Source organism: Canis lupus, chromosome 19, assembly GCF_048164855.1.
Source record: "Canis lupus baileyi chromosome 19, mCanLup2.hap1, whole genome shotgun sequence".
NCBI classification, from domain to species: Eukaryota; Metazoa; Chordata; class Mammalia; order Carnivora; family Canidae; genus Canis; species Canis lupus.
This window is the reverse complement of record NC_132856.1, coordinates 54,799,056-54,857,732: the sequence shown is the minus strand read 5'-3', so window position 1 is coordinate 54,857,732 and position 58,677 is coordinate 54,799,056. Positions and strand designations below refer to the sequence as shown.

Below are 58,677 nucleotides of genomic sequence, written 5' to 3'. Positions count from 1 at the left end.
AAAGAACTAATACACAAAATAGATAAAATCTCTGAATAGCCCTTGCTGGTGGGGGGGGGGGGGGGGGTCCAGAGGGAAAATAGAAGAAAGACTTCAACAGACATTACACCAAGGAAAGCAGTTGAAAAGCTGTCCAACATCACTCCATTGAGAGCAATGAAAATGAAATCCACTGGACATACCAGAATCCAGGCCTTAGGGTGGCTGCAATGAACATTGTGACCCTAAGGAGGACTGGGGAGGATATAGCAGCTGGAGTTCTAGCCCATTCTTTTTGGGAATGCAAATGGGACAACCACTCAGGGGAAATGGTGTGTAATTACTTCTTCATTAATTATACACTTACCATTTGCCCCAGCTTTTCTACTCTGATACGTTTACTTGAGAGAAATGAAAAGGTATGTTCATAAAAGCACTGAATGCCAATGGCCAAAAGCTAAATATGACTCCAGTTTCCTTCAACATTCAAAGGATTTTCAAACAGTAACCAATCCCTCACAGGGGATGCTACTCAGCAATGAAGAAAATGAGATTTTTAAATTTGATTCCAAGTTTAACTATAGTGAAGTTATTATAAATACTAATATTTGATTTAATTATTTGGAAGATTATAAATCTACCATGGAAAACTTAGCTCTTATAACGGGAAATCTTTTGAGATCTGCATACCAATCAAGTGTATCTGGTCAAATTTAACTTTGGAATTGAGTACCCTGTAACACACACTGGATTTCCAAGCTCTGAACAAAGACAAATTATAACATATCTCACTCATCGCTTTAGTGTGAATTATAATTCAAATGATAATATTGGATTTCTTGAGTTAAATAAAATGTTTTAAAACTGTAGTTTATCTAATCTAAATGTGTTTGCTCCAAGTTTGGAAATGACATAGAGCATTTGTTATATATCTATTGGGCTTGGCTGGATGAAGCCAGTGATAGCTAAACCCACAAAAGTGGACAGGGTTGATTTCCCAAAGAAAAGGAAGCTCCAACAGCCCCTAGAGAGTGTAGTCACCCACCCTGATAGTATGTACGTGCATACACACACAAACTTAAAAATGTACCAAGGTTCCATCTCTTTCTCTGTCACACACACACTTCTCCTTACACAATTACAAAGGCACATTCACAAATACAATGTAAACTGGCACAAATCCAATCTAAACTGGCCTGAGATCAACCCCAAATTTCCATCAGAATTTCTCAAATGTCAAGGTACCGCTAATCTAAGAAGTCCTCATGGCTGCTCCCAGAAAAGGAAGTTGGAAGCCAGATTATTTCAACAATTGGTGGGAATCAAAACCAGAAAGTTTGTCAGGATGTCTTGTGCATTTCCTTCTGCCTCTCTTAAAAGTTCAATACTTATGGATAACAATTCCTGTGATATTCTTTTTTATAAATAAATTCTTCTATGTAAAAATTCCACTTCTATTTACAATGTAAAATGGAAAATAGACAAATAAAAATAAGTATTTCATGAAATGAATGGATAGGGTAGAGCAGACAGTGAATATCAGTTATGTAATACCTAGAGAATGGGGGTTGAGTCAGGGAACAGGTTATACTGGAGGAATTCTAATCGCTGATTCTGATTACATCTACCTCATTGTCTGAGTTATCCTCAACCTTTCACCTCTTCCTAGTCCCTCCTATTATTTAGCACCAGGGCCAACCAATCACATCAGACCTTGCTAACAAACCCACTGATTCTGCCCCATATGACAACACGTGGAGGATTCCCCCAAGACCTCACTCTGTTCCTGCACTCTTCTCCCTTTGTGAGGCCATAGGAACATCCTTTCCAAAACTCAACCTCTGTGAGTGCCCACCTTCAATGTCAGTGGTGTTTGCACACTTGGGTCCAAGGAATCTGCAGGGTTGGCTTTTAACAAGGGTTTGAACGGAACTTGGACATGCAGTCTGGGACATCCACCTGCCTGTGTTCATGGTCTCTCATGATATAGGATGGAGGCAGAGATATGAAGAGAAAGGGCTCGTGTAGGTCAAATTTCCCTGTGTTAATACATTCTGGTGTAGTCGCTATAGAATTTAGAATCCTAAATCCAAACGTGGTCTTCCAGGCCATGATGAAGACACATCTGTAAAGTAGGACAAGGGGAGACACTTTACTTGGGAATTTGTTCACTGTGAATACTTTAGGTATGTGAGAGTGGCATTGGTGTCAGCTGAACCCTTGCTCAAAAACCTGACAATCTCATAAGAAAAAAAAACAAGGGATTCCACTTTTTTGAGAAAAATTGTAGAAGAATAGAATCATAAAATATTATGCACATGTATCCTTTTCAAAAAAACAAGGTTGAATTTCTAAAGTCAAGCCACTCATGGTTTGTTGTGAGCCTAGGATCTTCCAAACAGGAGAGTCAGTTAGTGAAATGAACACCCAAGTGGGTCCTCCTCTCTTCTAACTGTTGCATCTGAGCCTCTTGGCAGTATCTTGTCTTATCCTCCAAGACTTGGGCTCATGCAAAGTTCTGTCTTCAGCCCAGAGCTCCTCCCTTTGCTCTGGAAAAGGGTCCCTGACTCTGACAACCATCTCAACTCCCACCCCAAAAGTCCCATCCCTCCCCCAGAAGATCCTAGAAATTCTAAGCTTTGGCCTCAAACCACTGACAAGGCTCCTGAAAATCTAAATAAGTTAGTCTAACCCATTTTCTCATCTCTGAGATGCAAGGTTAGTGCAGGTTAGAATATTTGCAATGCATACAACAATGTGGTCCATTCGTTTGCTCATCATTGTTATGGAGTATTTCTACACTTATTCTCCATGGAGAGTGCTAGCCACAAGTCTCAGGAGCTTATAATGTAGGAAAAATATATTTATTTAAAGTTATTTGTTACATATGGATGTAGACTTTGTGATATGCCATGTGTTTCAAGCATTTTCAAATATCAACTCCTTTAATGCCCTAAATAATCTTATACTCCATCTACTCTTAATATTCTCAACTGACAGAGGGAGAGTTGTGGCAAAAGCATTTCTAACTAACTCCAATTCCTATATCTAGTAAGTAGTGGAGCTAGAATTTAAATATAAGCCATTTAACTTTTTATTCCATGCTTTTACATTTGACATTTTCTAATTCTTCACACTATGAAAGACTTTCATTTTAAGCAGTTATATGGTTCTTCAAGTTAATAATTTTCATAGTATATCCAAAAATGTCATTATTTTATATGTAACTGAAAAACAAAACACCCAGATAATAAAAATTAACACACATACACATCCAAGTTTAAATCTACTAAGATCTGTTGTTTCTAATACTTAATACAGAGACTATTCCAAAATATTTCTTTCCAGCCTGCAAGGGCCAGGAAATCTGACTGACACCATTTAATAAGCCAAGAACAGGCTGAGAATGGGTCTCATGGAAAAGGGTGACCTCAGGAGTTACCAGTGAATCACTATATCAGTGTGAGGGTCTTAGCAGAAAGTGGGGTTTAGGATCTATAGTGTTTCAACCTGGGTGATAATTTTCTAGATGTGTTTTTCAGGCTGGTGCTGAGGTACAGGAAAATAGGATGGGTCATTGTATCTTTGGGGAAATGGAATGAGGGAGACAGAGACAAAAAGGAAACTGTGATTTCCCTCTACAGAGTTTTGGGTGGGGGGAGGTAGTCCAACCTAGAAGATACAGTTTTGTGCCTAGAGTAACTGCAAGGGGTTGCATCTTCTTTGATCAAAAAGTAAAGCCCATTTTTATGGACCTGCTTCACCTAAAAAGGATAAAGAAAGATGGAAATGCTTTAGTGCTCCTACGTGATAATGCTATCGGTGAGAATAATGACTGTATCTTGCTCACCTTTGCAGCCCCAGCATTAAAGAGACCCTGGAGCAAAATAAGATTTCTATGGGACTGGCTGATTTAAGTCAAAGGGGAAAATGAAGTGGTTGGGTTTTCAAAGTCTAGAATAAAGTACAGAAAGAGAAGACCTACAGGGACCACTGGCCATTCTGGGGGATAGCCATGCTCCTCATGTCCATACATAATTGTTAGGCACACAGAGTTCAAGGTGAAGTCTGTAAGCAGAATTTCAAGGAGGTAGGTGTATGGCCCCTGGTGCTGAATAAAGTCGAACTTTCTCCATTGTGTAGGCATGTTGTCAAAAAGAAATTAAATTCTATCCACCCCCAAATCATTAACTAGGTCTTGACAGAATTGAAATCAACATCTTGAAAAGTTATTCTGTTCACTGCAGCACTTTTCACAGTAACCAAGATATGGAAACAACCTAAATGTCCTCCTATGGATGAATGGATTAAGAAAATGTGACATAGATTATATACATAATATTTATTTATATATAATATTTATGTATATAGAATGTATATATACAAATATATATTTGTATATATAATGGAATATTATTTAGCCATAAAAATGGAATATTATCCTGCCATTTGTGACAATATGGATAAACCTGGAGGGCATTTTGCTAAGTGAAATAATCCAGAAAGAGAAAGATAAACACTGAATGGTATCACTTATATGTGAAATCTTTTTTTAAGTTGATTTTATAGAAACAGAGAATGGAATGGTGGTTCCCAGGGGCTGAGGTGGGAGAATGAGGAGATTTTGACCAAAGGGTACAAACTTTGGGAAGGATAAATAATTTCTAGGAATAATGTATAGCATGGAAACTCCAGTTAACAATACTGTATTACATACTTTCAAGTTGCTAAGAGAGTAAATCTTTAATGTTTTCACCACACACAGAAACAGGTAATTATGTGAGGTGATAGAGTTGTTCAATAACCTTTTGGTAATTATATACATATAGTTGTGTGTGTGTGTGTGTGTGTGTGTATAAGCTTTGTGTGTTGATTATATACATACATGTATATAATCAACACACAAATTTTATATCTTAAACTTTACACACTGCTGTATGTCAATTATATCTCAATGAAGCTGAAAAAATACAAGAGGTGCTAATACAACTGGATATCTACATTTAAAAGGAAGAAGTTAGACCTACTTCACACCTTATACAAATATTTACTTAGGTCTTAGATATGACAACAAAAGCACAAGCAACAAAAAAAATAGATAGGACTTCATCAAAATTGAAAACTTTGAAAGGATACTATCAAGAGTGTGAAAAGACAACCTATAAAATGAAGAAACTATTTGTAAAGCATATATTTGACAAAGGTCTTATATTAGACTATATAAAGAACTCCTACAACTCAACCACAAAAATCAAACAACCCAATTTAAAAATGGGCAAAAGACTTGAACAGATACTTCTCCAAAGAAGGTGTGTGTGTGTGTGTGTGTGTGTGCATGTGTGTGGTCAATGAGCACATAAAAAATGCTCAGCATCATTAGTCGTAAGTAAATGCAAATTAAAACCACAAAGAGATACATTTCATACCCACTATGATAGCCAATTTTTAAAATTTTTAATTTTAAAAATGGAAAATAAGTGTTGGCTAAGGCGTAAATACACTGTATCCTTGTGGGAATGTACAATGGTGCAACCACTATGAAATATAGTTTAGTGGTTCATAAAAAAAGTTAAATATGAAATTACTATAAAACCCAGCAATTCAACTCCTAAGTATCTACCAAAAAGAATTAAAACAGATATTTAAATAAAAGCATGTAGATGAATGTTCATAGCAGTGCTATTTATGTGACCCAAAAGGTGGAAACCACCCAAATGTCTATCAATAGGTGAATAGATAAACCAAATATGGTATATCCATACAATGGAATATTATTCATCCATAAAAACAAAGTGCTGATACATGCTACAACATGAATGTGCCTCAAAAACATTATACCAAGTAAAAGAAATTAGACACAAAAGGTTACATAATGCATGGTTTCATTTATACAAATTATTCTAAATAAGTAAATGGTAAATGTGTAGAGACAGAAAACAGATTAGCACTTGTCAGAGTTTGAGGAAATGGAAAATGAGAAGTAACTACTTAATGGGTATGGAGTCCCCTTTGGGGATGATTAAAATGTTTTGGAAATAGGCAACGGTTGTACAACATTGTGAATGTATTAAACATCACTGAATTGTACACTTTAAAGTGGCTAATTTTATATTATGTGAATTTTACTTGAATGAAAAAGTCAGATTGCCAGATTAGATAAAAAAGCAAGACCCAATTATATGATGCTGCCTTCAATAAATGCGCTTTAAATATAAAGACAAAAACAGAGAAAATTATGGAACAAAATATGCCATACTAATACTTGCCAAAAGAAAGCTTAAAAAGGTGTATCAATAAGAGAGAAAGTATATTTAAGAGCAAATATGATGTATCCATAGAGAATACTCCTTGATTGAATAAGCTCAGAAGACAAACCATGAGAGACTCCTAATTCTGGAAAAAAACAAAGGATTACAGAAGGGAAGGTGGGTGGGGGAAGAGGGTAACTGGGTGATACGCATTAAGAAGGGCAAGTGATGTGATGAGTGCTGGGTGTTCTACTATATGTTGGCAAATTGAATTTAAATTTAAAATAGAGTATAAGCTCTAAGTATATGCCACAAGAATATATCTCAAAATCATGATACTGAGTGAAAAAAGCTATACAAAAACAAAGTATATACTCTGCAATTCCATTTGTATAAAACTCTAGAATGTGCAAACTACTCGATGGTGACAGAAAGCGAATCAGTGACTCCTTGGAGAGGATGGGATGGAGGAGTGACAAACAAGCAGAAACTTTTGGGAGTGATGCATACTTTCACCATTTTAATAGTAATAATTGTTGTACAGACATATACATAAGCCAAAACTCATAAAATTTTATACTTCAAATACATACAGCTTATTGTATGTCAATTTTATCTCAATAAAGCTGTTAAGAGATTTTTTAAGTTGAATCTTGCCTAATGGCTGGACATTCATCCACAAGAAATTAAAATAAGCACCGTGCCCCCAAAATATTAAGTGCTTATTGACAAAATAGCCAGACCCTGGTCAACAGTGAGCATCCAAAGTTAATAAATATTTTATAAATACCACCAAATTTTATCCCCATCGCCATTCCAAGCAGTAATGCATATTTCCAAGAATCTGGTGGTTTTCCGGATATCATCTAGCCCAACCATCATGCCAACATACATGCATGCACACATGCACATACACACACACACACAAACACACACAAACACAGAATACAAATTGAGCACCAATAAAAAATAAATTTATTTTAAAAATAAATAAATAATTTAAAATGAAAAAAAACACAGAATACACTAAGGAGGTCACTGCTGAGTAGTCACACAGCACAGTGGTTTAGGGACCATCTTTGGCCTCAGAGCACCATGGGTTCAAGTCCCAGCTCCACCACTTTCTGGAAGTGTGATCCATTTATAAGTTATTTTCCTTTTGAGTCTTGTTTATTTCTTATACATAAACATCATGATAGTCTTTACCTCTCCAAAGCCGTGGTGAGGACAAAATAACATTCACTTAGCTGATGACACTGTCAACAAGTGCTCAGTATTACTACAATTATCAATACAATTGATATACAATAATTATACAATAACTACGACAATTATTACAATTAACGATTCAACAGGGAGATTTCAACTTTACAAAGCAGAGCCTTCCATTTGTGTAAACAGTACTAAAGAATAGGGAAAGACTATGCTAAAAGTGGTTGGGACTGCTACCTTGCTTTACACAAGCCCATAGGAGAAAACACTAACCCAGCTAGTCATGGGATCTGAAGAAGCTGGACAGACACTTAGCTTTGAATATAAGGCCTTAATAGCAGCACCACAAATTGGTGCTTTGTGGAAATGGAGGGAATGAAGGAACACTAAGATCACGCCAGCAACCCTCTCTATGGTCTTCACTTTGGCCTGAGCCCAGTTCTGCTGAGCACTTTGACCAGAGCCATCCGCACCTCCCGGTTCCTCAGACTGTAGATAAGGGGATTGAGTGTGGGGGTGACAAGGCTATAGAACAGGGAGACCACATTGTCCTGGTGTGGGCTGTGGTAGGCACCCGGCACCATGTACATGAACACAGCTGCTCCGTAAAAGAGTCCCACTACTGTGATGTGCGAGGAACAGGTGGTGAAGGCTTTGTTTCGGGCCTCCTCTGAGTGCATGCGTATAACGGCCCCCAACACGTGGCCGTAGGAAGTGGCAATGAGGAAAAGTGGAAGCACAAGGATCAGCACCCCCGAGGTGGACAGCGCCAACTCGTAGGCCGAGGTGTCTGCGCAGGAGAGTTTCAGCAGGGCTGGCACCTCGCAGAAGAAGTGGTCCACGATGCGGGAGGCGCAGTAGGGGAAGTGCAGAGTGATGGAGGTCTGGACGGAGGCGTTGAGCACCCCTGCTAGCCAGGAAGAGCCCACCATGAGCAAGCACACCTGGCGCCTCATGAGCACGGGATACTGCAGAGGGTGACACACGGCAACATAGCGGTCATAGGACATGAGGGCCAACAGGATGCCCTCAGCCACGCCCATCAGAGTCAGGAAGAATATTTGAGCTGCGCAGCCCCCGAAGGAGATGGACCCGTCTCCCTGCAGAAAGTCGGATGCCATCTTGGGGATGGTGACCAGAGGGAAGCCAACATCAAACAGAGAGAGCTGGCTGAGCAGAAAGTACATGGGTGTGTGGAGCCGGGAGTCTGTACGGATCACGAAGAGCAGAATGGTGTTGCCCAGGAGGCCCATGGTAAACGTGGCAGCCACCAGGGAGAAGAGTAGCTGACGTGACCCTGAGTGACTGAAGAGGCCCACCAGAACGAAGTCAGAGGTCACTGATTGATTCACATCCCCCATGTTTCACACAACGTACTTTTGCTGCAGGAAAGACACCAGTTGCAAGAAGGCTGAGTAAGGATGGCAAGTGAGTTTTGACCCGCATGCCAAGTGCCACTGCTTGGTAGTGGCTGCCAGGAACAGTATTATGAGGTCACAGCCAGAATCAGCAGTTGGAAATTCCATGATTAATTAGCAATGTCTGTCACAGGCATGGTATGGGAAAGCAGGAACTTGCATCTCTGAATGAGATACTTGGCCACACCCCAGTGAAGAGCTACCCACTTATTTTTGAGGTCCAAACACTGAAGTCTCAGTCAAAGGCAGTAACTTAGCTCTAGTAGAATGTCTCAATACCTCTCTTCCCAATAGTCCTGGGTCCAAAGTAGAAGTGAGTGTCCAAGAAGGCTGGTAGGTGAAATAGAGGATGATGAAGCTGAAGCAATCAGCCAAGGAATAAAACAGAGAAAAGCCTGGGTCCAAGTGTCTGGATGACACTCTGGAGGAAATAGAAATAGATAAGTAGCCTACCCTTGGTTATACTGAGGGTATGAATCTAGGCGGCATGTGAGCCATAGAGGGTGGCTATGGGTGGCAGCAGGCTGGGGATCAAATGACCTGGGGTTGGGTGGAGGAGGACAGTTGTCAGTGTACTTAGTGGTTATTGGTGACTTTGTTGCATTAGATGAAAAGTAGTGACCTGGGGTGGTCAGACTGTAGGTACACAGGGGATGAGGGTGGTCAGAGAGGGCTTCACAGAAGAGGAGGCATTGGAGCCAGGTTTTGAAGATCAATTAGGAGTTTTAGAGGCAGCCAGAAGAAGGAAAGTCATTCCAGGCAAAAGAAATAGAGCACATGGGATTGGTATGAGTTGGTGGTGCAACAGAGGTCAGATTAAAATGAGCTTGGATTCCAGCTCAACTGCTTTGTACTAGCATGACCTTGGGTAGCTACTTAATTTGTTTCTTCATCCATAAAATGGGTGGCAATCATCTGTGTCAAGGTATCGTTGTGAAGATTAAATAAAAGGATGAATGTTGAGGAGCCTGGGTGGCTCAGTCAGTTGAGCATCCAGCTGTTGGTTTCAGCTCAGGTCATGATCTCAGGGTCCTGGGCTCCCAGGGTCCTCAGGCATTGGTCTCTGCCCCCAGCATAGAGTCTGCTTGAGATTCTCCTTCTCCCTCCCCCACTGCCCTCCTCCCCCCCGACTTATGTACTCTCTCTCTCTCCCTCTCTCAAATAAATAAAATATTTTTTAAAAGATAATGTTAAGAGCTGACATGTGGCAAGTGCTCAATAAATTGTAAATTATATATAATAAATATAATTTATATAATTACATAATGAATTATACATAATGCATATAAAGTATATAATTGTTTTAAAATTATTACTAATTCTCTAGATAGGAAAAGCATTAGAGATCACTGGCTGATGCGTGCTTAGCACGATGCCAGGCACATAAAACATTCTCATCAGTGTTGGTTTCTGTTATTACTATTATTCAACACTGTGGCCCCTTCCATGGTCAAGCCTGACCTGTCCAGTTCTGTCATCCTCTTTAGTGCTGCTCTGTGATGCCCTTGTCCATACTGTGTAGAAACCCATCTGCCCTTTTTCTAGCCTCTAAGATCCCTTAGAGTCTTTAAAACTCCATTCATCCCCAACTCCGTTGCATTACAACAGGGTTTTCCACTGTGGCAGTACGTGAGGACAAATAATTTTTTGTCACGGGAAACTGCCCTTTACATTGTATGAAGTTTAGCTGTATCCCTAGTTTTAACCCACTAGATACCAGTAGCACCCTCAACCACCACCCCTCATCATGGAAACCAAAACTGGTTCCACACATGGCCAGACGTACCTAGTGAGATAGAATCACCCCCAGGTGAGAACCTCTGGCTTAGAGACAGAACAACTGTAACCTGCACGGGCTTTACTCAAATCTTTTTTCAGATGTTTATTCTTAAATTGGATTAAGCTCAGACCCCACATAAATCCTGGGAGTACCTTACTATAATTACCATGTCTCCATACAGGAAAAAAAATTAACTCTTGCAATTTCCTGCTATCTTATACCCAATCAGTTCCCCCAAACCACCAAGTATCCTAGCCAGTGAAATAGCTTTTATCACAAGCTCCTGTCAAGAGCTATTTAAGTGTCCAAATGAACCTGGTCTTACTCTGTCCACTCATACATCCTCACTCTCAAGAAGCTGACACAAACTGAGTACTGACTGTGTATCAGGCATCTGACTAAGTGTTTTACATGTTTAACACTAAAATCTTCAAGTCCTGGAGATGGATGGTGGAAATGGTTTCACAAACAATGTAAATATACTTAATGCCATGAACAGTACACTTAAAAGTGATTAAAATTATAAATGTTGTTCTGTGTGTTTTACCACAATAAAAAACCTGCCTGTAGGCATTATTGATCTATATTTTTTGGATGAGAAGACATGGACAGGTTTAGAGAACTATAGTGACTTGCCCAGCACCACCTAGCAAAGTAACAGCCAAAATTCGAACAAAATAGGAATCTGATTCCAAAGTCCCTGTTTTTTCCCTTGACAGTCCACATATCCCCCAAACACTGTAAAAGATATTTCAGGATTTGTTGCACATGTTCACATACTCAGCTCTATGTGCCCCCCAACTTGCCTTTCCTTTCAGGGTGCCTAGGTATTCCTCATGTTATGCAAACACCCGGGATTTTGGGATCTCTAGCCAGCAGTTTCTCAGTGGCTGGAGATTCTGGTTGTGATGCCCTTGTGTCTTGAGCTTTTGACAAACTCTTTCCCAACAAGACCTCTTTTGGAAAAAGATTGCATCCACCCAACCTCCCCAACATCTGCCCTGCAAGTCAGACAGGGAGAGCTGAGCAAAGCTAGCCATGACTCACTCAAACCTGGGCTGAATCATCTGTGACTCCTAAATCAGTACTGTTCTTCTGGGTTGAAGAGAAGACCCTGGAAAGTCTCCAACATGTGATTTTACCATTTCCTTTCCCATTGTCCTCAGTAATGCCAAACATGGGTCTGGGGGTCCCTTTGCTGATTCCAAATGACTAGGGAAAAGACACTGGCATTATTTACCTTCCTGTTGCCCATATAACTTTCATATTTCTCCACCATGACCAGGCATGATCAGGACCCTTGATCACCTAACTAATCAAATGACAGTTTTCAGGACTCTGTCATTTTATATTGTTTATTTAATCCTCACATCCAATCACACCAGTTCAAGGATCCACAATAAAGCTTGCTCAATAAATAGTTGCTGAGTGAATACATTCTATAAGGGAAGCAATATTTTGGTTGGAACTAAAGTTATTGACAAATGAGCTGAGGAAGGGTATGTGACTTACCTAAACTCACACAACTCCTGAGAGGACAGGCTAGGATTTGGAACCAGCACATCCCCAGATGCTGCCTCTTTCTTGCAGCTCTTGTGCTCAGGAGGTGAGAACTGAAAACTCCTCTGGGGAATCACTGACGTGTATGGCCAGTCCTGAAGGTTTCCCAACTCATGCCAAAAGGGTTGTTCTGGTACCAGCCCCATGACCAAGGTCAGATGCCCATACCTGGCTGCTTCCAACAGCTCTTATGGAAGGTCAACATGGGATGACCTTCAACATTGATTGAACATCAGCATAGATGACCTTCTGCTCTCTAGAGACCTGGCCACCTTGGGTTCATAGCAATGAAGACAGAAAAGAATAAACATTCAATAAAACAACTGCCTGAAGGCTGGCAAATGTCAAAGAAGTAGACAAGAATTCATCCTTCCATTCTATTCCTGTAAACCCAGCTTCTCAACAGGAAACAATATCAGTTCTTCAGATCCATCCTGCCAGTAATGTCTAGTATCTAAATCGTACCTGGACCCCCAATATCCCCACGAGCCTGGGTTCCAAGTTCTTGCCTCCAGGGTCTGGGTGTAGAGTAAAGGACCTTTCTCAATACCCCCATAAGCATGTCAACACCTCTCATTCTAGGATAGTCCCTAATAACCTCCTGGATTCCAGCGTCAAGGGTTTAACCAAGGCTGCCTCTGTCTATGCAAGAATAGATATCATGTAGGGATGGGGGCTCTAGGGAGACCTTTTGCATAGGAAACCACTCTGCATCTCCCTTTCTGCAAGGGGGAAAATTAATTGCAGTGGGAGCCTAGAGCCCATGATATTTTGTCCCTGGAGGTTGTGGAAAAATATTTACTCATCTCTCAACTACAGGAAGGATGGGCAGCACTAATGTGAATAAATGAATTTGACAGATGTCCCAGTCTTTTTGTTTGGATCTAATTAGGAGGAGAAAATGAGGGAATCCATTGTTGTAAATGGATCCCTTGCTCCCCAAAGAAATTTTATGTCCAGGAGATTTCTTCTGAGTTAAATAATGAACCAGTGATGGTGGGAAAACAGCTACAAGACAGCTTCCCTGGGCTGTGATATTTTCTCCTCTAGACTCCATTCTTTAGGGGCTTCCAAGACTCAGGAGATGCAATGGTCCAAAGGTAGTTGTCCAATGGTTCCAGTGCCTATGAGCATATTATGCATCCACAGCCAGAGCCAGAGGAAAGGGCAGACACCAGAGAGCCAAGCTACCCTAAGCAAGGATGCCCACTGAAGGAAGTCACAGACAAGCCTCCCAAGCCCAAGTGAATTATGAAGAGTGTTGCTAAAAGCAAAGGTGGGTCAGACAAGTGGCAACAGGGTGGCACCAGGATAGAAGCAGGAATAAGTGACATGTGTTAAGGACTTGATATACAGTAGGCAACTACCAGCAAATTCCTTGTGCCATGCCACCACACTTGACTCCCAATCCCACGGCAGACATTAGTAATTGGACTCATGGCTTTCTACCTCTAAGCCTGGATGGAACTTCTCAGCTCAGCACACCCTATAGCCAGACCTTACAAATTGGATTTGACATTCCCATGACATCTTTCCAAGCAGATTCTAGAGCAGTACTCAAAGCAGTTGCGACAATCTTCCTGGAGATAGGGAGCTTGTGCCAGAAAGTTACTCAACACACTGCTTCCTTAATTGAGAAAGTCTTGTTCTGGAAGAAACATCAGTTGAACTAAAGCTTAGTGATATTGTTAATTTATAATCTGTTTCAAGGTCCTTTTCTCCTCAAGGGCCAATACTAGCTCGTGGACTATACTTTGAGTAACACTGCCATAGGCCATGAGTTCCTTGACATCAAGGCTCCTGCTATTATTGATTTCTGTATCACTGGTACCCAAAGCACATGGACACATGGATGTTTATTGAACAGGGATAGCTGGAGGAGATAGTTTTTTTTATTAAATTAATTTTTTATTGGTGTTCAATTTACCAACATATAGAATAACACCCAGTGCTCATCCCGTCAAGTGTCCCCCTCAGTGCCCGTCACCCATTCACCCCCACCCCCCGCCCTCCTCCCCTTCCACCACCCCTAGTTCATTTCCCAGAGTTAGGAGTCTTTATGTTCTGTCTCCCTTTCTGATATTTCCCACACATTTCTTCTCCCTTCCTTTATATTCCCTTTCACTATTATTTATATTCCCCAAATGAATGAGAACATACACTGTTTGTCCTTCTCCGATTGACTTACTTCACTCAGCATAATACCCTCCAGTTCCATCCAAGTTGAAGCAAATGGTGGGTATTTGTCGTTTCTAATGGCTGAGTAATATTCCATTGTATATAGGAGTTTGAAAAGAGAAATCAAGATATGGGGTAGTGAGGAGTGGGTCCTGAATCCTCAACACCTAGCATGTTGAACTGCATCAAGGATGGATGGATGGATGGATGGATGGATGGATGGATGGATGGATGGAACAAGCCATGCTTAAAGTTATTTATGGCTGAGCCATGTTGTTCTAAAGGACGGGGGAAGAGATGAAGATAAAGAAATTGTTACCACTCTAGATGTGTACCTCAAATATTAATCCATTGCATACCACCTTATTTGTTGCCATCTCCATGTGCCATCTTATTTTAACAGGTGTCTCCTATTTAGCATTAGTTATCCATTCCTGAAAATGACATAAACATAAAACTGTCAACTGGGACTCTCTTCTACATTCTTTTAAATAGGAAAGGTTGTATTTTACATCAACTCCAAACTTTCAACCAATTTTCTGAACTGTACCTAAAACCAGTAAAAAGCTTATATATTGGTAACAAACTCTTGTGTTAGGGTATGAAATACTTCAAACATCGCTTCCTGTTGACTGCAAAATGAACATACTTATTTACAGTTGCTTAATATGAAGTGATATTTCTCTATTGCTTCCTTTTCCAAGATATCCTTCGGTCCCTCAACTCTTTGAGGACTCACTGTAGAAGTGTTTAACCTTTGTTTTTGCCAAAATGTAGAAAGCGCTGGGTCAGCACACAACAGCAGACAATGATTCACGTTGAATAAGATGTTACAATAATCTCTCTTAACGCTGGCAGTACGTGAGATACACACTCACCTTGGTTATCACTTGGCACACTTTCTCTATATGTTGCTTTCTTTAAAATCTTGTATTTCCACTTGATGTAAATATAAACAATTCCCTGTGTAACCATGAGCCAGAAAACATATTGAGAGATACATATATTGTATGAAGTTCAAGCATTAACACTAGGAGATTTTGCATTCTGCTGGAAAAGATTAACCAGGTAGTCTGGTAGATAGTCTGCAGAATATACCTGTATTTTTCTTTAATCAACTGACTTTTAGTTGTTTTTTGAATTGACTTACTTTGCCCTTTTTTGCTGACAAACCATCTTCACCTTTTTTCTTTGGACAAAAGCCTAAATTTAAGGAAATCACAAAGCAAGTCTTTTCTCGGTTTTTCTAGCTTTTTACTCAAGAAATTTTAAACCTACAGAAAAGTGGATTACCCATATGCCCTTCACCAATTGTTATTCTCTAACCATATAGCTTTATCTCTTTATATGGACATAAACACACACTTTTTTATTGAGACAAAATTCACATAAATGTAAAACTAATCATTTTGAAGTGTATAATTTGGTAGAATTTAGTACCTTCACAGTGCTATGCACTCATCACCTTGATCTAGTTCTGAAACATTTTCATCCTCCGAAGGAGACTCCATGCTCATGAAGCAGTCACTCCCATTGCCCAGACTCTGGCAACCACCAATCTGTTGTCTGTATCCACAAATTTTATCTATTTCATATAAATAGAATCATACATGACCTTTTGTGTCTGAATTCTTTTACTTAGCATAATGTTTTAGAGATATATCCATGTTGTAGCATTGTTATATGCTGAATCATATCCCCTTAAAATTCATATGTTGAAATTTTAACCCCTCCAGGACCTCATAATATGATTGTCTTAAGAGATAAGGCCTTTAAAGGGTAATTAAGTTGAAATGAGGTTCTTAGGGTGGGCTCTAATCCAATATGACCCAAGTCCTTATACCCAGAGATGAGCCACAACATCAACAAGATGGTGGAGTGGGAAGCCCCAGACTTCCTTTCCCATGTGGACCCGCCAAGCCAACAACACACGGATTGATTCTCTTTGTGAAAAATTCAGAGGCTAGTTGAGGGGCTCCTGCACCCCAATCAAGCATGAGACCAGCAGCATCGAAGCCAGTAGGAAAATACATGACACCTTCTCCCCATAATGTCTCCCCCATCACAGCACCACACAATCAGGAGGAAGCTCTCAGCTCCCAGCTTATCCCTGAGAAGGTAAGGAAAGCACTGAACTGTAATTCAGTTCTAATATCTAATATCTTGAGGGACTCCCCAAGGGGTTGGTTTCTGTTTTGCCTGAGTCTTGAGAACTGATGGGAAGGTGCTCCAGATGGGGAGCCACTGAGAACAACGGTGATGATTTGGAAAGCATACTCTCACTGGCCACAGACCTTTACCCACCTCAGCACAGAGCAAATAGGGCACAAAACCCAAATCCTGGCTTCCTATGGAGGGAAAGAATTAGAGCATTCATCCAACATTTGGGGTAGCTACCCAAAGGACTGGCTCCTATGAGAGTCTTTTCTGGGAATCAGCCAGTCCAAAAAAGAAAACAAAACAAAAGACATGCACAAATAACAAAATAAAACAAAAACTACCACTAAGGAAGCCCCAAGGATACAGCCGATCCAGATCACTCTAAATAGAAAACCAAAGTATATACGAGACTAACTCATGTTCACAGAGCTTCCAATCACCTTCTTACCCAATTAACCAAACAGTATCTCGTACAAGAGACAGAGACCACAACAGTCGTACTGAAAATGAAAGCACTTTGGAGAAAACAGACTGAGGGAAGAAGACATCAAAAAAGAAACTCTTAGTAACATCAGAGCTATAACTGACTAGTATTCAGAGGTAAAACTAAAAGACTGTATCTGTGAGGCAAGAAAAAGATTTTTTTTCTTTTTTTTATATTTATTTATTTATTTATTCAGAGAGAGCAAAAGAGAGGCAGAGACACAGGCAGAGAGAGAAGCAGGCTCCATGCAGGGAGCCTGACAAGGGACTCCATCCCAGGTTTCCAGGATCACGCCCCAGGCTGAAGGCGGTGCTAATCGCTGTGCCACGGGGGCTGCCCAAGATTTTTTTCTTTAAAGAACAAAAAGATGTTAGAATTTTTTAGACAGGCACTGAGGGGGACACTTGACGGGATGAGCACTGGGTGTTATTCTGTATGTTGGTAAATTGAACACCAATAAAAATTATTTTATTTAAAAAAAGAATTTTTTAGTGGTAGGAGAAATGAAAAACAATAGGAGGATTAAAATATAAAATGTAGGAAAACATCACAAAACAAAATTAAAAGGCACAGAGAAAAATAGTAGAGAAATGGTAAATAAAACAGAACATCAATCCAGGTGGCCCAACATATATGTATGTATGTATATACATGAGATTCACATACGTGTGTATATATGTCTGCGTACAGTAAATTCCCATTCACAGAATCCATATTTGAGAACTTATCAACTTAAATGTATTTATTATAACCGAAAACTTAGTACTGCTGAGACTTTTATGGCCATTTGTGGACACGTACACAGCAGCAAAAAAATCTGAGTTGCCTACATGTTTCTTCTCAACTGAGTTCCAACAAGGCAAAGCTCTGTTTTCTTATTGCGCTTTCAATACCATAAGCAAGTGCCCTTTTCACAGTCTGTTTAGTGCCCCGGGTTTCACACTTTTGTGTTTTCTTCCCGTGGTTTCACTGTTTAAATTGGCCGGAAGCACCGTGCCACACTGCTGCTTAGCCTTTTCACGTGCAAGAAGACTTTGCTGTGCCTTGCAGAGAAAATGCGTATGCCTGACAAGCCTCATTCAGGTGTGAGGTATAGTGATGTTTGGCTGTGAGTTCAGTGTTAGTAAGATCAATAGTATTTAAACAGAAACACCCATAACACAAAGTTATGTTTTGAATGGTTGATGAAAATGTTGTAACTGGAGTTCATCACTGTTTGTGGCAACTTTGTAGAACATAACAATGGCATTAAACAAAGAGAATCCACCACTGATTCCCTGAGCATCTTGCCATAAACCCTGTATGAGTTGTGTCTTTTATTCTGTATTTTTTTTTCCAGCTTCATGGAGATGTAACAGACATGTAACACTGTGTAAGTTCAAGGTCTACAATGATGGATATGCTTGAATACTGCAAAATAGTTACCACCAGATGTTTCACATCACATAATCACTATTTTTGTGGTGAGAACATTGAAGATCTACTCTCTTAGCAGCTTTCAAGTATATATTATGGTATTGTTAACTATAGTCACTACTGTACATTAGATCCCCAGAACTTACTCATAACTAGAAGTTTGTACCCTTTGACCAACATCCCCCCATTTCCCCCATCCCACAGCCCCTGGTAACCACCATTCTACTCTCTGTTTCTACAAATTCAGCTTTGTTCGAGTCCACATATGAGTGATATCATATAGTGTTTGTCTTTCTCTGACTTACTTAGCATAATGCCATCAAGTGTCATCTATGTTGCACAAATGGCAGGACTTCCTTCTTTTTCATGGCTGGATAACATTAATATATTTTTTTATATAATACAGCTATATATTTTATATAATAAATTATGTGAGTGTGTGTTTGCGCATGCACACATATGAAGCTTTATTATGAGTTTTCCTTTCATCCCCCAGATGTCTGCAAGGCTCCAGACAATGCTCCTCAAAGTGTAATCAGCCAACTGGGAGCAGGATCATCACCTGGAAGCTTGTTAGGATGCAGATGCTCAGCAGGGCCATGGACCTGCTGAATCAGAATCTCTGGGCAGGACCAGAACTCTGTGTTTTAACAAGCCCTTCTGCAGATTGTCGTACACATTTAAGCATGAGAACCTGCTGATCCCAGAGAAGTGCCTCACAACCCCAGACTCCCAGTCCATCATTTCTGATTACCAGGGGGAATTAAGAATTTAAGTTTTTTTTTAATTTTTATTTATTTATGATAGTCACAGAGAGAGAAAGAGAGAGAGGCAGAGACACAGGCAGAGGGAGAAGCAGGCTCCATGCACCGGAAGCCCGATGTGGGATTCGATCCCGGGTCTCCAGGATCGCGCCCTGGGCCAAAGGCAGGCGCCAAACCGCTGCGCCACCCAGGGATACCGAATTTAAGATTTTTTTAAAAAAAAGAAAGGAAAGAAAGAAGGAAGGAAAGAAGGAAGGCAAAAAGGAAGAAAGAATATGAGAATGTTGAAGACCCAGATCAATGGACCTCCACTTGCTTCACATTAATATCTCCTGGGAGCATTAATCACCCCTGCTTTGTCTCCATCGGCAGAGCTTCTGACTCGAGTCTAGGGTGCAGCCAAAACACGGGGATTTTTTCCTAAGTTCCTCTGGTGATCCTAAGATGCAACCAACCTTGTGAATCCCTCAGCAACCGAGGGAAGGTCTTAGCAGAACGAAAAAGAAGCTGGTGGTCTTGGGTGCCCTCTCTTGGCAGGAAGCTGTAGGACTGGATTCCCAGCTCCCGCAGGCTGAGATGGAAGGCAGGTTGCCCACACAGGTTTCAGATAAGCCCAGCGCACAGATCTGAAGTCTGGATGATGTGTTTGCAAAAAACATGCCCTTTCAAGAGTAATGCCCATCTAAATCCCTAATTTCATTGCAGGGCTGTTGCTCAGATGTTTTGGGTTGTTTTTTTAAGATTTTTTTTATTTATTCATGAGAGACACAGAGAAAGGCAGAGACATAGGCAGAGGGAGAAGCTGGCTCCCCACAGGAGCCTGATGCAAGACTCGAACCCAGGACCCCGGGATCACGACCTGAGCCAAAGGCAGATGCTCAACCACTGAACATCTAGATGCCCCTTGTTTTTTAAGATTTTACATATTTATTTGAGAGAGAGAGAGAGGTAGCCAGAGCTGAGGGAGGGGCAGAGGAAGATGCAGACTCCCCATTGAGCAGGGAAGCCTACGTGGGGCTCCTCCATCCGAGGACCTTGAGATCACAACCTGAGATGAAGGCAGATGCCCAACTGACTGAGCCACCCAGGTGCCCCATACTCAGATGTTTCCACTTACTGGTTACTCACATACACAACTGAAGTGCACAATGCCTATAATCTGTGTAAACCTCACAAAGCATGATGTCCTAGCCACTGACCCAAACACTTCACAGATAACTCATCCGTCCACATAGCTACCCTTTGAAGTCAGTACTAGTATTACCTCTAACTTGCTAACAGGGAAGCTGAGGCACAGAGACATTTAGTAGTTTGTCTCGCAAAAAAGCGAGGGGAGCCAGGGTTTAAACCCCAGAAGTTGGCTCTAGGTCTGTGGTCTTGACCATGTCATTGCCTTGCTGCCTCTAATCATGATGCTCTCTGTCCTGTTTGCCGTGGTATCCAGGAATGGAACATCTACTATGTGCCAGACACAACAGAGGAACCTGAGGCCAATAGAGTCCCAGCCTCTATTTCTACTATTTCAGATGGATCTCAGACCTCACAATTTTCCAGACCCACACTCAGTCACTGCAGTATCTCAGAGATCTGGGTTCAAATCTGCTCCTGTTCCATTCCAGCTGTGTGATTCTGGGGCAAATTACCTCACCTCTCTGAGCCTTTATTTCCCCCATCAGAAAAAAAAAATGAGCATACTACCATAAAGATGCAGTGAGAATTTACCTGACCCTCATTCCAAGCTAGCATCTAGCGTCCCTCTCACTTGCCATGATGAAATGTTTATTTCTGTCTTAAATGACTATAACCTTAATTCACCAAAATACTCTTTCAGGGAGGTCAAGAACCCATCTTCCAGAATGATGGGGAATAATGGCAAGCATTTCCAATTCGGCACACAGCTGCATCATTAGTGACACCAAAGGCTGGGCAGTCTGTTCAATTCTTTACGGAACAGTCCGCCTGAACTAACATGCTGATGTTTAAAACTCCATCACAACCTCACACTCATTACAATAGCTATAATTTAAAAGGAAAATGGGGATAAAATAGGTAAAAACAAGTGTTAAGAATGTGGAGGAATTGGGACCTTCTACATCGCTAGTAGGAATGTGAAATGGTGTGTTCACTATGGAAAAGAATATGAAAAAAAAAAGAATATGATGGTCCCTCAAAACGTTCTGACACGTGCTTCCACGTGGGAGAACTTTGAGGAGCATGATGCTCAGTGAAATAAACTGGTCACAGAAGAACAAATACAGTAGGATTCCACTTCGAGGAGGTCCCTAGAAGAGTCACACCCATAGATACAGAAAGTAGATGGTGGGAGCCAGAGGTTAAAGGAGGGGAGAGGTGGGGGGTTGAGGTTTCATGGGGACAGAATTCATTTCTTGCATACACATCATCCAAAAGAGGGTGCATTTGTGATGAAGGAATTGTCTCAAGTAAGGACAGCAGGTTTCACAACAGATCAGGAGAGTTGCCTCAAAATTTACTTCTGCTGGTGTTAAGTATCACCTGTTAATTAAAACAAATTATTAAGTGTGTGTGTGTGTGTGTGTGTGGTGTTAAAAATTGCCAGCCCCGGTGCTAAATGTCACAGGAATATGAAAGTAAGAAGACTTCATGTCCCAGTTGTGTCCGGATTTAACCTGGGCCAGAGAGTGAGGTTGAGTTTTTAATTAATTGATTGATTAATTTTGTGTGCAGTCTGATACATGTTTTTGGAAATGTTCATTTACTCAGCTATTTCTTTTTTTATAAATTTATTTTTTATTGGTGTTCAATTTGCCAACATATAGAATAACACCCAGTGCTCATCACATCGCATCAAGTGCCCACCTCAGCACTCGTCACCCAGTCACCCCCACCCCCTACCCACCTCTCCTTCCACCACCCCTAGTTCGTTTCCCAGAGTTAGGAATCTTTCATGTTCTGTCTCCCTCTCTGACATTTCCCACTCATTTTTTCTCCTTTCCCCTTTATTCCCTTTCACTATTTTTTATATTCCCCAAATGAATGAGACCATATAATGTTTGTCCTTCTCCGATTGACTTATTTCACTCAGCTTATACTCAGCTATTTCTTGAGGGCCCATGAACTTCCCCACCCCTACCTTTATTGCGATGTAATGGACATTTAATATCGCCTGAGTTTAAGGTGTACAGTGTGTTGATTTGATACACCTGTATATTGTAAAATGCTTACCATTAAAAACAGAATTACCATATGATCCGGCAATCCCAATTCTAGGTGTATGCCCAAGAGAATTGAAAGCAGGGGCTTGGAGAGATATTTGCACAACCAGGTTCATAGCATTATGCACCAGAGCTAGAACATGGAAGCAATCCAAGCATCCCTGGACAGATGAATGGCTAAGCTAAATGTGGTGTATACACACAATGGAATATTGTTTAGCCTTAAAAAGGAAGGAAACTCCCTGGTTCTGTCCTGCCCCTTTTATCTTGCTGAAGGTTCCTTTTTGGATCCCACAGAGCCCCCCTCCCACCAAGGGGAAGCAGAAGAAATGCCTAGAGAGGAGGTGGACACCCCTTCATCACCACCACCACGTGGTTGACGGGAGGGAAGTCGGGGAAGGCTTTCAAGGGGAGATGGTGTCTGGCTGAGATTTGAAGAGGCAAATTCCTGCTCTGCGTGAACGAGGCAGGGAGACTGTGCCAGGTATGGGGGAGAGCAGAAGGATCAAAGAAAAATAGAGGGGTGTCTCTGCCTTTCCTTGCCCCCACCCACACCCCAAGCAGGCTTGTTTCCTTTAGGAAACCAGAAAGCCACACCAGCCAGCCGACCACCTTCTGATTAATATTCCAAGGGCTAATATTTTAAATTAATTCTAAGATTAAATTCTAAGGAGCCTGTGGCTAGCTCTCCCTTACCACACCATAAAGAGTTTCAAAAAAAGAGAAGGACTCTTGCATCTTACTGGGCTCGGGGTCAGGGACCTGGATCAGAGGTCTCTCCTCAGGCACCTGTTAGCCCCCTCCTCCAAATTTGCCACTTTGGGGGTATCCAGAATAGATGAGTATTCTGGGAGCTTTCTGGGGCAGAGAGGGGCTCATCCTCACTCCCTCCCCTGTATTGTGAAGTCTTCTGAAGGGGGTAGCAGGCAGGATGATGTCATAGACCACCGGCTGGCTTCTCTCTCTGCCTGTGCCTGCCCCTGGTGGGCCTCAGCCTTTTCTCCTCACACCCCTGCGCCCCAGAGGAAAGTGATCAGCGTGCCAAGTAGCTTACCCAGCCACCTGCAGCCATGGATGCAAATCAGTCCAGCTCCCCGAAGCCCCAGCCCTCCCCAAAGGCCTCCAGGGCTGATGTGAGCCCCAACTCAATCCTGGTGAACAAGACCCTGCAGCAGAAGACCCCCAGCATGGTGGGGGACAGGTTGCCACCCAAGACCGGAGCAGTGGTCATTGACATGGGCACAGGCACCTGTAAGATGGGCTTCGCGGGGCAGGCCCAGCCCACCTACACCGTGGCCACCATCGTGGGCTGCCAGCCCAAGAAGCCGACCACCACTGGGCAGCCGGAGCTGGAGACTTTTATCGGCGAGGCGGCCCGCACACGCCCAGAGCTGACCTTAGTGCAGCCGGTGCGGAACGGCATCTTGGTGGACTGGGACGCGGCCGAGCTCATCTGGCGGCACCTGCTGGAGCACGACCTCCGCGTGGCCACCCGGGACCACCCGCTGCTGTTCTCCGACCCGCCCTTCAGCCCCACCACCAACCGCGAGAAGCTGGTGGAGGTGGCCTTCGAGTCACTGTGCTCCCCTGCCATGTACGTGGCCTCCCAGTCGGTGCTGTCCGCCTACGCGCACGGGAGGGTCAGCGGGCTGGTGGTGGACACCGGCCATGGGGTCACCTACACGGTGCCCGTCTTTCAGGGCTACAACCTGCCCCACGCCACGGAGCGCCTGGACCTGGCGGGCACGCACCTGACCGCCTTCCTGGCAGAGATGCTGCTCGGCTCGGGCTTGACGCTGGGCCAGCAGGACCTGGACACGGTGGAGAACATCAAGCACCGCTACTGCTACGTGGCCCCCGACTTCCCCAAGGAGCAGGCCCGGCTGGGTCAGGACTGCCAGCAGGTCCTGAAGCTGCCCGACGGGCGGACGGTCACGTTGGGCAAGGAGCTGTTCCAGTGCCCGGAGCTGCTGTTCAGCCCCCCCGAGATGCCGGGGCTGGTGCCCATTGGCGTCCCCGCTATGGCCAAAAAGAGCCTTCAGAAGGTGCCCCTGGAGGTGCGGGCCGATGTGGCCCAGAACGTGCTGCTCTGCGGGGGCTCCTCGCTCTTCCAGGGCTTCGAGGGCCGCTTCCGCGCGGAGCTGCTCCGCAGCCTGCCCCCCGAGGCCCACGTGGTGGTGGCGGCTCAGCCCACCAGACACTTCTCCGTGTGGATCGGGGGCTCCATCCTGGCCTCGTTGCGGGCCTTCCAGTCCTGCTGGGTCCTTCGGGAGCAGTATGAGGAGCAGGGGCCCCACATCGTGTACCGCAAATGCTACTGACGCAGGGCGGCGGGTGCGGGGTGTGGTGGGGGGAGGCAGTAAAGCTTCCCATACCCTGCCAACCCTGTCCTGCATTGCCCCTGGACCCAGCCCTGCCCACTCCTGGACCTACCCAGACATCCTGGTTCTGCCCTGCCCTAACTCCCCTCCCATGATCCAACCCCAGAGACACCCAGCTCTGACCCCCCCCCCCCAACCCTCCTTCCCGGTGATCAACCCACAACACCTGGTCCTAACCCTGTCAATCCCCTCTCCCATGACCCCTCCTCCAAAGCACTCTCAGGCCAGGAGCTTGCCGAGGCCAACCCCAAGACATCCCCAGATCCTTATCTCCTAATCTCATCCCTATTGCTTTTGATATAAGCCTCCCCCAAGTTTCTCCTAGGCCTCTAAGCCCCCAATTAATTCCCTCCCTATGTCCTTGAAGAACCCCCAGCCCATCTCTATGACCTGTGCCTCCTCAAAGAACCTGCACCAGGTGCTCCAATCCCCCTCCCAGAACATTTCCATGAGTGTTTGAGTGTTCTAACTCCTAGGTGCGCCCTCATAATCTTTTCCCATTTCTAATCCCTCCTAAACGTACCCCCAAGATCCACTAGCCAAGACACCCCTAGCTCAAGCACCCCCAAATCCATCCCCTCCATGGTTTCCCCTGTGTGATTATCCAAAGTTCTCCTACACCCCGATATTCTGAGCATCCTCCAACAAGTGCCAAAACTCCACACCCACCACAAAGATTCATGTTCTGATCCTCAAGGGTCTCCTCTACAATGGCCCACTACAGGATCCTCCAGTGTCCAAAGCCCATCCCCCTGAGAGTTTCCATACTCCCCCATAACTCTGCCTTCTCTGTATGATTTGTTCTCCCAGATTCCTTCCATCCATCCCACACCCATTCCCCATCCATACCGCCCACAAAGAACACTATGTTCTGACTCCCCAGACCCCCAGATCAGCCTCACTGCTCTCAGCTTACCCCCTTGCTCTGTGTCCCACATGGTCTGCCTTACAATGTACCTTCTATCCCCCTTTCTCAGTCCTTCAAATCCTCCCAGGAAGGTTCTACTCCCTAGGACCATCCCATAATCACCCCACTAATGCCCTAGGCCCTCTCCTGCGTTCTGAACCCCCTCCCCACTCGCTCTCCAAAGATACTCTCCTAGGGTTGCCCCATGAGGGACACCCAGGACATTCTACCCCAGAGTTTTCAGACTCCCCAGAACTACACCCCCACAACCAGGCCAGATCACAAACATTCAGCATTGAACCCTCTTGCCTCACCTCCTCACCAGGCAGGTGCCCTTTATCCATAGCCTAGACAAGAATCCCACAGGAGGTTACAGGCAAAACTTCTCATTCTTCCCACCAGGGGGCATCACCTCCAAGCTCAAGGCACTAAAAATGGCATCACAATGAGAACCACAAAGACTGCAGCACATCAGTCCTCCGAGTCGTCAAGTGAGACCCACCCCACATAGTGGTGACAGGGCACTGCCAGCCACATACACAGAAGGGATGTGGGACAGGCTGGGTCTCTGATGCTACAGGAAATGAGGAAGATGCAGAAACTCCCACCAATCCTGAGCTGCTGGATGGTCTTTCCTTTAGATCAGACTGAGGTCCCCCAACTCCAAACTTTCCCTGATGCAGAAATTTTCTCTACAACCCTTATGATATGTGTCCCTCCCTTTTGGACACGCCCAGGGATAGAGAGCACACCACTTCAAGCCTATTGTTAGAAATCTCATCTCCTCCCTGGGGTAATAGGGAGACCTTGGCATTCTCTGCTTGCCACACCCTATGCGGAGCACTCAGAGCACCAGAGACCCTCATCCTCCCCTGCCTACACACCTCCCTGGAGTCTGCTCTTCCATGTGGATTAGGGGCCCCATCCTGGCACAAGCTGTGTGCATTCCTGTCCTGGGTCCTATGAGAGCAGTACCAGGAGCAGGGGCTCCATATCATGTACTCCAAAAATAGGGTTTAAGGAGATATGTGTATACCATGTTGACACGAGGTGGACATGTGATGGTTAATTCTGTGTGTCAACTTGGCCAGGCAATGGTGCCAAGATATTTGATTAAATACCATTCTAGATGTTGCAGTGAAGGTTTTTTTTTTTTTTTAAGATTTATTTATTTGAGAGCAAGAGAAAGAGAGAATCTCAAGCAGACTCCACACTGAGCATGGAGGCTGAGGCAGGGCTCAATTCCACAACCCTGAGATCATGACCTGAGATGAAATCAAGAGTAGGACCCTAAATGACTGAGCCATCCCAGGAGCCTCTGTGAAGTTATTTTTTTAGATGAAATTAAGATTTAAATCAGTAGACTTTGAGTAAAACATTACCCTCTCATGATGTGATGGGCGCTGGGTGTTATACGCAACTGATAAATAACTGAACACTTAAAAAAACAAAAACAAAACAAAAACCACAACATTACCCCCTCATAGTGTGGGTGGGACTCATATCAGTCAAAGGCCTTAAGAGAACAAAAGCTAACCTCCCCCAAGAAAGAAGGAGTTTTGCCAGTAGGATACCTTCGGATTCAAACTGCACCCCTTCCTGGGTCTCCAGCCTTCCAGCCTATTCTACAGATTTTGTGTCAACCTCCACAATTTTGTGGCCAATTCCTTAAAATAAATCTTTCACTACATAAGCATCCTCTTTGTTCTGTCTCTCTGAAGAACCCTAAGATACCTGCCAAGCCCCTTTCCTACCTCAGGACTTTTGCACTTGCTATTCCCTGTACTCACAGTGCTCCTTCCCACTTCCCATCTTATCAGAGGTAGCCCCTTCCTCAGTAGGACACAAAGCCCAGAAGCCTAAAGAGAATGATTAAGCAGTTGACTTCATGTAAACTTCAAAAAAAAAATCAGCAAAGTAAAAATCACCCTGAACAAAATCAAGACAAATGACAATTTCTTAGAAAAACAAGTAATACCTAATTTTTAAATGACAAATGGAGAAAGCTATAACTCATAACACAAAGAGAAAATGCCCATGATATGTAAGAATCTTGGAGAGAATCAATGAGAAAAATACTGCAACAGTTAGCAAAGGATATGAACCTTAAGCTCACAGAGAAAGAAAGACAAATGGTTCTTTGACCCAAGAGAAGTTACACAGTCTAGTCAGGGAAATGAATATGAAAACTATACTGCGGTATCATTTTTAACCAATCAGATTGGCAAAGACCGAAAGGCTTGATAACACCCCATGTTTTCGAGGCTGTGGGGAAACTGGCATTCTCTTACCTTGATGATGAGGAAGGAAGTTGGCACAACTCCTATGCAGGACAAATCTCAGTAACTACTTAAATGACAAATACCCACACCTTTTGGCCCAGCTATGGCACTTCCAGGAATTTCTCCTTCAGATATAATCATTCATGTGCAAAATGATGTACACTGCACCACCTAAAGGTGGCAAAACATTGGAAACAACGTTAGGTGTCTCTGATGTTGTGTGACCATCCAAGAGAACAGGTTAAATGAATTACCCTCAAACATAGAGGAATACTTCATGACTGTCAAAAAAGGAACCCCAGCAAGCTGTGTCCACGGACACAAGGTGATCACCAACATATATTTTGGGTGGGGAAAAAAAGGCCCAGGGGCACCTGGGTGGTTCAGTGGTTGAGCATCTGCCTTCAGCTGAGGGCATGATCCCGGGGTCCTGAAATCAAGTTCCGCTTCGGGCTCCCCACAAGGAGCCTGCTTCTCCCTCTGCCTACGTTTCTGCTTCTCTGCGTGTGTCTCTCATGAATAGATAAAAATGTTTTTTTAAAAAAAAGCCCCAAAAGGCTATGTGAATTCCATTTATGGGGGGAAAAAACAGGAATAAATGAGTACATAGAGATTTGCTTGAAGATATGCAGAACATCTCTGGAAGGTTTCACGAGGAACCTGAATTACGGCTGCTTCTAGAAAAGACTTTCCCAGTATCCCATCCTAAGGGGCAATCACTCTTAGATATTTTTTCCTAACTGTCCCCCATGAAAGTTTAACAGCACAAATCAACTGTGTATCTGTATTTCCATGTGTATCTGTGCCTTATACTTGAAAACACATTTTGCCACACACTCCCCCAACTAATTTTTACCCCTTTGGGGACAATATCACCTCCACTGAGGGCTGATGCTTGTGGGAGGATAGCCTGAGCATCAAGACCAGAAGGGGGCTTCCCACTGCCCACCCTTATGAAGTATTAGAATTCTGAATCGCGTGTTTATGGGTTTTTTTTAATATGAATGTTTCCTTTAAGTTCCTCTGGCATCCATTCAGGCAGCTCCAGCGGTTATCACCTGATTTGTTTGATCCTTGTTAATAGATGGGGTCTCCCACTGAGGTCATAAGTTCCGGGGCCCCACATGTGTTATGCACCCAGCACTCAATCGAGTCCAGGAGATGTCTGTTGAATGACAATGAACGAGCCAGGAGTTCAGCTGAGCTTATAGGAACCCTCCTACATAGGGGCCCCTCTCTCTCTCTCATTCTCTGGCACTGGTGTCAGACAGGCATGAATTCCAGTCATGCCTCCTCACAGGCTATGTGGCCTTGGACAAGTGACCTGGAGCCTCACTCAACACACCTGTAAAATGGGGGTGATATCAGTGCTCACTTCAGGGGGGAAATTTGTAAAGATAAAGCATGACACAGGTGCTCTAGGAACTATAGAAGGACACATCTGAAACCGTCATTGTCTTTGGAGCTGCAGGGGATGGGGCTGTGATTTCTCATCTACTTTAGGTATTAGTGTATCATTAGAATGTTCTGCAATGCAAACGCATCCATAAAAATAATTTCTTAAAGCCATTTCGAATAATACATAAAACGAACTTAATGCACTCAGTACACAGTAGGGGCCAAATAGATGGCTGCCTCTTCAACTAGAGTGTGCCAAAGATAGACCTCAAGTCCTCCAGCCAGCCAGCCAGCTGGCCACCAAGGGTCTGAAGACCCTCTTCCAAGGGTTTGAGCAAGAAGAGGATCCACCCAGCCACTGTCACAGCTCACCCCAGGTCCAGGCCTTCTGTTCTTTGGGGGACCCAGGGGAGGACATATTTGGAGGAAGTGGGGGCATCCCATAAGGTAAAGCACAGAAAGGGATGCGATTAGGGTGAGGTAGGTGAAGGACACAGGGCCAAAGAGCACCATCAGTGCTTGTCTGTGTTTTAAAATGTGACAGCTTTGCTCATCAGGGGATTTTTTTTGCTTAGCGCTTTTTTTTTAAATACTGCAATAAGTGGTGCCTAGATGGCTCAGTCAGTTAAGCATTTGACTCTTGGTTTCGGCTCAGGTGATAATCTCAGGGTCAGGGGATTGAGCCCTGTGGTGGGGGCTCCACACTCAGCACAGAGTCTGCTTGAGATTCTCAATCCCTGTCCCTTTGCCCCCCACCTGCTTGTCCACTCATGCTCAATCTCTCTCTCTCTCTCTCTCTCTCTCTCTCTCTCTCTCTCTGATAAAATAAATAAATAAAGTCCTTTTTTAAAATTGCATTGATGGGACGCCTGGGTGGCTCAGCGGTTAAGCACCTGCCTTCAGCTCAGAGCGTGATCCTGGAGTCCCAGGATCGAGTCCCACATCAGGCTCCCTACATGGAACCTGCTTCTCCCTCTGCCTGTGTCTCTGCCTCTGTGTGTGTGTGTATCTCTCATGAATAAATAAATAAAATCTTTTAAAAATAAAAATTGCACTGATGTCGGGGCCTGGGGGAGGGAGGAGTGGGGAGTGACTGGAGGGGTACGGTTCATTTTGGGGTGATGGCATGTTCTGGAACTAGATGGTTGCACAGCCTTGAGAATGTACTAACTGACTTGTACATTTTCAAAAGGTAAACCTTAGGGTACGGGAGAGGATCTTGATGTAAAACACTTCTTTGTTTTTATGTTTTGTTTTGTTTTAAAGATTTTATTTATTCATGAGAGACACAAGAGAGAGAGGCAGAGACACAGGCAGAGGGAGAAGCAGGCTCCATGCAGGGACTGATGAGGGACTCGATCCCAGGACCCCAGGATCACGACCTGAGCCGAAGGCAGATGCTCAACCACTGAGCCACTCAGGCACCCCTAAAACTCTTCTTTGAACTATGATTTACCTTATAAGCCCCAGGGATCTAACACCCAGTGCTGTGAAGACAGAGAGCAATGCTGTATCATCATCCTCATCACACACTCACTAAGAGACTAGAACTTCGTTGCGCCAACCACTGAAAATAAATGATAATTATGGAACCAAAAAGAGGTGCTAATTATGGCCACAACAACAACCTCATATTAATACCTAAATGTATCGAATGCAGCACACCTTAAGTTTGCAGTCTTATATGTCAAACCCATGTCAATTAAAATAAGAAACACTGTGCACTTTGATTACTGAGATTTCGGGTGCATCTTTAAGTTTTGCTCAGTCAGATGCCTCACTTGCTGTGCCCTAATCCCAGCCTTGCAGACAGAGACACCAGGGAGGTGGCGGGGGGCTGAGACTGCCTGTTTGCTTGCGTGAGGCTGGCCCAGGAAGGAGAGACCGGAAGATCAGGCTCTTCGAGACCACGGCCGCAGGGCCTGCTTCCCACGGAAACCAGGAAATCACCCACACTGCTGCCCCCACCCACAGTGGGGCACCTGCATCTGCTGGGCCCACCATCACCCTGGCACAGCCCCCGGGGGAGGAAGAGTATAATTCCCGACAGACATGGAATTGTGGCTTGAGCAGAACCTTTCATACACTCACACACCTATACCCTCACCCTCAGCTGTCACCTGGGCATCCTGAAACTTTGCAGGGACAGATGGGGCTGCCAGATGTAGGGAAGAAAAGGGAAGGAGGGCTGGGCTGGGTGACAGGGTTCAAGATTTGTTGCTCATTGATTTCCCCAAAACCCAACTGATGCCTGGCTAACCAAGCCACTTGGCAGTTACCCCACAGAGGGCTCATCTTACCTCCTGGGCTTTGCTTTCCACCCCCTTCTCCTTAGCCCCATGCCCCCCACATAGGCCAGGTTGCTATTCCCTCCTCCCCATGAGCACCCAGCATACGCATCTTCCCCATCCGGTCTGCCCCCCTACCTCGAGCCTCAGGAATCTCTTCTGCCAGAAGCAACTCTAACCATGCCCCTCTCACATTCAATATCCTTTTGCTGGTTATTTGCTGGTTCCCCACAGTCCTTGGAGCTAAAGGGTGTTCCCAGAACCCCACTGACAGCTGGACCAAAGCCCTGCTCACCCCTCAGGGCTCCTCACTGCACATGCATTCCATTCCTGCATACCTCAGCACTCTCCCGCCCACCTCAGGGCCTTTGCACAAGCTGACGCCTCCACCCATAACACTTTCTTTCTTCCTCTCTCCTTAGCTGATGTCTATCCCTGCTTCAGATCTCACCTCTGGGAAGCCCTATGTGACCACCCAGGTGGGTCAGGCCCATTAGCACCAACCTGATATTTATCAGGCTTATACATTCTATCTGCCTGTGTGACCCAACCCATGCTGGCCTCTCCCAGCAGACTATTACCTCCAGGAAGTAACTGGACCCAGCATGCAGGAGATTCAGGTTCTCAACCAACACTTACCTGTTGGTGATTTCAGAACTTTCTGCCCAGCAAAAGAAACAGACAATAAGTGCAAAGAGAAATAAGAATTTCAGATGGTGAAAAAAGCCCTGGGGAGTTTGCAACAGAGCAATGTGACTGGTGATCACGGAGGATCTGAGAAGGTGAGGGGAGAGCATTCCAGGCAGAGGGAACTGCAAGAGTAGAGGCCTGGTGGCAGGACGAGCTGGGTGTGTGTGAGGAACACAGCAAAGCGAGTGAAGGAGAGAGAAGAGGAGATGAGAGCAGGGAGGGGACGGGGCAGATGGGGACCTTACAGGCTGGGACAATATTGAACTTTACCCCAGTGTTGTGATCTTAGAAAACAGAGAATGTTAGGGAATCCCCCCACCCTTTGTGTTCCAGGAAACTGTTACTGCAAGGAACACCCTCCCATATGACTTAGATTAGACTCTCGGATGCTCCCTGTGATGGCTGGTTTTATGTGTCACCTTGACCGGGCCACACAGTGCCCAGAATATTAATTATCCATTAATTATCCTGGGTGTGTCTGTGAGGGTGACGGTGTTTTGGGATGAGATCAACACTTAAATCAGTAGACTGAGTAAAGTAGATTGCCCTCCCGAATCTGGGTGGGCCTCATCCAATCAGCTGAAGGTCTGAATAGAACAAAACAACCGACCCTCCTCAGAATAAGAGAGAATTCTATCTACCTGATAGCCCTCAGACTGGCTTGCTGGCTTTTTTTCTTTTTCTTTTTTTTTTTTTTTTTTTTTTGCCTTTGGCATTGAACTGAGACCCAGCTCTTCCTGGATCTCAAGCCTGCTGACTCACCCTGCAGATCTCAGGTCTTGACAGCCTCCACAATCCCATGAACTAATTCCTTAAAATAAATATATATACCAGGCTATAGGTATAATTCTAGACAGACATAGATGTTTATCTGTCTATAGATCTAATATACAGACATTAAAGACAAATAATGTATAAAGATATCTATAAATACCCACTGATCTAGATACATCTCTATAGATCTATAGATATGCATATTATATAAATATTATACAGATTACAGCTACACGTAGAGATAATTATCTATCTGCCTATAGATGTTTGGAGAAATAGAACAGTAGGACCACAGACACATATGTTCACACATCACCCTATATCATCCTATTGCTCCTGTCTCTCCAGAGAATCCCAAGGCAAATCCCCTTGTTTCCCTATGACAAGGCCAGATGCAGACCCTCCAAATTCCTACTCTGCTGCCTCAGAAGTGATCTGTCAAAGTGCGGGTCCCCTCTGACCCATCAGCACGCAATGCCTGTTAACCAAACTTTGGTTAAGCCCCTCTCACTCCCCGCAGCACCCTGAACGTAGGTGCTCCGAGCCCGAGCCTGCAGATAGCCCCTCCAGAGAACAGGCTGGCCCCAGGGGCACACCCTCTGATCCGCTCTCCTATCATGCATCCCCCACACACACACACCTAGCTCTCACCGGCCTTGTGCACTTGTTCACACAGCAATGGCTTTGTGCCTAAGTCCTGAGAGGCTTGCAGACCTCGTGATCGGATCGCTCACTCCCTTTCCTCTCCCTTGTCCTTTTGAATAAAAGCTCTTCTGACCGAACCCAGATCTGTGTTTCATTCACAGCTGCAGGAAGGCTTTGGATTTTCTTTCTAGGAGCCATAGGGAGCCCTGGGAGGCCGTGACGCATCAGGGCTACCTGAGGAGGTGCGAGCTGGTGGCCAAGCTGGGAAGCCGTAGATTCAAGCTGTGTTTTAGGGGATGAGTGGGTAGACCATGAGTTCGAGGCAGGTCTCTGGAGGTCCCTGAAACCTCTGGCACCATAAATTCCAAGAGTGTCACAGTGTGGGGCTGTAACAGCCAAGGAAGGTGGCTCAGCATCCAGAGGAGCAGAGTAAGCTGGGGATGAAGGGTGCAAAGTGAGGTCATTCATCAGGAAGGCTTAAACCACAGAGCATCAGACTAGGGAAACTGAGGCATGGGGCCGTGCAGCCACCCATCAGGGGCTGACCAGCACATCTATGGCAGAGTCAGGCTCTGAACCCAGGTTCCCTGCCTCCCAGCCCCAGCTGGTCCCACTCTTGTCCCTGCTTCCTGTGGAACTGGGATTCGAATGACCCCTGGGTTTGAGCAGGGGGATGGGAGTGAGGGCATTCTGAGTGGAGAGAACAGAAGATAAGGTGCAGAGCCTGGAGCAGGGAAAGTAAGATGCCGGAAGTGGATAATAATAGCAACTAGCATTATCAGGCCCTCCCTACCTGCCAAATACTTCTCTAACCACTGGCAGGTGTTATCTTCTTCTTCACTCCTCCCTCCAAGGTAAGAACTCATCTCCACTCTACAGAGAGGGAAACTGAGGCCCAGAGAAGCAACCTGAGGCCTCAGAAGCAGTGCAGAGCCCTCTCCCCTCTGTCTGGGGACCTGGGCTGAGAGAGGGCAGTTCCTAGCCTCTGCCCCTTCGCAGCCCCCACCCAGGCCCAAGACAGGAAGACAGTGGCCAGGACAGCCCTGCTAGAGGATGGGGGAGGGGCCAGGCCAAACCACGGACAGGATTTCTCAGAATTTACAGTAGAGGGAGGGGAGGGGCGGGGAGTAGAGGCTGGGGGAGCCCCCAGGGCCCGCAGCAGTGGGGAGAGAGGGGGCAATGGGGGGCCCACACCTGTGGCCTTATGGGAGGGGGGCCCCTCTCCTCCATCCTCCCACATTTTGAGCCTCCAGCCCAGGGGGTAGGGGCCACATAAGGGGAGCCTTGAGGGGACCCCTGCACACCCAGGCTCTAGCACAAGTGTGCATGCATGTGCTACACTCAGGTCCCGAGCACACACATGCACACTCGGGCCAGAACGTGCAAATGTGCACGTGTATGTGAGTCATCCCTCCCCAGACAGGCCCAGGCATTTCACCTCAGTCCCCTAGGCACCCCACAAGGCCAGGGCAACAGGGATGCCTCCCCACAGCCCCCTGAGGGTCATGTGTCCAGGCCGGGGTCCACTGGAGGCACCCCCTCCCACATCCCCTCTGCTTGCTGCATGGGTCCCTGATCTTTCTCTCTCCCCAGATGACCCTGTGCCCTCCATCCTCCATCCTCCGGGCACAGGCAGGCTCACTGGCATTGTTTTAAATTGAGGTGATATTCACACAACACAAAATTCACCATTTTACAGTGACCAGTTGAGTGGTATTTGGTGCATTCACAAGGTGGGGCAACCGCCACCTCACATTTTCATCTCCCCAAAGGAAACCCCATACCAAGTACACAGACTCTACTAGCTCTCCACTCCCAGCCCCTCCCCGCCACCAATTGCTCTCTATCTCTATGGATTTGCCTATTCTGGATATTTCGTATGAAGGGAATTACATAACATGTGGCCTTTGGGCACTGGCTCCTTTCACTCATGTTTTCTAGGACTCAGTTCAGATATCCTCAAAGGGAGCTTCCTTGCCCACGCCCCTAGTCCCTGACTGCCCCCACCTCCTGCTCTCAGCTCACAGCCCTTAGCAGCATCTGAAGCAACCTATACATCTCATTCATACTCGTTCACTCAGAGTTTTTCCATCTCCTTCTCAAAAGAGCAGGCACCAAAGGGCAAGGAATTGCTTTCAATCTCTCTGGAAAGTCCTGAATGGATGGATGGATGGATGGATGGATGGATGGATGGATGGATGGATGGATGACTGAATCACCCATGTGACATTCTCCTTCTTCCTTGTCTCCCTCTACTTCCATAACATGGTCCCTACTTCCTTGTCAAATGTCAACTCAATTAGACAGCCTTTATCATCCACCTACTGTGTGACAGGCCCCATCCCAAATACCAGGGTTCCTGTGGTGAACACAAAAGAGAAGCTCCCCATCCCCATGCTGTTTTTGTCCTCCAAGAGGGACAGGCCATCATACCTGATGACACAGGATTGAACTGCACTCTAAGCTGTCATTAGAAGAATCAACTGTTCCTATCTGATTCGCTCATTCATTGAGTACCTACTATGTGTAGGGTCAACGTAAATAACCAGAAGCACATTACAGCAGGTGTTCAGCGAAAGCCTTTCCTGAGAAAGCAGCATGTGAGCAAAGACCTGAAGACGGAAAAAGAGAATCATTCAAAGACGCAGGAAAAAGCACTATTGCAGAGGGAACAGCAAGTGCCAAGATCTGAGCAGAAAAGGACTTCACAGGAGAGAAAGCTGGCAGTGAGGCCGGCGCAGTGATGAGGGGTGAGATGGCCCATTCTCCACCACATGCATGTTAGGCAAAGCATGTAATGCTCCAAGCCTCGTTTCCCCATCTGCTAATGAGGATAATAACAATGAGGCCTTTTGCAAAGGGCAGGCGAGACAAAATTCAAGGCGTCTAGGAAATGAGCCCACTTGTCCTGGGTGACAGACTCCTGGGATCATGGTTATTGAGGGGCAGGTATAAACCTCTACCTCTTTCTCACCCCCTGGCCTTGCAGGGCCGTCCTCCCCACTGTCGCCAGCTAGAGCCATCTTATCTCCAGATTAACCCCAGCTCTTCTGGTTTACCTGAGCACACCACCCCACCTCAGCTATTCCTGGTCACTTCCTCGCTGACCTCCCCCACCTCAGCGGCCCTTAGCCTTTCCTGTGTCCCTCACATGCACCCAACAGCCTGTCCTCCCATGTCTGTCCAAAGTGGCTATGGTGGAAGGCAGCATGATTCCTCCTCATAGAGCAGCTTTACCCGCTTGCTCCTCAGGCCTCAAAAAGGGTCAGAATTGGGGATGGGATGAGCATCTTGGTTCCAAGGGAAGGCAGCATGTGGCTGCCAGTGAGGAGATGAGCCACACTGACACTGTGGTCAGTCACCCCCTTTCTCAGACAGTGAGCCACCTCCCCTGTGCTAATGTGGTGGGTTTATTTATTTTCACTCAGCCTCACACGCCACAGGATGGAGTGGGGTGGGAGGAGGGACAGTTACAGCAGAAATACATTCAGAAACTCCCCGGCACCCCCATCTCACTTATAGAAAAAGCCACGACCCACAGTCCCTGCATAAGCAGCCCACTCACCTCCTGTCCTCACCTCCTTCCTCTCAACCCCTTGCTCATTCTTTCTTCACCCCCACAGGCCTCCTCCATGCTTCTCCAACTCATGAAGCAGAGTCCTGCCCCAGGACCTTCGCATAGACTGTTCTCTCTTGCCTAGGCAGTGATCTTCCTCCAATACATGCACAGCGCACTTAAGCCTCTGCTCAAATGTCACCTTCTCTGCAAGAGAAGGGACCTCACCTCCCTATTTCAACTATTATAACGCACCCACTGCCACCTCTCCTAAGTCATCTGCCTCTTTTCTCTCCATGACACACAGCACCAAGGATTCTACTTTGCTTCTTTATTGATCTATCTCCCCAACTAGGCTGCCAGCACCGTGGAGGCAGGAACCACATGTTTTGTTCACTGCTCTTTCTTGTGCCTTAAACATGGTATATGATCAAGAAATATTTGCTAGATGAGTAAATTAATTTTTTTAAAGTAGGCTCCACATCCAGTGTGGAGCCCAACGTGGGACTTGAACCCTGAGATTAAGACCTGAGCTGAGATCAGCTGAGTTGTATGCTTAACCAACTGAGCCACCCAAGTGCCCCGAGTAAATTAATTTTTTGAATGAATGAATGAATGAATGGTTGTTATGGTTTAGCCCCAAAGCCCCTGATGACCAAAACAAAAACTGAAATATGGTTACAGTCTCCATGGGGATAAACAATCCAATTCCCAGAGGAAAGCCCTGTGCCAAGCCACATATGTACTTCTTCTCACTTAAACTCTATAAGAAGCCTCTGCAGGGTGAGTATATTCAGAATCTCCATTTACAGATAAGCTAGGGAGGCCCAATGATGTGCCTGAGACCACCCAGCCAGGACAGGATACTGCCCAGCTCCCAAAGCCATGTGCTCACCACTGCACCATCTTCTCCATAACTGGTCTATTGTTAAGAATCACCTAGGTCCTAGCAAAAAGCATAGATTCCAACATTTTCCAGATTCCTGGAAAGTCTGATGCAGGAGGCCTATAACTAAACAAGCACCTCTAGGTGATTCTTCTGATCAAGAAAGTTTGAATAATGGCACTTCATACAACAGAATGAGACAGAAACAGAAAGAGGCTGGTCTAAATACTTAAATGTGAAAAGCAAACTTAAAAACATTTCTAGGAACATTTAAGAAACTATGTCCATGACCTTGAGACATGGAAGGATTCTTTAACGAGACAAAAACATACAAACCACTAGAAAAGGTTGATAAATTTGAATACATCCCATTTTCTAACTCTTGTTGAAATAAAATACTCCAGGAATAAAACGAAAAGACAAGTCAGGTGAAAAAGTCTGTCATGTTCATATGTGACCTGGAAAATATGAAGAGCTCTGAGAAATCAATAGGAAAAAAGTTAAATATCCTGACAGAACAGGCAATTCATAGAAGAAGAAATCCAAGTGGCCAATAGATTTTGGCAAAGATGTTCAATAGAGGAATGCAGTTTAAACCATTTTACACCCTCCAATCCATGATTCTATTCCTGGGGATACACCCCATCAGCACACTATGGCCAACCAGCCAAATCTGGCCACACCTGTTTTGAGAAATAAAGTTTTATTAGAACACAGCTACACTCACTCATTTACATATTGTCTGTGACTGTTTTCAAGCTACAAAGACAGAGCTCAAAAAAAATAAAAATAAAATAAAAAATAAACAAAGACAGAGCTCAGTAGACACAACAGTGGCTGTCTGACCCACAAAGACAAAAGTATCTACTCTCTGGTCATACAGGAAAATTTGCCAACCTCTGCTCTGGATCGATGCTTCTTAAACTTTAATGTGCATGTGGGTCTTCTGGGGGTTGAATGCATTAAAATGTAGGTTCTGATTCTGCTGTTCTGGGAGGGGCCTGAGGGTCTACGTCTCAGGAGAAGCTGGGCTGCTGGTCCATGGACTATGATTTGAGTAGGAAGGATCCAAGTAACACAGATGTCAGCCATGATGTGTCTGTGAATCCTTGATAGACAAGACAGGGAAACGTGTTGTCATCAGCATCTTCAATTCCTTTAATTTCTATCCCCAGCAATCACCAACCAAGCAGGCAGAATCTTTCATTCAATGTGTGCTGTACCCATTCTACGTGGATCACACATACCTGAAGCAGGAAGGGAATTTCACACTCATAGCCAAAAAGATCTCACTAGCCTTCGAGGATGGGTGTCAAGGGACATAATGTGGTTGTACAGTGTCCTAAAATTTGGCCAAGTCAACCATGAGTGTGATAAACACAACCTGCGGGGCCCATGGATCACGCCAGGGTGGGATGTGGCACTAACGGTCTTATAGCAGCAGCTCCCTGGAAACCATATGGAAGGTTACCAGCTGCCCACTGTGCCTCAGAGGGCAGAGGCCACCCCTGTGGTCCCAGAGTCTATCACAGGAGAGTGTGATCAACACGACCTGGGTGAATGTTCTAGATGTTTATGCAAGTTTCCTCTTGTAAACTCTTCAGTCTGGAGCACCATTTCTCTCACCCAGGTTTTGTTTGACACATAGTAGAAGCTGAAATATATATTTGTTGAAAAGAATATATATTTGATGACTGAAGATATGTCATATTCACTTCCAAGAGTCACCATATATAAATAGCATTGACCAAAAAGAGCCAGATCAGAGCAAATGGAAAGAATATTAAAGAATGAGAAGATATTCCCCCTGAAGAGAGCATTACTCTGGGGATGGGAACATGAGAGCTTTCTAAAAAGCAAAGAAAGGGAGAGAAGTTAACATTTGTTGTGTATAAAGTGCTATGCACACAATAAATGAGATTTAATCTTCTCAAACTATCTGCGGTGTGTGTGGTGTTCTCTCCTTTGGAGAGGAGGAAACAGGTTTCTACCATGCCAGCTACTTCTGAGCAGAGGGAAGGAAGGGGGAGGGTGCAAAGGAGTTCCAAGTGGCCCCTTGTGGCAAGAACAAGATCATAGTGGAAGTGTGCAGGAAGCAGGTTTTGACTCTAGAGAAGGAGTAGCGATGAGTTTTAGAGGAAGCGAGTTCTCCATTCCTAGAGTATTCTAGGGGTCCCTCCTAATGTGGAAAGTCTATGATTTGCTTTAGGCAGATTCTTCTCTGGGCTTTTCCAACTGGGGCTGGAAGGTTAAAAGGGACCTGAATGACCCAAGGGTGGCCAGCCCCTGCTCCTGTGCCCACAGGACATGAGGGAGCTGGTCCCGGACACCTCAGACACAACCGGGTGGCACTGTCAAGAGGAAGCACCAAGCCACCCACATCTCAGCAATGGGGTGCTACACAGCCACCCCAACCTCCTTCCTCCCTCTCCCTTGAGCATTTTTTAATATCCCTCTGGTGAGAGCCAGAGCTTCATTAAAGGCCTTTGTGCAGGATTAGCCACAGCTGGGTGGCACCTTTGCATTTGAGGTTAACTCCTCTGCACCCCCAGTCTCCACCCTCCCAGCTATGAGCACTGGCTGAGAAACAGGCCAGAGCCTCTTCCTCCAGGAAGCCCTCCTTCCTGCTTCCCCAGAACACTCTTGGGAGATAGGAATCTCCAAGCCAAAATCAAAGTCATTGGATATCTCCCCCACCTGCTGTGTCCAAGGGCAATGACTGAGTTAGCAGCACATCTCCTCAGAAGGGCAGTGCTGGCCAAGCCTCCCCCGGCTACACCTGTGACCAGCAAAATGGGCGTTCCTAATAAGGTGCTTGTTCTCTGCTCCCACTGGAAGATCAAGCACTCGGGGTGGGGGTGGGAGATGACCTTGCCTAGTCCCAGTCTGGAACCAGAACTAAGGAATAAGCAGGTAGAAAGGGGCTGGATAGTGATGTGTGGTTTTGCCATGCTGCCCACTAGGCGCAGGGCTCCTGGTTGGCACACATCTGTGCATCCGTGACTCTGATAAACCCATAATGACCATGAACCGCCCAGCCCCTGAGGCTGCTGGGGGATGTGCTAGAGGCCCAGTGACCCAGCTGGTTGGGGGGCATCCAGTACTGAGAGACTGTATCAGCCCAGAGTGCTCCTTCTCACCCAGTTCTCCCCACAATCAAAGTTGGGGGAGTTTTATCCAGAATCTAACAAAAATTCTGACTTTTTTTCTTTAAAAAAGTGGTATCTGAAGGAGAAACTGGGGAGGGACAGTCTTTGATGACCTCTGGGGCTCCAGGGTCCCTTCTCCTGTCCATCCAGGAGTATGTGTGCTGGGCTGGGAAGCCCTCAGAGACAGTGCGCAGCCAGGGAAAGAGAATAAATGGACTCCCACCCCACCCCACCCCCGATATTGCTGACCTGTTCCAGTGGTTCAAGACCCTGACCCAAGACCCAGAGGAAGCCATCTGAACTGGATAAGTCTGACTCCCAAACTAACTGGTAAGCAGGCTCCCAAGGAGAGCCTAAGACACATGGATTCGACACTCTGAGACATCCTCTCCTCCTTCAGCAGGACCTTCAGTGTGTGTCTCTCCCCAAGGCCCCACCACTACTGCCAGAATAGGAACCCTGAAGCCGGGAGAGTGTCTTCACACTTGTCACTAAGCTAAGCATAGGGGGAGGGTCCAAAGATCATGAGTGGGGGGGCAGATATATTGTAAAACTAAATGGGTGATAGAATGAATGGATGAACAGATGGGCACGTGAATGAGCAACTAAGTGAATAAATGAAGAAAAGAAGGGTGGATGGATGAAAGTCAGGGAGAGAGGAGGGTGGGAGAGAAGAAGGAAGGAAGGAAGGAAGGAAGGAAGGAAGGAAGGAAGGAAGGAAGGAAGGAAGGAAGGAAGGAAGGAAGGAAAGGAAGGAAGGGAATACCCAAAGCATATATTTTAGGCAGATGGGAACCAGAGTATGATCCAAGAGGAAACCCATCCCCTCCTCCCAGAGGCCTAGACACTGAGTAGACTCTCCCCCCAAAGGCCCTTGCCTGGAAGCTGAGTGAGGCGCAAGCCACTCATCTTCCCCAGACAAACCCATACTCAATCCCGACACCACCTTGCAGGCCTGGCCCTGCCCAGGGGAAGCTCTCAGAGGGGGCCCCGGCCATCCCCCCATCCTGGAGGTGCTCTGCCTGAGGTTTGGGACTTGATGCGCAGTTTGTGGGGCAAGGAGGGCTGAGGCAGGCCCTCGGGATGGTTCCCTGGGACAGGATAGGCCACCCCGGGAGGAAGCTCCATCAGATCTGCAGTGGGTGTTAGCAACACATCTGAGGGCCCAGAGGCCTGGCAACCAGAGGCCATGGGTGACCACAGCCCCCAGAAAGGCCTGAGCTCCGGTCTGGCCCCCCCATGTCCATCCAGGAGGTGATAGCTGAAGAAGGCAGCTGGGAGGGCAGCCTGCAAAGCCATGTCCGTTCTCTTGGGGTTGGAGGGAACAGGGTCCTGGGGGCACCTGGGGGAAGTGGCCAGACCAGTCCACTTGTGAGCCACCAGGCAGCCCCGGCATCCTGGAACCCCAGTGTCCAGAGTGCATGGTCTCAAAAGGCAGCCATGGGAGCCATGGAGGGAGGGGAGTGGCTCAGCCCTAGAGCGGGAGTCTCCAGTCCAGGGGGGCTCCCACAGCAGCGCCTGCAGAGGCAGGGTCCGGGAGCCCGCAGCGGAGGGCAGAAGGCCAAAGCGATGCCTGAGCGCCCACAGCTCAGCCCTGAGCAGAGCGTTCTCCTCCAGCAGCGAGGCCAGCTTGCCCTCAAGGGCCGCATCATTGAGGCGCCGCTTCTCCCGGGATCTCTTGGCCGCTTCATTGTTCTTCCTACGCTTCTCCCAGTAAACCGTGTCCTTCTTCTCTTCGGGCATGAACTCCCGCTGCCGCCGCACAGTCGGGCCCCTACCCCGCATGCCACGCAGGGTCTTACTGCCACCCTGAGCTACAACTGGGAGGCTGGAGAGACCCACGTCCATGGCCACCTGGGGGACCTGGGGAACAGGAGAGAGGTCTTGGACAAGAGGCAGGAGGCTGACCTGGATGACTGTCCCTCTAATTTATCCTGTGATCCCATGGGTCACTGATGGGGGAGGACACAGGTAGAGTGGGAACCAGGCTGGAGACCAGGATGGAGGCCGAGAGAGATATAATGGAAAGGGAAACTGGTGGGATGGTTTGGTCCCTGATGGAGCAGCAGGGGAGGCTGCCAGAGAGGCCACGTGGCTGGAAAAGGCTTAAAAACAGACCACAATGTTTACAGAGAGCTAGCAGGGCACCATATTCTCAGGAGGATGCAGGCTCCTTTCCCAGGGTTCTTACCGCTGAGAAGGTCAGTTGACTAGCCAAGCGTTCAAGTCAATCTGAGTTCCAGGCTAAGTTCCTTGGGGATTCACAGGGAGATAGAAAGAAGGCTGAACCTAGAAAGAGAGAAAGAATGTGTGTCCATGGAGTTAAGCTGAGCCAAGCTGGGGTCAGAAAATAAGCCACTACTCATCAGAACTGGGCCTAGGTTGTGTCCCAAAAATCTCCTCAACATGTGGCCAGAATTTTACATCTGCCCATCCATCCACCCACCTACCCATGCATTTGTAAGGTAATCTATTCATCTGTCCACTCACTCAACTGTCCATTTGTCCATCCTGTTACCTATCTACTCAACCAACTCACCATCTACCCATTTATCCACTTAGCCACTCATCCTCTCATTTGTCTGTCCATCCACTCATTCAAACATTCATCTATCCCCCCATCCAATTGTAGAATCATCTATACGTCTACCACACACATGCTCATCCATCCAATTGTCCATTCGGTCACTGATAGATTCATTTTTTAAAAATAATATTGTGCCTACAAGTAACAAAAGAAAAAAATAGACAAATTGGACCCCATAAAAATCTTAAAATTTGTACATCAAAAGATACTGCCCATAAAGTAAAAAAAAACCCACAGAATGAGAGAAAATATTTGTAAATCATACGTCTGGTAAGGGATTAATATCCCAGAACCTACAGAGAATTCCTACAACTCAGTAACAAACAAACAACCTGATTCAAAATGGTCAGAGAGCTGGAATAGATATTTCTCAAAAGAAGATACTCTAATGGTCCATAAGCAGACAAGATGCTCAACGTCACTGATCATTATAGAAATGCAACAAAACTACAATGAGATACCATATCACATCCATCGGTGGCTACCATCAAAACAAAACAAAACAAAAGATAGGAGGTGTTGGCCAGGAAGTGAAGAAATCAGAACCCCCGTGCACTATTGGTGGGAATGTAAAATGGCGTAGCCATTGTGGAAAACAGTATGGTGTTTCCCCAAAAAAATTAAGAATAGAATTACCCTATGATCCAGCACTTCCACCTCTGGGTGCATACCCAAGAGAATTCAAAGCAGGGTCCCAAAGAAATATTTGTCCATCTATATTCACAGTAGCATTATCCATGATAACCAAGAGGTGGAAGCAACCCAAGTGTCCATTGACAGATGAGTCAATAAGCAGACTCGGGTCCATCCATACAATAGAATATGATTCAGCCTTAAAAAGGAAAGCCATTCTGGGGCTCCTGGGGCTCAGTTGGTTGAGCATCTGCCTTCGGCTTGGGTCATGATCCCGGGGTCAACACGGGATTGAGCCCTGCATCAGGCTGCCTGCTCAGTGGGGAGCCTGCTTCTCCCTCCATGCCTCCCTCCTTGTGCTCTCTCTCTCTCTCTCTCTCTCTCTTTCTCATGCTCTGTCTCTTAAATAAATAAAACCTTTAAAAAAAATGAAGTCCATTCTGAAACCTGCTACAACCTGGATGGACCTCAGTGAAATAAGCCAGACACAAAAAACAAACGCTGTAAGATGGCACTCATAAGAGGTACTTAGATTAGTCAAAATCATAAAGATGTGGGACGCCTGAGTGGCTCAGCGGTTGAGCTCTTGCCTTCAGCTCCAGTCATGATCCCAGTCCTGGGATCAAGTCCCACATTAGGTTCCCTACATGGAACCTGCTTCTCCCTCTACCTGTGTCTCTGCCTCTCTCTGTGTGTCTCTCATGAATAAATAAATAAAATCTTTTTTTAAAAAATCATAAAAACATAAAGTAGAATGCTGGGTGCCAGAGGGCTGAGAAAAGAGGAAATGGGGAGTTATGATTGAATGGGTAGAGTTTCTGGTTTACCAGTGTATAGGGGATGGATGGTAGTGATGGTTGCACAACAATAAGAATGTATTTAATATCCCTGAACTGTATACTTAAAAATGGTTAAGACAGTAAATCTTATGTGCATTTTACCACAATAAAAAAATTTTAATACTACCACTAATATGACTTTACTGAGTGCCAGGCATCTTGCCATCCATATATTCACTCACTGGTCTCACCCCTTCCATCCTGAACTCGTCCCTTCCTTCAACTATCCAAAAAGTATCCCCCCTATGTGTCAGCCAGCCTTTCACAAATCCATTCATTCATCTGTATATTCAACCATGGGTCCATCCATCCACCCAACCAGTGAAAAAGCAACCCATGAGGACTTGCCATGCACCTAGTTTTGAAGAACCAGAACGGTGAATAACAGAGGTGGAAAAAAGAATCAAAATCATGAGACTCCCAGCTCCTAGGGTTGGGTGCCTGAAAGGATGCCCAGGGTCCCAGGGATGCTCCAAGAACGGGGGAACATGTCCTTAGCATCAGCCCAGTTTCTCCTATTGGCTTTCCTGAAAATTCTAATCCAGGGTCTGGGCTCCATTAACTTCCTTAAGTTTCCTGAGCCTAAAGATCTCCTTACCTTCTGTGATCCTGATATGAAACAGGTTGAGAGAAAAAGAGAAACCCCAGAGCAAGTCATGGGGGTTTTCCTGAGAAGTCAAAATGGGCTCCAAGAAAGAGTAGACATTGAGATCTGGCATCCTAGTTCAGAAAAATCTATGACTGACCCTCATGAGGGCAGGTATATGTCTTTTTTTTTTTTTTTTTTTTTTTTTTGCCTAAAACTGTATCTCTGGTGCCAAGTATTGGGCATATAGACAGTAAGTGGTAAATAGACATTGTTGAATGAATGAATGTATGAATGAACAGATAAATGAAAACAGAACTTTGTTCACAAATAGAAAATATTTGGCCCTCCTAAAATAAGACAAAATCAGAGAGGGAGGCCAACTATAAGAGACTCTTAACCATAGAAACCAACTGAGGGTTGCTGGAGGGGAAGTAGGTGGAGGGGATGGGGTAACTGAGTGATGGGCATAAAGGAGGTTGATGTGATGAGCACAATATGCAATTGACAAATCACTGAAGTCTACCTTTGAAACTGATGGAAGGAAGGAAGGAAGGAAGGAAGGAAGGAAGGAAGGAAGGAAGGAAGGAAGGAAGGAAAAATTTGGCCCTTCTGTTAACTGTCAATAGAAAACCATGAAGCCTACCACATTTCCCTTTTTGCTTTGGCCACCAGGAAGCTTAGCACTCAGTTTCAAGATAAACTAATAGCCTTCTTGATTGGGAAAGGAGTTTTTCTTCTCCAATGTTATTATTTTAAATTTAGTCTTTTGCTCTGTGCTAACAGCACTTGGCTTTTGAGTCTATGGCTGCATAAGATCATTCAAATCACATATGAAAGAGGATTGAGGCATAAATCATCAAAAAAAAAAAAAAAAACATTCCTCAGAACTCTGACCATGATTCTAAGTCCACAATTCCCAAAATACGTGTCAGGAACACCAGTGCCAAAGGTGCTCTGCCAAAGAAAAAAAAGATACAAAGCATTTAAGAAATACTGCGTATCTTATTCCTTATATGAGAATCATTAAAGGCTCTGAATAGTCCTGAAAAAAAGGAAACCATATTTAACCTTTGCTTGATTTAAAGGTTCTCAAATTTTCTGTTTTACCCACGAAATACTTACTTTACAAATCACTTGGGATATATATTTATTCATCCACACAACATAGTACCATGTCCTACAATGGTTACTGGGGCAACAGAGGAAAATCAAACAGCCCCCTGTCTTCACAAAGCCTCATGGTAAAGGTGAGTGAGATGATAATGGAAAACATTAAGAAAACAGGGATCCCTGGGTGGCGCAGCGGTTTGGTGCCTGCCTTTGGCCCAGGGCGTGATCCTGGAGACCCGGGATCGAATCCCACATCGGGCTCCCGGTGCATAGAGCCTGCTTCTCCCTCTGCCTGTGTCTCTGCCTCTCTCTCTCTCTCTGTGACTATCATTAAAAAAAAAAAAAAAAGAAAGAAAGAAAACACTAAGAGAGGGTCTGTTATCTGCCCAAGTCACACAGTAAGTTAGTGGCAGTACAAAGATTTGGACCCAATATGTCTAATATGTGGGTCTGCATGCTTACAGCTCCAAGGGGATGCTATGTCTGGCAATCGTGGCGAGGCCTGGAGACAAAAGCCTTTGTGAGGCTCTGCAGTCACCTGAGTGGCCAAGAAGTCCTAGTCACCAGAGGGACTCCCATGCCAGTGCCTGGGACCCCCTATGAGAACTCCTGGTTACTGGGGGGACTTCAGCACCAAGACCCAAGACCTTGTCCGAAGCCCAACAGGCATCTGGGGCCAGCTCCCCAACTGCTGGTGCTTACGGCCACGGGAGGCAGCCCCACACTGGCCCACATTGCACAGGCTAGAAAAGCATCAGCAGTCCGTGGACCCTGATCTACTAGAGCCAGGTGGGGAGCCCTAGGTTTGCACCTGCCTATGGCTCATACCCGGACTGTGTTCCCGGCAGCCAGACCCACTAACACATCCTTGTTCAGGAGGCCACGTTCACTGACCCCTTTCAGATGTCTGAAGCCACCACACCTCCTAGCAGGAGCTTATCATCCTGCTCAGAGAAAAAAAACCGAGGCTCAGGAGCTTACCTGGCTGACCTGGGGATACTCAGCAATTTCACACTCCTTCCCATCCTTTCCTCCCAACCTGGTGAGGGCCACCACCAACTCGAGCCCCAGAGCCACTACTGACACCCCTGGCATCCTCCGCCCCTGGCCCCACTCACCCACCCCCCGCTGATTCCCCATCCACACATGCATGCACACCCTCCACACTCCCCACAGCCCAGGCTGCAGCCCAGGCAACTCCTATCCTACCTGAGCCCCACCCGCCTGCACCCCGCTCCCTTCAAATCCATCAGCAGCCCAGAGGAGGCTTTTCAAAACCCCACTTATCCTCAGCTTGGAAACCTCTGGTGTGTACTTATGAAAATGTAAGCACCTTAGGCTCCTGAACACAGTGCTCATGCACACCTCAGTTTACCCTGTTTGCCATCCCACGGTCGAAAGACACTGCATGAATGATTCTTTAGAATGAACCAATAAATGCATGAATGAGTATTTGAAAAAAAAATTAATGAGTAAAATGCAAGTGAATGAATGAGTAAGCAGATGAAGTAATGCTTGAGGGTCAGGGTCCCTGAAAGTGGGGTACAATAAGCTTAAATGAATCCTCTCTCCCCCTTCAAGGGCTGGGTGTGGGCCTTCCACTGCCCAGACAGCTCATATGAGCCCTAACCAAAACAAGCCCCTCGATAGGCTCTCACCCAGGGTCCCTTGTCCCTCCAGTCACAGCATTCTCCTGCCACCCCACCCGGCCCTGTATGGGGGGCCTCAGATCAGCTGGGCCTGATCACCATTTCAACTTCAAGGATGCTGACAAGAGCCCAGGAATTGATGTGCACCAGCATGGAGCACATCCCAGGGCCCTGGGGCCAGCGTCCGAAGGCACCATCCCGGCTCAGGGAGAGAGGATGGAAGAGAAGGGCAGGCAAGCCCAGAGACAACTGGACCAGGGGCCAGATGAGCTAGAGAGGGAGGAAATGAAGCCCAGGGGTCCTTTAAGACCAAGTCAAAACCAGTAGATGCCCAAAGAAGACAGTGTGGGCTGGCGGTCAGGTAGAGGAGGGACGGGGGCTCTTGCGCCAAAACCAGTGGAGTAGATGAAGGCAAGTCTCACTGTCCAGCTCCCTTCCTGAGTCCCCCCCCTCCCTGTGGCTTGGCCTGAGTTCCCCTTAACCACCATCCCCACCTCCACAGGAACCCAAAGGGAGATGGGGCAGTAGATAGCTCAGCTGCCTGAATTTATTTAGAGAAGATACAGCAAGGCCTGGGCCTTCCTGTGGTCACTGTGGAAGCACTCATGGAAGGTAGTGAGTCAGGGCACTCCTTGTGCAACAGCCTGCCAGAGCAGCAAACAAAGAAACTGGAAAAGGGTCTCCTGGAGAGAGACCGGCCCCAGCCAGTCCCACCCCAGCCCCCTCAGCCTCCACAGCCTCCCCGGACCGGTGGCAAACAAAGCTCTGCTTGGTCTTCTGGAGTGATGGGGCTCTCGTTTACTGTAAGTCAAGCCACTGTCAGGCTGCATGAGCGCTCAGGATCAAGGCTTTCCTGCGATGGAGCTACTACACCTTCACCAGACCTTTCCCTGTTTGAATTCATTCTCTCTGCTCGTGAAAAACTCCTCCTCCCTTTGGCCCCTAAATGCTCTGGGAATTTTTTTTTAAAGATTTTTTATTTATTCATAGAGATGCAGAGAGAGAGAGAGAGGCAGAGACACAGGCGGAGGGAGAAGCAGGCTCCATGCAGGGAGCCCGACGTGGGACTCGATCCAGGGTCTCCAGGATCGCGCCCTGGGCTGCAGGCGGCGCCAAACCGCTGCGCCACCCAGGGATCCCTGCTCTGGGAATTTGATGGGTTGACGCTCACATCCCCCCAGCCTCCGACTCCGGTCTGCTTCCCTCAAAGGAAAGCAGTTGTGTTGGTTGAGTACCTACTGTGTGCCAGGCACGGAACAGTGTCTCGCTTTTCACTTACCACCACTCAGAGAACAAAATTCGGTCATTACCCTCATTTGACAGATGAAAAGACAGAGGATCTGAGAAGTCAAGTGACTGAGCTGCCTGGGTCAGCACTGCCTGAATACAGGTGAACGGGCTCCACAGCTCACATCTTTCTAATGCACCAGGTTACACCTTCCTAGCTTTTCCTGGTCCTTCCAGCAAAGACACAGTTTTGAGTTCATTTAGCACCTGTGACAGGTTGAGATCAGTGTCCACAGAGGGAAAAGGGATCCAAAAACCACACAGCTAACAATGGGACAGGGCTGAAATGAGCCCCCAAGCCACCAGGATGATGCAATGGATGACAGAATTAAGATCTTCAGTCTGCTTGAACTGGGTTCAAATCCTTCCTCCTAGCTAAGTGTGTTTGGGCACATCACATCACCTCTATGAGCTTCCAATGCCTCATCTAAAATGAGGATAATAGTCGTATCTACTTCATTGGTTACATAAAGAATAAATGAGATCCTAGGAATTAAAAGCTGGTACATATAACAATAAACTATCCACCTGGTTACTTCTTATTTAATGGTAGTGGGGGGTGGTATTAGAAGTCTCTCCCACTAGGCTTCAGCTGAGCTGCCTCCATGGTTATTAATGTTGAAAATACCTGTAAGAACTTCAGAGACCACTCAACACACTGTATCCGTTTACAGATAACAAAACTGGATTTCCTTTCAAGATGGTGGACCAAGTGCACACTGAGGCCTTCACATTCCTCCCCAAACACTTAGAAATGACAGGAAAATACTAACTTGAATGAGGGACCAAAGAAAAAGTGCCCTATGACAAGGGTGTGCCCACCCATGTAAATACGGGGCCCCTAATACATGAGATCAAAAGCACACATTCTCCAGAGACTCTGACCAAGGAGAAATATCCTGAGGAGATGAGGAATTCATGAAGTTCCCACAAAGTCTCCAACTGGGAGAATTTACATCAGAGGAAACAGAGTATTGGCACAATCTGAAAGGAGTTTTGCAATGAATAGATTGAGAGACTCAAAAAGATAAAGGATGGAACAATGGATGCCTGGGTGGCTCAGTGGTTGAGCACCTGCCTTTGGCTCAGGGCATGATCCTGGGGTCCTGGGATCGAATCCCGCATCAGGAAGCCTGCTTCTCCCTCTGTCTATGTCTCTGCCTCTCTGTGTGTGTGTGTCTCTCATGAATAAATAAATAAAATCTTTAAAAAAAAAAAAAAAGGACAGAACAATGGCCATAAAACAAGAATAGGAGGTTATGAAACAAAAACAGGTAGATTTTAAAAAATCAGAGCTCAGATATGAAAAATATAGTTTCTAGAAAACAAAGGAAATGAGTTCACTACCAGAAGGGGAAAACAAAACCCGGAACTGGCAAGGACTTGCCAAGGTCACACGGGATTTTAGCGGTAGAGATGGAATCAGAACATGGAGCCCAGATTTTAGAGGACCAGAGCTAAGGCCAAACTCAGGAGCTGAGCCTTGGGGCCATTTATGGAAACACTCTTCGGGGGTGTCCTGTGATTCCTTCCCCCTGCTTTCTTGGTTTTTTTTCCCTTGTATTTTAACATTGCCACTGAGCTGGACTCCATAGCTCCTCCCTAATGAAGAACAGAGCTTCCATCCCCTGACTGGTCAGGGTGGGACAATGGGTATGGAGAAATGGCCATCATTCTCCTCCAAAATTAAAATTCAGTATTACTCATCCATCGGAAAGGATGAATATTTACCATTTACATTGACGTGGATGGAACTGGAGGGTAGTATGCTGAGTGAAATAAGTCAATCGGAGGACAAATCACCATACAGTTTCACTCCTACATGGAATATAAGAAATGGTGAAAGGGATTATAAGAAAAAGGAGGGGAGCTGAGTGGGAAAAATTAGAGAGGGAGACAAACCATGAGAGACTTCTAACTCTGGAAAACAAGCAAAGGATTGTGGAAGGGAAGGTGGGCGAGGATATGAGGTAACTGGATGACGGGCACTGAGGAGGGCACTTGAGGGGATGAGCACTGAGTGATACTATGTTGGCAAATTTAATTTAAATTTTAAAAAACAGAATTTGAACGTCAAGAAAGGAGTTCACTGAGTCAAACTGAGAGAAGCAGCCAATACTGGCCATGGGATGCTGGACTGATAACATCTCTGAGCCTCAGATTCCTCAGCACTAAAATGGGCTCAAGGGTCCATGTTGTGTGCAGATGTTTTGAGAATTAAATAGAAGGTTGTATGTACAAGACACCTGGCATATCCAGGTGGTCTCACATGGAACACCTCCCTGGAGCACCTCCCATGCTCTTTTTTGAGTCCGTAGAAACCCCAGATGAGGACAGAGCTGCAGTCACTTGGGCCACCAACAGAGGAGACAAATTTAAAACTTTGAAAGAACAAAAAAAAAGGTGAGAAAAAAAGATGAATCAAAAGAGAGAGGGTAGGCTGACTTACAAATCCCCCACCTACGTGGTCAGAGGACAGCCCACAATCTTTCCCTTTACTCTGCGCTATGAAGGGAACTAAAAATGACCACAAACTCTCCAGTGGGTGTAAGCCTTCTTAATACTCACAGGCAAGAGATGACATTTGCGTGGCCAATGCACATCTGGAAAAACTGTTCACCTCCTTCCCTAACAAAATAAACACTCATTTATTTTCAACTACACAATGAGACACCAGTTATTTTTGTTTTTCTGGCTGAAATAGGCAAGATTTAAAAACAATAAAACCCAATGCTAGCAAGGATGCAGTGAGATGGGCACTTGTGTCCCTAGAAGGTGAACGTGTATATTGCTTCCTGGCAAAGCAATTAAGCAATATGAAACAAAGTTGGACTCGCTCCCTGTTTGAGGAAAGAAGATGTCACTTCTCTCCCACTTGGATCATTGCTCCAGCCATCTCCCTATTCTGGCCTCAGGAGCCCTGGTGTCCCTCCTCAAACACGCCATTCCAGCCACTCAGAGCCTCTTTTGCTTCCTGAAAAAGCGCTCTCTCACCTCCACACACTATTTTTTCTGTCTTAAACATTCTTCCACGTGTCTCCCCTCTTCCCCAGCCAAATCCTACTCATCCCTCAGGACTTCACTTGGATTTTACCTCCTATAGCAAGCCCTCCCTCTAGGCTAGGCCAGGAGCTCCATCTGGGCTTCCAGCATTCTGGGGTGGTCACCGCATCACCATCAGTGATCACTCTGGGTCTGTGTCCCTCCACCCCAACCCCGTCCACAGATTCCCCAGAATAGGTACTTGATAAATACAGTAGTGAAATATTTGAAAGAGAGAATGTGCTCTACGTGGTCCCAGAAGGTTGAGGCAGGACCACAGATTGGGGGATAACCATGCAGGCTGGAGCCAGCATCTAAAATTTTCTAGGGGTGCTTAGTCGGTTGGGGGGTGTCCAACTCAAGTCATGATCTCAGAGTTGTGAGATTGAGCCCCTCCCACCCCACTCATGAGGTCTCTTACTCTCTCTCTTAAAATAATAATGATGATGATGATAATGAATTTTCTAAAAATTCCTGCTTACTAACCCAGCAGAAGCTGCCTTGAGAGGTGATGAGCTGCCCATCACAAGAGGTGTGCAAGCAGGGGGCTGGAAACCACTCCTCTTGCTCTCCGATTCCTCCATTCCTCCTTGCCCAGATTCAGGGGCCAGGGATGAAGAAGACGGCCTCCTCCCTACGTTGTTCCACGTGGCTTTCTTCTGACGCTGAAGATTGCCCAAGGAGGTCTATGGACCCACAGAGGCTGTTCCCACGGAGCTGGTACAGCCCAGCCCATTCCTCAGAAAGCCCGCAGAGTCCCAAGAGGCTACACTCTCACGGGGTTTGAGGAGCCTGATGGAGCCTTGGGGCCCTCTCACTCTGAGAAAACCCCTGCCTCATAAAAGCCCCAGTGAAACCGACCTCTAAAACCGAGAACCCTCTGTGGGAACTCAGATTTCAAGGGGAAAATGCAAGGCACTCTGGGACTGCAGCAGGCCCTACCCCTCCCCGCAGCCCCCTCCCGGGCCCTTGGAGAGGCCGGAAGCCGTTGGTACTTCTGTGCCCAACCCACAAGCCCAGCTAGAGTCCCAGATCCAGGACCAGACTGAGAGGCAGGAAGAGGGTGGGGCAGGCATCAGGGTATCTGCCATCTGTGCTGTGATCATGACACACTGCATGACCTTAGACAAAGGGCAGCTGCCCCATGAGCCTCAGTCTTTTCACTGTCGAATGGGTACAAGGTTGGTGCCTGGGTTGGTAAGTAACCCGGGTAAACGCTGAGTCCCAAAACATAGCAGGTGTTTTATTCTTGAACTCTCTGAGCTTCCGGGAGGTCCCTGGGGCTCCTGGGGTCTGATCCAGTGTCACCCACGAGTGTCAGCTCAATGGAAGTCGACCTCCTGAAACTGATGAGGAACAAAACTCATCTCGGGGATTTTAAGTCCTCGGCTCCCGGCTACAAAGATCCCTCAGGTTCCACCGCCCCCTCTATCCAGCCCAAACCAGAACAACCCCCAATATGAGAAGAGCCTCAGATCCTTGGGAGCCCAGGCAGACTGGATGCCTGGCGGAGGGCCCCCTAACCAGCCTGGAAAGGGTGTCACCAGGAAAGGGTGAGGGCACCTGGCCCCAGTCACCACCCAGACAGTTCAGAGGCGCCCCACGTCCAACTAACTCCAGGACCCAGCCGATCCCTGCTCCCACTCAGGCCCTAGGTCTCTCTTCCGGGCACCTGCGTCCCTAAATGTCCCCAAAGTTGTCTAGACACCATCAAGACCCATGGGGCCCAACCCACTCATCTCGCCAATCCTGCTCCAAGCCTCGTGGCTGTGACTCCTCTCACTCACTCTGCTCCAGCCACACGGGGTCTCCCCTCTGCTCTCCCAACACTCCAGGCACGGTCCTGCCTCCCGGCTTTGCACAGTCTCTTCACACCTCCTGGAATGCTGTTCCCCCAGATACTCACGTAGGGTCCCTTCCTCACCATCCCCAGGTCTCTCCTCCTCAGGAGGATCTGTCCTGACCCCTATGGGCTAGATGACCGCCCACACACACATACACCCTTCATTTCCTTTCCTTCTTATCCCGCTTTGTGTTTATCCAGGGCACTTGCCACTCCCTGACCTTTTCATTACTGACTGTGGCAGTCCCTCTGCTGCTAGAATGCTGGCCCCTCAGTGCCTAGAACAGCACCTGGCACACAGTAGGTGCTTAATAGCTCCTTGTTGAGTGGATGAATGAATGTATGTGGACAGTGTCAATTCTCACAACCTCCCTGGGGGTCAGGTTCTCCCCTTTCTGCCACGGAGGCTCAGGGAGCTCACAGGGCTGACCACACAGTCGCGGGCGGGTTTGGAAGCTGGGCAGCTGGACCCCAGAGTCCACCCTCCGGGGACCTGAGATACAGCCCGAGGTGTAGCAGGTCCCAGAGGCACCTTGACACCAGGACGCAGCTCCTGGCTTGGGATTCGGTGCCCATGGGAGGCCCAGGGCCTCAGGTTCCTTCCTGTGAAATGGGCCCAATGATGTGTCAAGAGAAAGACCTCCTGGCTCCGGGAGCCCTGCCCTCCACCCCAGCAGTGGCTGTCCCTCCTCTTGTCCCTCCTCCACTCTGTCTCCGGAACTGCGCTCAAAGAAGCATCCCACTTTCCCCACCCACCCCAAGCCTGGAATACACCTTGTTCCCAGAGGCAGGCCAGAGCTGTGTCCCTGCGGCCTTCCGGGGGGCAGGGCCTGGAACCCTGTGACTTCTCTGGGTTCTGAAACACCAACTGGCCTCGTCCAGGCCTTTTCTGGGTGCTTAGCTCTGCCTGTGCTAAGCACTTTACAGACACTATCTGCCAGAGGGATCTTTTCACCACACAGATTATACCCCTTTCCAGCTCAACACCCTCAGCAGATCAAGACCGAGCTCCTTCGCACTACCTATGGAGCCCCCACGTGGTCCCCACGGGGCTGGTCCCCTCTGTGCTCCAACCACTGGGACTCACCACAGGGCCCTGGTACCTATAGTCCTGCTGCCTGGACCGCTCTTCCTCCTCTCTCCCTCGTTTCCTCATTCTCATCCTTTGACTGCAACTTCTCCGGGCAGGTGCCTACTCGATGCTTACTGAACATCAGGTGTTTCTGCTTCTTAGCGTTGATTACCTAAGTAATTTCACATTTACTTGTGTAACTTATCGACTAAATCTCTTTTTCTCCCATGAGGTGTTTCTCCTCCCCAGTGTATCCCCCGCCCCAGGGCCTGGCACATAGTAGATGCTTGATAAACACTTGAATGAATGATTGCACTGGATCCCATATCATCCCCAGGCTCCCATTCTACAGGTGAGGAGATGGAGGCTTGTTCCTGACTCCTCCTCTGCACAGCCTGCCCCCACATCCCCCAGGCAGCCTCCTACCCCATCTCCAGCTCTGGGCCAGTGGTTCAGACATTTGTCAATGTTTAGGGATATGTTTGGTTGTCATGACAAGGGGAGAGTGTTACTGACATCTGGTGGGTAGAGGCCAGGGATGCTGCTCAACACCCTGTAGCGCCCAGGACAAGCGATTATCCTGCCTCGAATGTCAGTGTGTGGTGGAGAAACCCTGCTTTAGGAGAAGTGCCCACACCCCAGCCCAATTGATGGAGACCGGCTAGGCCTGGGGCCGGGGACTGTGCAATGAGAATCAGTGCTAGCTGTGATACTAGGTCCCAGGATCGATTTCGCCTGGACCCAGCCCACTGTTTCAGCTGTAAACAAACAAACAAAAAAAGGCACCATCAGAAGACACTAACCACAGTGTAAAAAGGCAACCCACGGAATGGAAGAAAATATCTGTAAATAATAGATCTGATAAGGAATTAATATCCAGAATATAGAGAGAATACCTACAACTCAGCAATAACAACCAAAAAAAAAAAAAAAAAGCTCAAATAAAAACTGAGCAAAAGGCTTGAACAGACATTTCTCCAAAGAAGATAGAATCTAATTAGCCAATGAACGCATGACAAGAGGTTCAATATCACTAATCATTTGGGAAATGCACATGAGAACAATGCTGGCCCTCGGGCAGTGTGGGTTGGACCTCGCGGGTCCACTCATGCAAGGGTTTCTCTATAAACACCGTCCAGGACTGTAAATGCACTTTCTCTTCCTTATGATTTCCTTAACAACGTTGTCTTTTTTCTGGCTGACGTCGCTGTAAGAACACAGCCCACGATACATGGAACCCACAAAATCGGCATTCATCACCACCGAGGCTGCCAGTCAACAGCGGGCTGATGGTAGGTTTTGGAGAGCCGAACATCGTATGTGGATTTCCCACTGGGGAGTGGGGGAGGTCCCACGCCCCCAATTCCCACATTCAAATGTCAGCCATGCAGTGAGATACAGCCTCACACACATGAGGATGCTACTATCAAAAAACAAAAACAAAAAACAAAACCAGACAATAACCAGCATCGGCATGGACGGAGTGAAACCAGAATCTTCGCACTGTTGGCGGGAATACAAAATGGTGCAGCCCTTGGTTGCGGAACACAGTACAGGGGTTCCTCAAATACTTAAAAATGCAACCACCATACCATCCAACAGTTCCATCCGGGGGTCTAGGCCCAAGAGGATTGAAAGCAGAGACTCAAAGAGGTGTGGGCACACCCATGTTCGCACCAGCATGATTCACACAGGAGGTAAAGCGTGGAAGCAGCCCCCAGTGTCCATCGACACATGGATGGAGAAACCCAGTGTGCTCCATTGACACGATGGAACATTCCACCTAAAAAGGAAGGACGTCCTGATGCCTGCTACAACCTGTATGGACCCTGAGGACACCCTGCTTAGTGAAATAAGCCAGTCACAAAAGGACAAGTGCTGTATAAATCCATTGATATGGGGTCCCCAGAGGAGTCAGAGACCTAGACAGAAGGTAGGTGGTGGGCGCCAAGGGCTGAGGGAGGGGGAGGGGAGTTAGTATGTAATGGGGCCAGAGATTCAGTTTGGAAAGATGAGAAAGTTCTGGAGATGGATGATGGTGACAGCTGCACAACAATACGGATGTATTTAAAATCACCGAGCTGTATACCTAAAAAGGGTTAGAAGGGCAAATTTTATGTGTATTTTACCAAAGTAAAAAAAAAAATTTTTTTTTGAAATAAAAAAGAAGGGGAAACACCATGCAAGTGGTCATGTCTGGAGGACCCCAGACATGTCCAGCCCTCCAGGGCTCCCACCTCCCATAAGGTAAAATCCCAAGTCCTCCTCAAGGCTCAAAAGGCCCCACACAATCTGCCCCATCCCCTCCCTGCCCTCCTGCCTCCATGTCTCCCCTTTGCTCACTCCACATGGGCCACAAGGGCCTTCTTACTGTTCCTCCAACACACCTGGCCCAGTCCTGCCCCCAGGGCCTTTGCACGGGACATGCCCTCCCATTTCAACATCTGCATGGCCCATCCCCTCTCTCAATGTCCATGACCCTCTGTGCAGGACAGAGTTGTTGTACCCACCCAGTCCCCTCTAGGTCAGACTTGAAGTCTGGGGAACAAGCCCTGAGCTAGGCAGTGGGTGGTCTCTGAGACACAAACATCCAGGTGGTTTGCACCAGGTGAATCAGTGATTTCCACCCTCGGTGCCAACCATGGCTGGGAGCAGGATGTCTCACCGGCTCTTCCCA

The 58,677-nt window shown here is 46.4% G+C and overlaps 3 protein-coding genes across 3 annotated transcripts; 1 reads left to right on the top strand and 2 right to left on the bottom strand.

Moving 5' to 3' along the window:
• Positions 1 to 7,179: 7,179 nt before the first annotated feature.
• Positions 7,180 to 8,987, bottom strand: OR2Z1 (olfactory receptor family 2 subfamily Z member 1). The gene has a single exon (XM_072788161.1). It carries the CDS (start codon positions 8,798 to 8,800, stop codon positions 7,859 to 7,861), a length of 942 nt encoding a protein of 313 aa, XP_072644262.1. The 5' UTR covers positions 8,801 to 8,987; the 3' UTR covers positions 7,180 to 7,858.
• Positions 8,988 to 23,345: 14,358 nt separating this feature from the next.
• On the top strand, positions 23,346 to 27,372 carry ACTL9 (actin like 9). Its single transcript, XM_072787546.1, has 2 exons — positions 23,346 to 24,727; positions 26,084 to 27,372. Exon 1 carries the CDS (start codon positions 23,464 to 23,466, stop codon positions 24,712 to 24,714), a length of 1,251 nt encoding a protein of 416 aa, XP_072643647.1. The 5' UTR covers positions 23,346 to 23,463; the 3' UTR covers positions 24,715 to 24,727; positions 26,084 to 27,372.
• Positions 27,373 to 42,327: 14,955 nt separating this feature from the next.
• Positions 42,328 to 43,607, bottom strand: NFILZ (NFIL3 like basic leucine zipper). The gene is made up of 2 exons (XM_072788160.1): positions 43,541 to 43,607; positions 42,328 to 43,212 (listed from the first exon to the last, which is right to left on the bottom strand). The coding sequence occupies exon 2, from the start codon at positions 43,195 to 43,197 to the stop codon at positions 42,328 to 42,330; it is 870 nt and encodes a 289-aa protein (XP_072644261.1). The 5' UTR covers positions 43,198 to 43,212; positions 43,541 to 43,607.
• Between the last annotated feature and the right edge of the window lie 15,070 nt (positions 43,608 to 58,677).

Excerpts from the sequence above, each read along its gene's own strand:
- OR2Z1 (XM_072788161.1), bottom strand. The coding sequence starts at position 8,800 with ATGGGGGATGTGAATCAATCAGTGACCTCTGACTTCGTTCTGGTGGGC.
- ACTL9 (XM_072787546.1), top strand. The coding sequence starts at position 23,464 with ATGGATGCAAATCAGTCCAGCTCCCCGAAGCCCCAGCCCTCCCCAAAG.
- NFILZ (XM_072788160.1), bottom strand. The coding sequence starts at position 43,197 with ATGGACGTGGGTCTCTCCAGCCTCCCAGTTGTAGCTCAGGGTGGCAGT.